This window comes from Carex rostrata, chromosome 10 (genome assembly GCF_964058835.1).
Source record: "Carex rostrata chromosome 10, lpCarRost1.2, whole genome shotgun sequence".
NCBI lineage: Eukaryota > Viridiplantae > Streptophyta > Magnoliopsida > Poales > Cyperaceae > Carex > Carex rostrata.
The window spans coordinates 11,866,549-11,938,637 of record NC_135927.1 but is presented as its reverse complement, the minus strand read 5'-3'; the positions used below and the strand labels follow the sequence as shown (position 1 = coordinate 11,938,637).

General features: G+C 33.1%; 6 protein-coding genes and 1 long non-coding RNA gene across 7 annotated transcripts in view; 2 read left to right on the top strand and 5 right to left on the bottom strand.

The window, feature by feature from the left end:
* Window positions 1-1,981, top strand: part of LOC144560651 (BTB/POZ and MATH domain-containing protein 1-like) — a 3,279-nt gene extending 1,298 nt beyond the window's left edge. Inside the window, exon 2 of the mRNA XM_078309887.1 lies at window positions 667-1,981. Coding sequence (XP_078166013.1) covers window positions 704-1,774 — 1,071 coding nt within the window. The 5' untranslated portion in view covers window positions 667-703 and the 3' untranslated portion in view covers window positions 1,775-1,981. The remainder of the gene's footprint in view (window positions 1-666) is intronic.
* Window positions 1,982-14,963: 12,982 nt separating this feature from the next.
* Window positions 14,964-16,856, bottom strand: LOC144560353 (Thioredoxin superfamily protein). The gene is made up of 2 exons (XM_078309522.1): window positions 16,599-16,856; window positions 14,964-15,415 (listed from the first exon to the last, which is right to left on the bottom strand). The coding sequence occupies exons 1-2, from the start codon at window positions 16,744-16,746 to the stop codon at window positions 15,162-15,164; spliced, it is 402 nt and encodes a 133-aa protein (XP_078165648.1). The 5' UTR covers window positions 16,747-16,856; the 3' UTR covers window positions 14,964-15,161.
* On the bottom strand, window positions 15,666-15,910 carry LOC144560354 (uncharacterized). Its single transcript, XR_013513381.1, has 2 exons — window positions 15,819-15,910; window positions 15,666-15,785 (listed from the first exon to the last, which is right to left on the bottom strand). It is a non-coding gene; the product is annotated as an uncharacterized LOC144560354 (long non-coding RNA).
* An 11,786-nt stretch (window positions 16,857-28,642) lies between the features above and the next one.
* OEP16-3 (Mitochondrial import inner membrane translocase subunit Tim17/Tim22/Tim23 family protein) lies at window positions 28,643-32,014 on the bottom strand. Its single transcript, XM_078309521.1, has 3 exons — window positions 31,890-32,014; window positions 30,842-31,195; window positions 28,643-28,996 (listed from the first exon to the last, which is right to left on the bottom strand). Exons 2-3 carry the CDS (start codon window positions 31,170-31,172, stop codon window positions 28,851-28,853), a joined length of 477 nt encoding a protein of 158 aa, XP_078165647.1. The 5' UTR covers window positions 31,173-31,195; window positions 31,890-32,014; the 3' UTR covers window positions 28,643-28,850.
* A 3,069-nt stretch (window positions 32,015-35,083) lies between these two features.
* LOC144560573 (O-fucosyltransferase 20-like) lies at window positions 35,084-38,159 on the bottom strand. Its single transcript, XM_078309803.1, has 5 exons — window positions 37,486-38,159; window positions 37,091-37,259; window positions 36,220-36,309; window positions 35,778-36,061; window positions 35,084-35,693 (listed from the first exon to the last, which is right to left on the bottom strand). The coding sequence occupies exons 1-5, from the start codon at window positions 38,115-38,117 to the stop codon at window positions 35,198-35,200; spliced, it is 1,671 nt and encodes a 556-aa protein (XP_078165929.1). The 5' UTR covers window positions 38,118-38,159; the 3' UTR covers window positions 35,084-35,197.
* A 12,955-nt stretch (window positions 38,160-51,114) lies between these two features.
* LOC144561007 (putative RNA-dependent RNA polymerase 3) lies at window positions 51,115-60,114 on the bottom strand. The gene is made up of 18 exons (XM_078310226.1): window positions 59,728-60,114; window positions 58,701-59,334; window positions 58,453-58,582; window positions 58,266-58,340; window positions 57,442-57,634; window positions 56,913-57,108; window positions 56,684-56,777; window positions 56,167-56,271; window positions 55,910-55,951; window positions 55,740-55,811; window positions 55,132-55,241; window positions 54,869-55,017; window positions 54,390-54,615; window positions 54,051-54,276; window positions 53,730-53,884; window positions 53,157-53,307; window positions 52,738-52,888; window positions 51,115-51,365 (listed from the first exon to the last, which is right to left on the bottom strand). The coding sequence occupies exons 1-18, from the start codon at window positions 60,044-60,046 to the stop codon at window positions 51,178-51,180; spliced, it is 3,216 nt and encodes a 1,071-aa protein (XP_078166352.1). The 5' UTR covers window positions 60,047-60,114; the 3' UTR covers window positions 51,115-51,177.
* A 6,564-nt stretch (window positions 60,115-66,678) lies between these two features.
* Window positions 66,679-71,538, top strand: LOC144560774 (CDK5RAP3 protein homolog). Its single transcript, XM_078310022.1, has 10 exons — window positions 66,679-66,836; window positions 66,943-67,077; window positions 67,875-67,972; window positions 68,061-68,155; window positions 68,252-68,387; window positions 69,118-69,267; window positions 69,503-69,985; window positions 70,555-70,763; window positions 70,975-71,107; window positions 71,311-71,538. Exons 1-10 carry the CDS (start codon window positions 66,776-66,778, stop codon window positions 71,440-71,442), a joined length of 1,632 nt encoding a protein of 543 aa, XP_078166148.1. The 5' UTR covers window positions 66,679-66,775; the 3' UTR covers window positions 71,443-71,538.
* Window positions 71,539-72,089: the final 551 nt, after the last annotated feature.

Here is a 72,089-nt window from a genome sequence, read left to right as displayed (position 1 = left end):
GGAGAGATTTTTTGTGATACTCTAGGACCCTCTTTTTCATGGCATGAATAATAGGAAAACAAACCCACAAAATAGGTGGTTTATAGTGGGCTCTTGCTTCAATAAATTTAAAGCAGCATGGTAAGTCTCACCAATATATTTTTTTTCAGACCCTTTTGCCCCCACTCCTCTTTCTGAGATAACAGATGATGGTAGTCAACATTCCTTCATCTGTTGGCTGCATCTTACTATATTGCGATACACCAATGCTTTATAATTAAAGTGACTTAGGTTATGTTTGGTTGTGGAGTAAAGTTAATAAGGATTAAATTGCTTACTCCATGTTACTCTTCATATTTTACACCTTGTTTGATAGTATGAATCATTGCTTAAATTAATCCATCTAGAGGAGTAAGATGTTGAGAAATGAACCTTTGTCTATGAGAGTGGGTCCTACAGGTAGTAATTTCTAAGACAGGAACAAAATACTGTTACAGTAGCGAAGGTGCTTGTTCATAAGTTCAGCAGAGAATAATTTTTTTTATTACAGGTGTTGGAGCCATAAATTTATACTTTTGGCTTTAGTCTAACATATACATAATGCACCTTGATTCATATGCTAATTACATTTTCCTTGTCAGTTATCTTTTTTCTGTAATATTTACTTGTTTAAACTTCTACTGACAGTGGAGATCACTTTGAATTTTCTAATTGTAGCAACACAATGTCTGATGGTGACTCATCAAAGATGGTCTCTATTTGCCAAATTGAGACCTTCAGTATTGTGCACCTTGTGAAAGTTATTGGCTACTCCATGGCGAAAGAATTCTATGACATCTCAATAGAAGCCGGTAAATTCGATCTGGCTGAACACACCTGGGCTGTGCGTTATAAACCAAGTAAATCAGAACATAAAAATTATCCACATGATAAGTCATGGGTTAAGTGTATAGCATTCTCTCTAGAGCTTGTGACAGTACCAGCAGTACCTATGGTTGTTTCCTGTGAACTCAGCCTTCTTGATCAGGATGGCAAACCTTCTCCAGCAGCAACCAAATCATTGGGGGCAAGCTTCACTGAGAAAAGAAGTGCTGATTTTTCCAAATTTATGGAAATAACTGAACTTGAGTCCTCGGGATTGCTGAAAAATGATTCTCTCGTGATTCAGTGCTCTCTGCAAGTGAGAAAACCATCACGCAGAGAAGAGACTAACAAAAATTATGTTGTAGTGCCCCCATCTAACTTGAAAGAGCACCTGGGATGGCTTTTAGAGAGCAGAGAAGGAGCCGATGTTACCTTTCAGTTAAAGGAAAATACCTTTGTTGCACATAAATACGTGCTGGCGGCTCGTTCGCCAGTTTTCAGAGCTCAATTTTTCGGTTCGATGCTGGAAAGTAAAACTGATTCTGTTAAGATAGAAGACATGAAGGCTGAAGTTTTTAAAGCTATGCTTTACTTTATATACATCGATGCGTTGCCCCCTCAAGAGGAGGTCTCATTTGAGATGGCTCAGCATTTACTTGTAGCTGCAGATCGGTACGGGTTGGAGCGACTGAAACTGATTTGTGCTGATCTGTTGCGCACGGGAATTGATGTGAAGACAGCTGCTACCACCTTGGTTCTGGCTGTGCAGCATAGCTGTCTCCCGCTTAAAGATTTCTGTGTTGATTTTGTTGCTTCTCGTGAGATGCTAGATGCAGTTATGGCATCTGATGGATTTGAGCATCTCATAACTAGCTACCCTTTGGTCTTGAAAGAGATCTTAGAGAAGGTTCATAGTACCAGAAAGGTTTAATGAGTCTTTGTTTAATACAAATTAACTATATTGCTACTAGAAGAACTTGAATGTCTTTTTAGATAGGATGATGATTTTTTTTTTTTTTTGATTATGGATGATTCTTATCTGTTAATTAGATGCGTTGACATAGGTTGCTTTCAGTCTCATAGTTCTCCTGAACAGAGTAAATTTAGTTTCTCAATTAGGCTGTCAGGCTTGGCTATTTTGCTGTATCAATTAGTCTTTTTTCATTTTTCTAGTTTGGGTAATGAGTTATTATATTTTTTGGTCATTAGTAATGAGTTATATCAGTTAAATTGACACAAGTTGCTTTCAGCAGGATAAGGGTATTAACCGCGGTGGTTTGGCTTCATGCAACGCACAAGTCATATATTTTTTTCTTTGTTTTAACTCTATCACATTTGCGCTGCATGAAGCCAGACCAATGCCTTTAATGTCTTTACCCTTCTAGTCCCATAGTTCAGAACTTCAGTATAGTCGAGTAAAGAGTCACTAAATGAGACACTGAAACAAAAGATGAAACAATAAGTAGTAACTGAATAAAGATGGACATAAAAATTAAGATAAATGATTTTGATAGTTAGAACAATTTCATCTCTGGTTTGCTTATCAATGAGACTTGCAATATGTGGTCCACAAATGTCTCTGTGTTAGCAATAGTTAGCAATCATTAATATTAAATAATTACTACAATGAGTCATGGGAATGATTTATAATAATAAATAAATTAAAAAAAAAAACATAAGTGATAGTGTTTGGGTCCTAGAAAGGGGAGGTAGCACAATTGGTTAAGAAAAACGTAATAGAATTGTTGTTTAACTAAAAGTCGAGAGTTTGATTTCCTCTCACAGCGCGAAGATTTAAAAGAAAGAAAGAAAAAAAAGATAGCATTTGAGTCCGTTAATGATTTAAAAGAAAGAAAGAAAAATAGCATTTGAGTCCGTTAATTGTAAAAGAAAATGAGAAGATGTAATACAAAAATCAGTAGGCAAATTATATAAATAAAATTAATGTCCCTTACAATGATCAAAGGGGAATTTATATAATGTTAGATTACGTTTGACAAGAGTGCGTAATTCCTACATTAATCGCAATCAAACTATAGGAAGACTCACTTAAAATTTGTGCAAACTTACATTGAATGGTTGGGATCTAATCTGATAATGTCAGATATCTTATCTGATATGAATTCGTTTGACAAGAGGATGGAGAGATCAATCAAATATGGGCTCGATCCTTATTTTTGCTCAAAAAAAAACAAAAATGATAGAGAGAGAGTATGGATCTCCAAAAATTTTCTCACTTTTAAACCATAATACTTACGGGTGTCAACGGGTACGATATGGGTCGGGTGGAGATATTTTCATACCCGTACCCGTTATGATTGATAACAAAAAAAATCTTTACTCTTATCCGTCTTTTTTAATACGGTACGGGTCGGATAAACGAATAAAAAGTACCACTAACATTTAGAATTGTGCTTTCGATAAAATAATTTTCAAAATAAGAAAAAGTAATAATGAATACAACTAATTTGTATTATGAAAATTTAATAAAATACAAAACTTTATTGTATCATGTATCATGTATCATCTTCATACAAATATATATCTATATCTATATATATATATATATATATAGAGAGAGAGAGAGAGAGAGAGAGATAGATAGGCTAATATACAATCGATTGCACCACGCCTCCTGTGCAACCAAGTAATTTTTTGATTTTTAAAGTCCAAATGATCGATCCAAACTGTTAGATGTCATCTCCATATTAAAATGTGCTTGGAGACCAAATTTTACATTTTTTGGATTTTTTTTTACTATTTTTTAAGCCACTTTGAAAATTGCTGATCCAATGGTTTGGTTCTGATTTTACTATTTGGTAAGCCATCGTTAGATCAGCGATTTTCAAAGTGGCTTAAAAAATAGTAAAAAAATTCCAAAAAATATAAAACTTGGTCTCCAAGCACATTTTAATATGGAGATGACATTTAACGGTTTGGATCGATTATTTGGACTTTAAAAATTGGAAAACGACTTAGTTGCACGGGAGGCTAGGAACAATCGATTGTTTATTAGCCTATATATATATATATATATATATATATATATATATATCTCTCTCTCTATATATATATATATATATATATATATAGGAGATAGGCTAATATACAATCGATTGCACCACGCCTCCCGTGCAACCAAGTCATTTTCTGATTTTTAAAGTCCAAATGATCGATCCAAATCGTTAGATGTGATCTCCATATTAAAATGTGCTAGGAGACCAAATTTTACATTTTTTGGATTTTTTTTGCTATTTATTAAGCCACTTTGAAAATCGCTGATCCAACGATGGCTTAACCAAACTGTAAAATCAGAAACTACCGTTGGATCAGCAATTTTCAAAGTGGCTTAATAAATAGTAAAAAAATTCAAAAAAATGTAAAATTTGGTCTCCTAGTACATTTTAATATGGAGACCACATCTAATTTTATTTTTAAAAATTATCTTATATGAAAACGGATAAGATAACGGAAAAAAAATCATTACCCTTACCCGCACCCGATTAGCTAACAGAAAAAAAAATCTTACCCTTACCCGTGTTTTTGGATACGATACGGATCGGGTAAACGGCTAAAAGGTGCCATTGACACCCCTAATAATACCACCTTTGAATTATATTATTTTAGTTACGTTTGATATAATTAATTTTGGTGTTAACATATTTTAGATTAATTTTGTTAATCTGATATAAATATGTTTGAGTTAATATATATGACTATAATTATGGTAATAATTGTAAAAATATTAAGAGATGAAGGGTTGATTGAGTCAAATTATAATGACCAAATCATGTCTGTGATTTAATTTTGTAGTTTACCTTGGCGAAATTGACTTGTAAGTAATTGGTACAGTTTTATTTAGCTAGTTTTGCTTCCCCTTCTCTGATTATCTGCAAAAATTTTAACAAATAATTAAATAGTATGCGAGATTATACTGAAATAGAAGTTTGTTGTAGTATATATTGGTTGTAATCTTGCATTCATAAATTGGAATTTTAACTGTTCTTTTAAAAATTCATAAGATTGGTTTCACTCACAGAAAAACAAATTAAAAACTAAGAATTTTGCATTAATCAATTAAACTAAAGCACATTGCTCTTTGGAACCAACAATCTCCGTGTCTTGATGAATTGTCAAAATTTAAGCGCATTTGAATAAAACAAACAGAGATTGTGATTAGTGATCTCCCACCAAAATGTAATATTTCAGTTCAAGAGCAACACGCAAATTATTTAATTATTCCATGAGAAATTACAAAAATAAACCCTTATTCCAACTGTGCGTTCTATATATTTTTAAGTTCCCAAAATCCGCATTGATTCTCTCCTCAATTTGATATATTCAAAAGAAAATGTGATAATTTAAGCACAATTAGATCATAAAACCATACGCTTCGTCATTTTAATTCCTCCCCTTAACATGTGCAAGCAATCGTAAGAAAGAATCAAATTGTTACAAACTTATTTCTCCACATATTAGGGGAAAACTTTCAATCATAAACCGAAGAATCTTTTTGCGTCATTTTATAAATTTTCCAATTTTTTGGATAAATGAATAAATAGAAAACGCAAAAATGTAACAGAATTACATATATCAAAATGTAGGGAAAAAAAATGATCATTTGAAGTGTTTATTCCTTAACAAATTATTTGAAACTTTTACGCACCCTGTATTTTTTATTTGATAAAAAATAAATTTAGAACTAAATATCTAGAAGAATAAATATGAATTTCAAAATATAGAAATGTGGGTCTTAAAATCTCGTCCATACATATTTTATTTATTTATAAAAAACGACAGAAAATGATTTCCTGAAGGAGAAATGCTCCGTACGACCGTATCTCAATATTTAGAATGCACGCGCGGTAATATATTTACGTCTTTTTTTTGGCTATTTATGTCAGGAAAAAAAAAAGATGTCCTCCTTTATTCTACAATTCAGTTATATTTTCTTGATATCTAATTTTAAATTTAACTTTTATTAATTTAATTAAAAATTATTTGGCCAACCCCAACCTCATATAAAATACTGGGCATAGAGACAGACAGAGAGAGATTAAACAAATGACAGAGGATTCGTATATTTGAAGCAAAATTTGAAGGAATAGGAATAGGAATAGGAATAGGAATAGGAATAGTCATAAGGATATATCTTGTGTTACACACTTACACTTACCTACAAAATTTTACTTCATTATAAATATAACTCAGGCAATCCCAAACGGTACTATACAAAACCACTTCTCTTAGAACGAGAGAGAAGGATAGAGAAATGAGGAAGCACTTGCTAATTCTTTGCATTGCCATAGCTCTTGTGGGAGCCGTCGACAGTTCGAGTTTCAATCTAAGTGATATAACTGTCGAAGGAGTGATATACTGCAGATGCAATCTCACCGGCTATGCCACTCGAGTCGACGCTTCTCCCTTGTCAGGTTTGTAGTACTATTTTCTATTCTCCAGCAAAATCTCATCACATCTCAAGTCTTGATGTATATATAGATATGAGTGAGGCTATGGTAAAATGCATAGTGCGGATTGAATCATACTATAGACTAACATCTCGGTTTTCAAAGTTCAAACAGTAACATGCATGATCTCCAAATGAAAATGTATCTACATACTAAATTTCACACATTTTTTAGAATTATTTTACTATTTTTTAGATAGGTTGAAAATCACTACTTTTTGAATGGTCTAGAAATTTTAGATCAAATGATATTATATGTACCTATCTAAAACAAAGTAAAAAATTTCTTAAAAAAAATGTAAAATTTGAATGGAGATCATGTTGAACGATTCAAATTAACTGTCTGGATTTTAAAAATAGAGCTATTGATCCATATTACGGACCAATCTGCACTATGCATAGTAACATAGCCTCGCTCTATAGGTAATATTGTTTAATATTGTACACAGGATTGATGTAAACTTTATATATTTTTTTCTGAACAAATTAACAGGCATTGTAGCCTCGCTTAAATGCAGCATCAGCAACTACCACACTCAGGTTAATGCAACTACAGACAGTTCCGGGTACTTCCAGGTATCGACGAAAATGGTAAAAAAGTATGTCGGCCATTACTGTACAGTGTACGTGCTCTCCTCCCCTTTGTCACAGTGCTATGTGCCATCTGAGCTCAGGTTCGCCGGGACAGGCTCTAGACTTATATATGAGAGAGAAGCACCGGAGACGGGCCCCGTGTATAGCGCCGGTCTGGTGTTGATTGGCCCAGCAAGCTCTGCTTTGTGTCATGTCTGAGTGCTAGCTGTTAAGACTTATCATGTATTTATTTTTGTTTTGTTGATCAGTGAATGAGTGGTTGATTATTTGTAAGTTTTTTTCTGAAGTCATATGTATTAATTAATTGATGCTTTGTGTGTGTAATATCTGTACTCACATGTACTTAATAATTAATGTTGGAAGTTTGGGTTTTCAAATGTGAAATTTGATGAAAATAATAAATAAAATTAGAGCTTTATTAAAACAAATTGTTAAGATGAAAATATACAGAGTTGTATAGTGCAGACCTAAGACAAATTCTCATCTTAGAGCATGAGAATTATCAGATGAGATCGATATCCTGATATATATATCCGTAAGAACATTACAAATTTCTTTAAAGAAAAATATTTGTGGGGAAATTAAATATTAGCTCGCGAGAACTACATGTACGGATAAGCTTATGAACTGTGTTCATTACTAATAAATATATATGTACAATAAATTTGGGAGGACGTAGAAGTGTAGAACTAGGTGTCTAAGCTGATCTATTTCACGAGTGATGTAAATCACGTGAAATTTATAAATTGTTGAATTAATTTTGATATAAAGTCAAGCCGTAAAAAATAAAATAATGTTCGTAAGTTAATTTAATTTGTTTATTTTTCATCATTTTTATCACTTGACTTTATACTAAATTAATTCGACAATTTATAATTTTTATAGTAAACACATCAATTGTGAAATAGATTGATTTTAATAGTTTGAATTCGTTATTTGAAACTAATCGATAAGTTCACTCCCTAGTTCTACTCATAAAATTGAATGTGTAACAATTATTGGATCTATAACAGAACCTTTTTTTATTATATAAAACAAGAGGAGGGATCAAGTTACAACAATTTTTGAGTTACAACAAGTTATAATAAGCATTTTCTACATTTTCAAACTCCAAATCGTTGATCCAAACCGTTAGATGTGATCTCTACAATAAAATGTACTTGGAGACCAAATTTTACATTTTTTTGAAATTTTTTTACTATTTATTAAGATGGGTACAAAAACTAGTCAAATTTAGACCATTGAATTTTGTACCCTTCTTAATAAGTAGTAAAAAAATTCCAAAAAATGTAAAATTTGATTTTCAAGCATATTTTATTGTAGAGATCACATCTAACGGTTTGGATCGACGATTTAGAGTTTGAAAATGTAGAAAATACTTATTGTAACTCAAAAATTGTTGTAACTTGATCCCTCATAAAACAATTCATAACAAATAGTTTGTGAACCATTTGTCCGGGTCCTGAGGATGGCATTTAGGTAACTTGTTACCAGAAAAATTAAATTTGACTTGGGTCCTTATCAATTATCATGAGTTCATGACAGTAGGTAACTTGTTAGTTTAAAAATTAAATTTGACTTGGGTCTTTAACTAATTATTGTCTACCTAAATGGAGACATTTGGCTATGAGAGACGCCTTCCTCTGAGTTCTGAGTTTTGACCAATGAAAGAAATTCATTTAATTTGTCAACTAGTTCAAACATAAAGAAGGAAAAAAAAAAAATGAAGATATCTCTCAAGTATATTATATATTTATATTGAATTGGAGTTTACATCGGCAACATTAAATTTTGAGATTTTGGAGGGGTGCCGACGAACTTTCCCAAATTGAATCCCTAAAAACTGCCTTGAAATTGTGAATGAATCCCGGGCGTATCACTACTCCAATCTTTGGAAGTTTGTTTTAGAGGCCAACCTCCGAGCAAATATTGCTCCCTCTATGTTTTGGCGAGCGGTCCAGTATACCTTTCTCACTTTAGTCAGTTGGGCATGACCTTCTCTCCCGGACATATAGGAGCAGTTCAATTCTAGACTGACACCTGGTGTCACACTTGCCCTTTACAGATTACTTACCCACAGCTATTTGATATATGTACAACCAAATCTGTTACGGTACAAGAGGTGGTACATACTCAGGGTAGTTGCTTGCAGTTTCGGAGAGGTCTAAGTGGAGTGTTATTAGAAGAATGGCAACAAATTGTGGGGCTACTGCAGAATACCACTTTTACTCAGGGCATAGATTCTCTTGTCTGGCAGTGGGAATCTCATGGGAAATTTACTGTTAGATCTATGTATTTGTTTCTTAATTTTCATGGAGTCCAACCCCTTACACCTTTGCTTTGGTGGAAACTCCCAGTTCCCCTGAAAATTAGGGCCTTTATGTGGTTAATGAGTAAGAATAAAATTCCGACTAAAATGCAACTCTTGGCCAGGGGATGGCAAGGAGATCTTATGTGTCAGTTTTGTCCTATGCATGAAGACTCTAACCATTTTTTTTTTCAGTGTTATTTTGCTAGGGTTATATGGTTTTATATGAGAAAATGTCAGTACCACAGACATACATGGACCTCCATTGATGATGTGTTACACTTTGCACATTCACTACCCAAATTATCTCGAAAAACTTTTTTAATTGTTGTTAGTGCAGTGGTGTGGTGCATATGGAGAAAACGCAATGACCTTTGCTTTAATCATTCCTTAACACAGCCTTGTCGGGGTACTATTATGACTATTGTTTCTTTGGTTGTTTCTTGGACAGGTACTCAAGGGGAGCACATCCAAGCTGCAGTAAATGAGTGGCTGCCACAGGATCTGGAAGAGGTGCCTATTCAAATCGTCTCGATGGAGGATGCCAGGCTGATAGAGATGCTTTCTGATGACTCTGACTAGAGTGTTGGATAACCATGTCTTTAATTGCTTACTTTAGCCACATGTGAAGGCTTTGTTAGTAGTATCTTACTTGTTTACCAGTTTGTTGATTCAAGACTATGTTTGTGATTTCTGCTATGTGTTTGCAGTATGGACTCTGGATTTTTGGTTCGCTAGTTATTTCTCTGGCTTTTGTGTGTTTTGTAACAATGTTTCATGGTAATGAAACAGGCTAATGCCTTTTTAAAAAAAAAAAAAAAAATAAATAAATTTTAACTGTCTAATTTTAAACGGAGCTAATTCAGTATCTGCTTATTACATAGGGGTTTTTCAATATTAGTGCAAATCTAGTTCGCACGAATCTTAAACAAATTGGACGATTGAGATTCATTAACTATTCCCTTTTGAGTTAATGGAATTCCTGAGAAAAATGGCTTCCATGAACAAATTACATACATCCCCTAGAATTCATTATGAGCAGATATTTTAAAATTTGGATTTTGGTACCGTTTTGTCACCTTCTAAAGCCGAAATGACACGGAATTACTTACCGCTGATTTCATATATTTTTGGTCAAAGTATATTGAATGAAAGAAAGCACCGAAAGCTGTAGCTTCTAATAATTATAATACATAACAAAGAAATTTTGTTAATGCTTAATAGTATGGAAATAATTAAAGCATTTGAAAAGAAAGCAACCATCAAACCTTTTTGTCAGAAATTATAAACGAGATGCGGCTGGAATCATACCGCAGCAGATTGATTTTCTTTGATTGTGCGATTCCGGTCACATTTGTTTGCAGATTGGTCTTCCTTATTAACAGATTGGTCTTCCTAGTCAGAAATCAAATTATCGAACTATTCAATATTTACATGAGAAATTGTTTCATTTATTTTGAAAGTAAAATATTTTAAATATACAACGTCTTATGCATATAGTATTGTCTTTATCACTAGATCAAAGCTTGAAACTATTGACAGGATGCAAATGTTCTAATTAAGATGTAAATTGTAATTTTTAAATATATTGGTACTGGAGTGTGATACAAGTGAACTTTTATCTTTTAATGAAATCGGTGGTATGACCATTTTTTTTTTAAAATGTGAAGCAACTTATTTACGCCGAGGTAGTTGGTCTTCAAGATTTATTTCTCAAGTAAAATTTCTTATAACGAGGTACTTGGTCTTCATGATGCATTTTTTAAATTTTTATAGCAAAACTTGGTCTAATGAGGTGGTGGGTTTCATATTGTATTTCTCAAGTAAACTTCTTCTAATTTATGGTTTTAAGAAATCCTTGACAGCATTGCAACATGTTTCAAGATATACGCTAGCTACATGTTCTTAGTGCACAATAGATAATAATACGAACTCTATAAGAAATGAGGAGGTTCAAATGTCTCCATTATGCCTTCATTTTTTTAAACTTTAATAACTCAAAATTTAAAGCTTAAAAGTCAAAATAAAACCGTTAGATGTGATCTATGTTATTTTCTCTATGTGCTCATAAAAAATTATCACATTTCAATTTTGTTTTTATGTGAATCAATAAGTTCAAAAATCAACGTCTAGAAATCATCTACATTAATGCATTTTTTACAAGCTCTTGATGACAATCAAAAAAAAATTGAAATGTCATAATTTTTTACACGTGCATAAATAAAATGACGTAGATCATATCCAACGGTTTTATTTTGACTTTTAAGTTTTAAATTTTGAGTTATTAAAGTTTTAAAAAATAGAAGCTTGATGGAGGTACAAAAAATGGAGGCATTTGAACCCTCCTCATAAGAAATACCCACAAATTGGCAGCTTGAAAAAATGTGTTTATTTTTATTCATTTTATGCTCTATGTACCTATAACCTATTGCTTAATGATAATTCATTTTTATTCATTTCAAAAAGGAAAGGGTTCCAACAATTAATGATCAGTATCATATCTCAATTACATAATTACATAGAAAATAAAATTATATTTTCAGTGAAATTATGCAAGGATGTCTAGCAGGTATTGTGAAAACTTATTATTCTAATGCATGTGCATTAACAGAGCTAATAAACTAAATGCAATAAAAAAAAGTTTTAAACTATGGAAACAGTTAACAAGTACAAAATATAAACTTAAACTATAATAGAAAAACAATTTTTTAATTAGTGGTTAAAGACAATATTTCTTGTGTAAAAATAATAAATTCAGAATTCAGATAAACTTTAGGTGAATATTAATAATTTGAATAACTTGATCTCAATTAATGAAAAAAAAAACAAATTATAATGTGTAGATAACAGATCTGAAGTGTGCGGTCTATGCCTGACACGCATGAACCAAAGCAATCAAGGGTGAAAACGGATACAGATACATATAGATATAGATTAGATATTAGACAGATAGGATGAGATATTTATTAAAGAAAATATATTATTAAATAAATACTAAATTTCATAATATTTAATAATTTATTTAATTATAATGGTGAATAATATAATTTTTTTATATCTATTTGAATATGAATAATTAAAATATAAAATCATATATGTATCCATATTTACATATAATTTTTTAAATACGAATTGATTTTATACAGACCGTTTTTACCCCAAAATGCAATGCCAATATATAATTAGTATGAAATAGTCAAATATATTATTAAAAAACCAAACCAAGTGTTGCTTGTGACTTGGGACTTAGCCCATAAGACCCACTTTCCAATTCTTGTCTTAGCTGTAGTAAAAAAAGTCCACGCGATATCTTTACCGCGTTAAAAAAAAGATAATGAAACTTAACAAATGGGTTGAAATTTTTTTTTTTTTTTTTTTTTGATGAAAGCCCTTAGACACTTTTGATTGAATAAAAAGGATTACATCAGCTGACAGCAACCTAAAGAGAAGCTGTGGAGTTAAACTAAAAAACATAATCAATAAAGGAAAACCTAAATAAACCAACGTAAATGAAACTATTTAAAAGATAGCCTAAAAGAAATGTCTCTACTGTTCCTCAACAGTAACCTGATATTCCTTAGTATGTCCCTCTCCCACTACTGCAGCTATTGGCGCAAGAAGAACATCTCATCCACCATGTGATTGAGATCAATTTTGCATACTGATTGAATTGCCTGAAGTCCCTCAATTGCTCTGTTGTTCTTCCTTGCCCAATTTGCTAACTGGTGTGAACTGTTCAATGCCGCTCTTCCTACGAATTGTACCGAAATCCATTCCCCCATCTGTTTTAGGAGAATCACACATTCAGCCACTGCTTCTTCTGCCCGCCATGATGGTACATCGGTTGCCGATCTCCCGTTAGTTAAATTGACCAGGATTTTACAGTCAGAAATTACCACAATAGGTTATCTAGTTGGCATTACTGAGACTTTTCTGATTTTTTTTTTTTAAAAAAAAAAGAAAAAGTGGTTTCGATATTTCGATATCATCGGTATCTAATTAACGAAATAAATTAATTTGTTTTTAGAGAAGACTAAATAGTTTTTATAGAAGCATACGCTTTTTGGATGGCATGAAAGGAACCGCATATTTTTTGGGGGCATTTGGTTTGTGCTATTGGAGGCTGATTCTCTGGCATCTCAATATCCTAGAATGGGATTACTGTGTTTGGCAAAACACACATGGGAATAGACATGGTAATAGATGATTCTTGGCTATCTCAATTTTCTCGTTCATGGTCATCGTGATAGCCTAAAAAAAGGCGGAACTTTTCCATTCCCACTCAGCGAACAAGATGAACGGTTTGAATTGGTCATTTGAACTTTGAATCGATGATTTATAATCCAATGCACAAGGGTGCCTATGCATTGCAATGCACCATAACCCATCTCTCTCTCTCTCTCTCTCTCTCTCTCTCTCTCTCTCTCTCTCTCTCTCTCTCTATCTATATATATATATATATATAGAGTCCGGCTAAATTGCTGCTGGCAGCAGTTCTGCCCAAGTACTGCCCAAGTGCTGCCGGGGCTATATTTAGCCGTGTGATGTCCAAACAACAAATCCAAGCCGTTAGATGTTTAATCTATATTATAATCTACTTGGAGACCAAATTTTACATTTTTTGGAATTTTTTTACTATTTATTAAGCTGGTTTGAAAACCGCTATTTTCAGTAAATTTTTGCAGCATTGAAAATAACGGTTTTCAAACCAGCTTAATAAATAGTAAAAAAAAATTCAAAAAATGTAAAATTTGGTCTCCAAGTAGATTATAATATAGATTAAACATCTAACGGCTTGAATTTGTTGTTTGGACATCACACGGCTAAATATAGCCCCGGCAGCACTTGGGCAGAACTGCTGCCACCAGCAATTTAGCCGGACTCATATATATATTCTGGACCAAAAAAGAAAAGAAAACAATTACAAGAGGAGAATTGGAAGGCCTATTTTTCAGTTCGTCAATTGGGCCTCCAGTTTTAGAACAGTGAATTTACAAGTCCAAAACTCAAATAAGAAAACGGAGGCAGTTCAAATTCGGGCCGTTTGTTCTGCTGTGGCATGAATATTAAAGGGGCCATACATTCCACCTAGGACCAAATTGGTCCGAATTCTGATTGGACGGTCCTGATCTAAACTCAAATATGTTACCTCAGAGGACGTAGACTCCAAAGATATTGCCATTTTAAAGCGTCCAGAATTTTGATTGTTAAATTTATAAACATGCAACTTTATATGAGATTAATCAGCTTTGAGATTCATAACAGAACCAAAATGCTGCTATTGCAATTAGATGCCTGACTGGATGTAAAGTCAGCATTTTAAGTTTTTAACCATTTTTGTATCGTGATATAGCTTACAAAAATAAATATTATTCTGCATAAAAAAAACTATAATTCCACAATGCAAACTTTTGATACCGAATCTAATCAATAGATTACCATCACCCAATCAGTTGGGAGCTCCTCACAACCATCAAGGGGTTTTTTAATGGGATTCTGCACTAATCTCGACACAACCCGGCATGTCCGATGCACACTGAAATCAAATACCAGCACTATCAAGGAACTCAATCCTACTCAGTTTGCCTCACTTCATCAAAGCATTCTAAAATCAAATACCAGAACCAGGCTAATACGTACTAGTCAGGTATGATATATTAAGAATCAAAGATAACTGTTTAACAATACCCTGAACTACAACATAATCACAACCCAACTTCAGAAATCACAGAAATATGTTGAAAACACTAGTTTTAGAACCATTTTTTGAATTTGAAAAAGAAAACAACAACTAAAATACCCTATTATGTTGCATAAGGAAAAACTGCATAACCACATCCCGCACATTATTCTCCACATATTACTACATGCATGCGCCAACAACAATCTATGTTATTGCATAAATCCATCAACAATATAAGTTTCTTGCCAAAAAAAGGAAAAACCGCATCACTTGTCAGACAAAAGGGCATCGATTTTTGTGTCCACATGTGCCTCATAATCCTCAAGACGGCCAGTGATTCCATCATTCTCCCACCTGATGAGTGTTGGTACACCTTGGATTCTGAATCTTGGATCAGCCCTGAACCGATGGCTAGGATTGCGCCACGTAGGCCTGTCCCCAACATACACCTTCAATAGAGCTATGTCACTGTTTGCCTCTTCAAGTCTCTGGTATATGATTGGTTCAGCCACATTACAATCTGCAATTCACATAAATTTTATTAGCTTAACTTAGATTTTAGCCTAATATGTTGTTGGTTGTCAAGTTGAGTTTCAATTTGATCAATTAAGCCACATATTAGACAGAGTATTACTTTATTTTACAGTTCTTACACCAAAAAGTTGCTCCTTTGGTAAAATCACGTCTCAATGCAACAAACAGAGATGAGGCCATGTTAATCTTTGTTTATTTAAAACTATCAATTTATTTTTCTTCGGTTGAACAGAATATTCTAATTAAAAACTTGACAAACTGAATTCAATAATAAAAACAAGAAATCTCCATTTACTGGTATCAACTTATTAGGTGCACCTACCTAATTGCAGATTAGTTTAATAGTTTCTTTTTTTCTTTTGACCAAAAAAAATAGTAAAGTGCTCCACAATGAAACAAGTTGTTAGAACTACTTAAACTAATACAACAATGATAACCGTATCAGTTGAATAATCTTGCTTATACTTTATATTCTAAAATTATGTCCAATGTTCACCAAACATATAATAAAGTTTCATAATCCAAACAAATTGTATCAAATGTTATTCTCTTAATGTATTTTAAGAACTTTCTCACTTGTTTGCTGTAATATACATTCTATAAGAAAAAAAAAATTATAAATTCCTCTTTTGTCATGGTGCCGTAGTAAAAGTTATCGTTTATAATAATATTAGGTAAATATAGAATAAGAATGGTGTTATGTATTCTCTGACACGGAGTAATATTCTGTTTCAGAGATGAGAATTAGACTACAAAAAAACTAAATAAAGAAGGCTAAAATAAAATAAAATAAAATAAAAAATAGTCTCTGGGACTATCTTTTACCAATTGGTAACGCAGTTACAGCAAAAACATAAACACCTGAACCAAATTTGGGGGTATATTAAACAACAAAAAAAAAAAAAAAAAAAAAAAAAACCAAGAGAAACGAGATTAAATACTGTAATACCACTCTATCAGGACCTGGTAATCCGTACTCCTATCGAAAGGGGCACATAGAATTTCAATTAATTCCTCTCTCTTGCCAAAACATAGCGGCACGGCAATCAATCTAAAAAGAATTAAGAATTGATCTTTTCTAACATCAAATTCAACAGATTTCGTTCGATTGTTTATCCCCAAAAAAAAAGGAACGAGTAAGCGAGAGAAAGAGAGAGAGAGAAAAATACCAGGGCACCAGCTGCGGGAGGTCATAGGATCTTTGTCAGCCAAGAAAAGGATGAATTTCAAGTGCTTCTTCGTCACCTCATCTGATCTGAATTTCTGAAAAACTTGATTGAAATCATCTAATTTCGCTTCCATCGTCTCGAGCACCATATTTTTTTTATTTTTTTTTTCTATTTTTCTCCTGTTATTCCTTTTTTTTTTTAATGTCGGAGTGTCGATGACTAAACAATGGGGGAGCAGAGAGAGAGAGAGAGAGAAGAAGGGCACCGTTACACCGTATGGTCCGTATCTAACACTGTATATCCTCTGTTATTATATTAATTTCACGCTTGCAATTATAGATATGTTAGAGAATATAAATAAAGTAATAGATGGGATTTTGACATTTTAATTTTGTGATATAAATTTTTTTTGGACAACAAATCCACTCATAAAGTAAGAAAATATGAATTTGATAATAATTATTCTTTCACTGGAGATATAGTATTTGCACTTATGCGGATGAAAATTAAATAGAGTAGAGAAATATGAATGTGATAATATTTATTGTTTCACTAAAGATATAGTGATTACGCTTATGTTGGTGAAAATTAAATTTATGTATGAAATATATTCTTTTTATAAATTTATAAAATTATAAAATTATTTTAGAAGCTTATAAATTACGCGACTAATTATTGATTAACCACGAGGTCCACAAGTTATGTTCATTTTGTATTTAAATGTTCTAAAATTAATATCACAATTCCGAATAACTTTATTTCTAAATAAAAAAATATAATTGTAAATCAAAATTAGCTACACATTTGGTTTTAAAAGATACAAACATATTGCAAAAGCCAGTAATGTAAATGAAAATTATATTAACAGATAGAAATATATTCTCACTATTTTCTAAAAGTATTAATTTGTATTCAAATTTGAACTAATAACGTAGAACACCGTGTTCTCAGACAAGTTATATTTTCATTATGTTCAAAGAAAATAAATTTTGAAAGAATGAGCGAACAGTCATTAAGTAAAAACAAGTTTGTGCAAAAAAATAGAAATTTTTTTAAAATATTAACCCTTTTTATATTAAACTGATTTATTGGAAGACCTGAATTTTCTTTTCACTCCATAGTTATAGTAGAAAAGTCAATTTTGTTTTAAAATTCTAATTCAATATTTAACAATTTCTCGAGATTTCTTCTAAAGGAGTTTAGTTATAATATTCATAATAGTCTCTAATTTTTTATAATACTACATTCATATTTTTTTTCTTTGAATATTTCTTCACTCTACAATCAAACCAACCAAATAATTTATTTTTAATGATAACATACTAGATTCTATTAAAGATATTTGAAAATTGAATTTGCAGTTAGTAAATTATAATTGTGACGATTTGAAATTTCGAAAATAACAGGTGGAGCGCCGGCACACTCTCCTACACCTCTCCTGTGCGGTTTCGGTTTCTCTTTTGATACTGAAATTTTTATTTAATAATGCCCCATTTACAAAAGATTACATCTGGTGACGTGTTAACAATTGATTGGCTACCAAGACTGGTTTTCCTGTTCTCGTAAGAATCTTGTATTCTTTTCATGTGGTAATCAATTTTGAATTTACGATTTTTTTTTTTTAGGATAGAATTTACGATTCATTATCTCAGCCCCAAGTAAAGCACTTAAAAATCTTCTGCAATAAGAAAAAGGTAGAAAAATCTAAACATGGATGTCCTTTTCTACACCTTTTCACCAATTACTTTTCACGATACGCCTTCCAACAACCAATTATATATACTTTTTATGGAACGCATTTTATTTCTTTCACTTTCATATATATATATATTTTTCTTTTATAGCAATCAAAGTAGTTGGCACAACAACTTCGCTAAAACCATAAAAAAAAAAAAAAAAAAAAAAGATGAAGCACCGTGATACCACACATTACAGAAATTGTGCACATCAAATTAAATTATGACAAATTTAAGCAAATAAACTTATGTTATTTGATATTAAATTTTTATTATATTTTAAATAAAAGAAAAACAAAATTTTATTTCAGTTCAGAAGTATTCTTGACTCTGCAATTAATTCCATGTTCCACCTACAAATGTAGAAAGTCGTAGAATGAAAAAGAGAGAACAGAAATAAATCTACTATATATATTTTCCAATTGAAACAGATGGAAATAAGGGAATATTTTGGGCCCCTCTCGGCAGTCAAACGGTAAAGAGGGAGATTTTTTTGTGAAATTTTAGGCCCCTTGAGGGCCCTTTTATAGTAAACTGTCTCAATCATTACATCATAGAATCTATATTCTCTGTATCAATGAATTAAATTCAAATGGTGTAGCGAGTAATTGACAAATGGGATCCATGACTCGGCACATATATATAGAGTTCAGATTTTTCCACATTAAATCTAGATTCCTTCTGACTACATCATAGAATCTATATACTCTGTAGTTGATCGATTAAATTCAAATAGTATAGCGATTTACTGACATCTGGTTTGAGAAACTCGGTACATATATGTAAAGTGTAGGATTTTCCACATGAAATCTTGATTCCTTGTGATGCAACATGTTATAGCTTTACAGGGAATTAGAGTACGAGCTGTATCTGCAGATAGACCAGACGAGCCACAAAGGCACAAGTGAAAATGGCTGGCACCATCCCGATTTGTTTTAAAAATACCCAAACAAAAAATTAATTTATTAAAAATAACCAGTTTTTGAGATAAATTTTAAAAATGCCCAGTCCGCGGATTTTTTCCGCGCTTCGGAATTTTTATTCCAGGCAGTGGAAAAAATTCGCGCCCTGAAAAAAAAAAAAAATTAATTTTTTTTTCCGAGCGCGGATAATATCCGCGGCCCGGATTTTTTTTTTTTTTTTTTTTTTTGGAAATTTTTTTTCCAGATTTGCAGCTCTGATTAACATATCAAAACACCTTCAAAAGTAATGAAAATTTACTGACATGCATTCTTGACATCATAGAACAAGACTGTGAAGTTTCATACAAAATCTCAAAACAGATCGTGAGATATCGGCTCTCAAAAATTGTCCGAACTGCTGAATGAGTGCTTCTAAGCCCAAATTTGCACATCTGATTAACATATCAAAACACCTTCAAAAGTCATGAAAAGTTACTGACATGCATTCTTGACATCATAGAACAAGACTGTGAAGTTTCATACAAAATCTCAAAACAGATCGTGAGATATCGGCTCTCAAAAATTGCCCGAACTGCTGAATGAGTGCTTCTGAGCCCAAATTTGCAGCTCTGATTAACATATCAAAACACCTTCCAAAGTCATGAAAATTTACTGACATGCATTCTTGACATCATAGAAAAAGACTGTGAAGTTTCATACAAAATCTCAAAACAGATCGTGAGATATCGGCTCTCAAAAATTGTCCGAACTGCTGAATTAGTGCTTCTGAGCCCAAATTTGCACCTCTGATTAACATATCAAAACACCTTCAAAAGTCATGAAAAGTTACTGACATGCATTCTTGACATCATAGAACAAGACTGTGAAGTTTCATACAAAATCTCAAAACAGATCGTGAGATATCGGCTCTCAAAAATTGCCCGAACTGCTGAATGAGTGCTTCTGAGCCCAAATTTGCAGCTCTGATTAACATATCAAAACACCTTCCAAAGTCATGAAAATTTACTGACATGCATTCTTGACATCATAGAACAAGACTGTGAAGTTTCATACAAAATCTCAAAACAGATCATGAGATATCGGCTCTCAAAAATTGCCCGAACTGCTGAATGAGTGCTTCTAAGCCCAAATTTGCATCTCTGATTAACATATCAAAATACCTTCAAAACTTATGAAAATTTACCGACATGCATTCTTGACTTCATAGAACAAGACTATGAAGTTTCATACAAAACATCAAAACAGATCGTGAGATATCGGCTCTCAAAAATTGCTCGAACCGCTGAAGGAGTACTCTAAAAAATTTGGGCTCAGAAGCACTTCTTCAGAGAGAGTTCAGTTTTGTTATGTTTGAGTTTTTATTTGTTATGTTCAGTTTTATTATCTTCTTAGTATATGTTTTATTATATTTGAGTTTTCAGTTTTGTTATGTTTCATTATCTCACGATCTATTTTGAGATTTTGTATGAAACTTCACAGTCTTGTTCTATGAAGTCAATAATGAATGTCAGTAAATTTTCATGACTTTTGAAGGTGTTTTGATATGTTAATCAGAGGTGCAAATTTGGGCTCAGAAGCACTCATTCAGCAGTTCGGACAATTTTTGAGAGCCGGTATCTCATGATCTGTTTTGAGATTTTGCATGAAACTTTACAGTCTTGTTCTATGATATCAAGAATGCATGTCAGTAAATTTTCATTACTTTTGAAGGTGTTTTGATATGTTAATCAGAGCTGCAAATTTGGGCTCAGAAGCACTCATTCAGCAGTTCGAGCAATTTTTGAGAGCCGATATCTCACGATCTGTTTTGAGATTTTGTATGAAACTTCACAGTCTTGTTCTATGATGTCAATAATGCATGTCAGTTAATTTTCATGACTTTTGAAGGTGTTTTGTTATGTTAATCAGAGCTGCAAATTTGGGCTCAGAAGCACTCATTCAGCAGTTCGGGCAATTTTTGAGAGCCGATATCTCACGATCTGTTTTGAGATTTTGTATGAAACTTCTCAGTCTTGTTCTATGATATCAAGAATGCGTGTCAGTTAATTTTCATGACTTTTGAAGGTGTTTTGATATGTTAATCAGAGGTGCAAATTTGGGCTCAAAAGCACTCATTCAGCAGTTCGGGCAATTTTTGAGAGCCGATATCTCACGATCTGTTTTGAGATTTTGTATGAAACTTCACAGTCTTATTCTATGAAGTCAAGAATGCATGTCGGTAAATTTTCATGATATTTGAAGGTGCTTTGATATGTTAACCAGAGGTGCAAAATTGGAAAAAAAACTATTTTCCAAAAAAAAAAAAAAAAAAAAATCCGGGCCGCGGATATTATCCGTGCTCGGAAAAAAAAATTAAATTTTTTTTTTTCGGGGCGCGAATTTTTTCTGCGGCCCGGAATAAAAATTCTGGATCGCGGAAAAAATCCGCGGACTGGGCATTTTTAAAATTTATCTCAAAAACTGGTTATTTTTAATAAATTAATTTTTTGTTTGGGTATTTTAAAAAAAATCGGGGCACCATCATTGTTTTTTTTTTTTTCATAATAAAAAAATGAATCCAATCTCTTCAGGGATAAATGCTGCGGATTGGTAATGGAATAATTTGAACTTGTTGATAACGGAATAATTTGACGACAAATGATAACAAATGATAACAGTTTTCAAAATTTTATCAACAGAAGTGTTATATGAAAATGTAAAATGTGGAAATGTTGTTATTGTAAAAATAAATAGTTTTTTTTACAATTCGGCATCACTATTTATGATAATGATAATCCGAAAAATAAACAAAAGAATTATTAAAATAAAAAGTAAAATTTTAGATATGTATTGTATAAAATTTGAAGAAGAAAAATGAGAATAATTTATTAGTCACTTTTCATACAAAATATATCTGAATTATAGAGAAGATGTTTCTACTTTTATTTTGTTAATCATTTAGTTAGTTCTTTTTTGTTGTCAAATAAGTTTGATAATGCATTAAGAGATATTAAAATCATAATGTTGAAAAGTTAAAGTTCATTAATGAAAAGTAACTCTTTGATCGGAATGATTTGTCCCACCTCGAGCACGGAGAAAATTTTCTTTCTAGCCTCTTTGCCAACCGAAAGAGAGATACAAAAGAGAAAAGAGTTGACACGAATTTGGAAAGGTTGAAATTACGTCACTAAAACCATCGCACAATTATGAGAATTTGTGAAAATCGCTTTAGTTGAGCTGAACTGCTGAAGCATTGTCATTTCCTTTTTCATCTTTTTACTTTTAAAAGTATTCTGTTCTTAATCTGAGTATAAATAAAGAAATCAACAACTGTGAAGCATTTCATATTATTTTTAAGTTGATCAAGTTTCTTCGTGAATTTAAGTCTAAAAGTCATCAAATCGGTTTCAAATAACGAATTCGGACCGTTTAAATCTGTCTACTTCACAAGTAATGTGTCTACATGTGAAAATTTTAAAAATTCGAATTAATTTAGTATAAAGTCAATCGGTCAAAATTAGAAGGTTAATAAATTAATTTTAATGTATTTATTTTTTGAACGTTTTTTGACCACTTGACTTTATACTAAATTAATTTGAAAGTGCAAATGAGCATCACCTAAAGGATCTGAAGATTATATTATCAAAAGATATGACAGGCGAAGCATGCTCTCTTGTAAAACTAATTATTAGGTCATCTCCAAATAAAGTTGGACCTGAAGCTCCTTCATTCTTAGAAAGTATTCAAGGAGATATATGTGGACCTATTACACCTCCATGTGGACCATTCAGATATTTTATGGTGTTAATTGATGCATCAATTGTTAGTGTAATAATCTAGAAGTCAATAATACGATAAATTATCATAAAGCTTTGTTCATGAATTGAATGTTTATTTATATATCATTTTGTTGCCTTGAGTATTATTGAAATTATGGATCATTTCGAGTTCATGACTGAAATTGTTAAACTCCATAATATAGATAATATATACTCTTAAAAGTCACTGACCAAGGTAATTAGCAGGAACACTAATTACCGCGATAGGGTTAGTATGTGGATTAAAAGATGGTTAAGTTTTACAAACCACCTGACACGAGATGTCATTTTAATCACATAGATACATGTTCTAGGAACATGGTATTTGACAGACCCCGAATGAAACATTAAATAGAATTGTGTTCGTGTCATTTATGTTTTCATTCAGTGTCAAGTCCTACAGTATGAGGTATTTATCGTTCCCACTAAGAAATATGTATGTGTGAGTGTTATCTAACACTGTCCGTAAAAAGCAGTCATAACGGTAGCATTTCCATATGTATAGCTTAGCTGAGGAAGTGATAGTCTGCCAAGAATACTATTTGTCCCTCGTATCTCTATACGAGCTATAGCATCACTGGGCCCCTTGGTAGAGTTAGATTATCTGCATGCGGTATAATTACAAGAGTAATTATATTTGATAATCTACTCAAGATCAAGAAAAGATACAGTTAGCAAGGATGACACACATCTACCTTGAAACTGATCTGATAGCTATGAGACAGAAGAACTGACACAAGTAAATTGTTTACTGAATCATGATAATGTACAGTACATCATCATCTGTGTAATTGAATGGTCATAGTGTATACTGCCAGATGTCTCCTATGACTATAGAAGTTAAAACAGTTTTAACTCTATTTACCAACATAACACAGATCCTATTGGGTCACACCATATAGGAGCTATTCGGAGAATCTTACTGATTAATTATAAATTGGTTGTAATTAATATTAAGATGGTTATAATTAATTATACGTGTTATAGTTAAATTATATTTGTCATATTAAAAATGACAAAGCAAAAACTAATGGTTATAATTAGTTATACTTGGTATAATTAATTATAATTAATTGTACGTCATTTAGAATGACAAACAGAAACACTGGTTAGTTTATAAACGTGTTTGACATGTTGTATAAAAATTACCAAACGAAAACCGTAGATGAATATAATTGTACATGACAATTATACATATTTGATTTGGATATTTACTATTCATAATGGGTTTAGAATCCATTAAACTAATCAAACCAATATGAAGTTGCAAAATCAAATTTGAATGCCAAAAGGGCATTTTGGTAATTTTGGCAACTTCGGGGGTATTTCGGTCTTTTGCGAACCTCCTCAAATGCCTATAAATAGAGGGGCATAGGTGAAAGAGAAAACACACTAATTCACGTGTTAATCCGATTACTTCGTTAATTGGAATTTCTCTCTTTCTCTGTTTACGGTTTTTCGATCGGTGAATAGTGTTTTACCGAATTTTCGCGGTATTTCAGATTTGGTTTATTAGTGAATCTGATTAAGCGAAAATTTTTGGTGAATAGTGTTTTTGCATAATTCCGCTATTTATAGTATTTCTGGCAAAAGAAATAAACCGCTCTCTGGTTAGTCCTGGTGGATAACCAATAGAGGTATCACACGTGCGATACTCCGAGTCGATTCCTTCCCTGGTGTAGCTCTACTCGCTCGGTCTGCATTCCAACTGTGATTTGGAAACAAGGTATAAATATGTTATATTAATCTATTTAATTGATAAATAGATTTAATGTTTTAGAAATCAATTATGGAGTAGATCTGTAAATAGGATTAAACGGATCTTCTTGATTCATTTAATATGTAGCTTAAGGTAGATGTAAAAGTTTTGTTTTACTCTTTCCGCACCTTAAGCATATAAATGGGTTTGAACTGTCAAAACCCCAACATACTTATTCAATGGGTTTGAACAGTCAAAACCCAACATCAATACGCTGGTCACATATGAGTTTATTAGTAACAAGAAATATTGCATTTGCTAGATTATTAGCACAAATTATCAAATTGAGAGCTAATTTCTCGAATTATCAAATTAGAAGAATACGACTTGATAATGCAAGTGAGTTTACTTCTCAAACTTTTAATGATTATTGCATGTCTATTGGAATTACGGTAGAATATCCAATGGTCCATGTTCATACACAAAACGGTCTGGCAGAATCGTTGATTAAAAGGTTTTAATTAATTGCTAGACCATTACTTCTGGGGTCTAGTTTACCGTCTTCCGCATAGGGACATGCCATATTACATGCCGCTGCACTCATTAAATTAAGACAAACTGTTGATCATAAGTATCCCTGTTACAATTAGTCTCTGGAAGAGAACAAAATTTATCTCATCTAAAGGTATTTGATTGTGCAGTATATGTTCCAATTTCTCCTCCACAACGCACAAAAATGAGACCTTAAAGAAGGTTGAGAATTTATATTGGTTTTAACTCTCCTTCTATTATTAAATATTTAAAACCATTAACAGGAGATGTTTTTACATAAGATTTGCTGATTGTCATTTTAATGAATCAATATTTTCAAATTTAGGAGAAGAAAAGCAAAAGCTGGATAAACAAGTAACTTGAAATTCATTCTTATCTTATCTTGACCGCCGAAGTGGTCAATGTAAACTCAAAGTTCAAAAGATCATAAATTTGCAAAGAATTGCAAATAAATTGCCTGATGCTTTCATAGATAATGCATGACATATTCCAGCTATAAACGCACTTGCTCAAATTGACATAACAAAAATATCAAATCTAATGTGCGTAGAAAACGTGGAAGACCACTTGGTTCTAAGGATGTAAATCCACATAAAAGGAAATAGTAGAATAAAGCAGTTGATTCAACCCCATAAGAGGTTGATGATAAAACTCTTGAAGAAGTCAATAAAGCTCCAGAACATATTAATGGTAAAACTCCTAAATAAGTCAATAAAACCTCAGAAGATGTTGATGAAAATCCAGAAGAAACTCAAGTACCAAATGATTTTGAGATTTCTATAAATTATGTAATAAATGATACTATTAAATAGAAATGAAACACATGTTGATGAAATCTTTGCATTTGCTATAGCAAGTGATGTTATGAACGAAAAAGATAATATGTCAAAAACTCTGGAAGAGTGTAGACATAGAAATGATTGGCATAAGTAGAAAGATGTCGTACAAGCATAATTAAGTTCATTAGACAAACGGCAAGTATTTGGACCTATAGCCCAAACGCCCAAAGGTGTTAACCCTGTAGGTTACAAATGGATTTTTGTTATAAAAAAAATATGAGAAAAATGAGATTGTGAGATATAAAGCAAGGCTTTACACAAATGCCCGGAGTCGATTATGAAGAAATGTATTCACCTGTAATGGATGTGATCACTCTCAGGTTTCTAATAAGTCTCACAGTCACATAAAATCTAAAAATGCAACTTGTGGATATTGTAACAGCTTATTTATATGGTTCACTTGACAGTGACATATACATGAAAGTCTCAGAAGGATTGAAAATGCCTAAAACATATAAGTCAAAATCTAGAGAGATGTACTCTATAAAATTAAGAAGATCTTTATACGGATTAAAACAATCAGGTCGAATGTGGTATAATCGACTGAGTGAGTACCTTCTAAAAGAAGGATATAAAAATAATATAATTAGTCCGTGTGTTTTCATTAAAAGATCAAATCTAAGTTTCACAATCATTGTAGTGTATGTTGATGATTTAAATATTATTGAATCTCATGAAGAGATTGAGAATACTACAAAATTATTGAAGAATGAATTTGAAATGAAAGACCTTGGTGTAACAAAATTTTGTCTCGGCCTGCAGATTGAATATCTAAATAATGAAATATTTATTCATCAATCAAATTGTGTTGAAAAAATATTAAAAAGATTCAATATGGATAAAGCTCACCTTTTGAGCACACCAATGGTTGTACGATCGCTAAATTCAGAAAATGATCATTTTCGTCCACAAGAAAATAATAAAAAAGTGTTTGGTCCTGAAGTACCATACTTAAGCGCAATCGGGAAATTATTATATCTTGAAAATAATACAAGACCCAATATCGCATTTGCAGTAAATGTGTTAGTGAGATATAGTTCCAAACCAACTAGAAGACATTGAATGGAATTAAACAAGTATTTCAATATCTCTGCAGAACTAGAGATATGGGGTTATACTATCAAAAGGATATAAAATCCAATTTAATTGGATATGCATATGCTGGATATTTGTCGGATCCACATAAAGCACGATCCCAATCGAGATATGTATTCACCAATTTAATTGGATATGCAGATGCTGGATATTTGTTGGATCCACATAAAGCACGATCTCAATCGAGATATGTATTCAAAACCTATGTAATGGAGATTGGGATCCACATAATATATATGTACTTTTTTTTTTCTGTAAATACGAACCTACACTTTATACTATATCACTAATCTACGGGCAGTTTCGCCAAAAAAAAATCAAACATTCAGAAGAATAATTAATTTAATTTCGAATATATTACTTTTTACACGTACGACATTATTTGTGCTAAATAAGTTTATTAAGCAGATTCATTTTTGAATTCATGACGTTAGAAACCATCCCTTAATAAAGATTTAATTTTTATATTCATTCTCGGTCGGATAGATCAAAAGGATTGTAAGCTACGAATTCATGCTCTTAATTGATGCAGTGACATGATATACGGTTTGCCTATTGGTTTGCATTCCTAAACAAAGGAAAGTAAACAGAAGAAAAAGATGAATAAATGTTTAATGCAGTCTTCGTAGTTTCTAAGCTAGGTTTGTCTAGGATAATTCAATTGTGCTTTGAATAATTAGATTCTCTTTTACAAATCCAAACAAAAGATAAAGAAAAACAATGATAAGTGAGCCATAAAGCAATTTTTGTAATTTATTAGCTTGCTTTGTCCGTGAATGCTTTCTTCGTTCTTTGTATATATCAAAATTACAATAATTCAAGAAAATTAAAATTGTCTCCATTTATAGAAGTTAAAATTGTAGAAAGATTTGGATAAGACTAACCGACATCTTTACATCAGAAACCATATGACACAGTAATGTATTTGTTGAGCAACCAAGAAGGTACATATGTGCAGGCCAATCATTTGGCTTGTTAGTGCAAGATGCAATAATTAATAACCAATCAAGATGCTCAAACAGAGCATTAATGGAGACATTTTAGTACAAACAATATTAAAAAATCATCCATATGCTGCTTGCTAATTATTTGATATGAGAGATAAAAAGGGAAGTTAATCAAACATTTAATTAACTTTGTACCTGCAAATTTTGACAAATAAAGAGATCAGGAATAAGAATTTGCTCATGTTTAAGATAAACAAAGACCACATTTTGGAGATAATTTTCAGGTTTTCAAGAATTTTGACAAAAAAATATATTACCTTCTTTTTCCCAACTTTTCCTTAGAAAACAAGGACAAATTATCTTAGGCAGGTACTGGTAATATAGTATGCATGCAGCAAACACAAATTGACATACAATAGGAAGGGAAAAAAAAACCTGAGAAAACATGATCTCCTGTTTGGATTACTGGAAAAACCTGAAAATCTCCATTACATAGGTTTGAAACAAAAATTATTTATTTCAACAAATTCACATAACCTACAACAAGGTGCTAAAGCCTTTGCAAGATAACAAGCATTATATTATGACTGAACAGAAAAAACAAAAGTCAAAGCTGCCAAGCAGGTGCTTTTAATAGGGAGAAAAAAAACGAGCCAGTAAATTTTCAATTAACATTGGGCCTTTTCTCGGTGGTGTAGGGGTAGTACTCCTTGCCATTGTCAACTCTTGTGGTACGGCCACCAATGTCAAGGAAAGCACTGGTACAGGCGAGAAGAGAACCGGCTGTGATGGCTGTTTGAATGCTCTTTCCTGAAATTGTCAAATCCAATTCCTCAACATTAGATAAAAAAAAAGTTAAAATCAGGTAAAAAAATTTAAATTCTTACTACTGGTACAGTTATTACATTTGTACCCTAAACAGCTACTGTCAGCACACGAGTGACTCAAGTGACAGTCACTCTGACATGAAAAGCAAGCTGCAAGCCAACCCATGCCAGACAATGACTGGAAATTCCCTGATATCTGACACAACCATATGCAAACAATCAGGAATTGATGTGGATCCTGAGATGACTATAACCTGATTTAACCTTGGCCCAATACCCCAATAGACACATCTGGAACCTAACCTGTTTAGCAAATTGGTGCCTGTACTGAAGGGTTAAAGCACACATGAAAAACAAAATGGAAAACTTGATGAAAAAGCCTAGCAGCACAGCCTAACTTGAAAGGATTGATAGTCAGAACTAGTTGGAAATAGAGAGAACTAAATTAGAAGTAAATAACTAGCAGCAAATTTAATCATAAATTGTCCAGATTATGAGCATGATAAAAGCTAATCTCTAAATGTTGCCGGAATTAACCATCACTTGCCTTTGTAAAATAAACACAGAGATGAACAATTATATTAAAATACATGTGTATGACTGTATCCATTCAATTCACACTATTCCTGAAATACTGATCACCAGAAGCCGCAAGTTGTGTAACTGACCATTGTGATTAAAAATATGACATCACACAGTCACAAAAAGTTTTGGCTACATACGACCACAATTTCAAAGATATACAGGTTCAATGTTCCTCTTTGCTGCCCTATTGTATATAAAAGATACCTAAATAACCCTCCTCCTTCCAATATATTTCTGGGTTATATTGGGTACTTCCTGAAGATAAAGGGAGAGGTGCAGTACCGAGATTTACTATGTTTACGATAGGAAGGTGAGATATTGTTTTACAACAGTATATGCATTATTTTGAGGTCACACATGAATTCATCCCAAATAAAAGAAAAGAAAGAGAACAAAAATATATATTAATTAAGTAAAGATGCATCTAAAGTTTTAAACCTTCACAAGAATGTAGTATTGCAAAAGAAAATTACTATATTATGATAAGCAGCATAGTACATACAAGAATATATCCTATAAAAAATTGAAATAAAAAAAGTTTGTTCACATCCAGATGCCCGTACCCATACCCAGTGGCTTTCATGATAACATAACCAAACTGTACAAAATGGCTCAATCAATACAAAAATAGCACAATTGTATGCAAAGGTAGTATGCTAACAAAAAAAAATGTTTTTTTGCAGACAAAAAGTAATACTTTTGGCAAGTCCTCGAAAAACTGTACATGTTGTTACGAGCACACTAATTAAGTGTTGAAAAATCATACAATATGTACTTAAACCGGATAAATTCACAAACATATTAGAGTGAGACTATGGTACTATGCATAGCGCGGATTGGTCCGTACTATGGATTAATATCTCCGGTTTCAAAGTTCAAATAGTCGGTCTGAACCATTAAACATAATCTCCATATGAAAAAGTACTTGTAAACTTTACATTTTTTAGAAACTTCTTACTATTCTCTTAGATAGGTAGAAATCACTACTTGTGAATGGTCTAGAAAATTTAGATCAAGTGATTCTCTACCTATCTAAAAAAATAGTAAAAAACATAAAATTTGATCAACAAGTACATGTTCATATGGAGATCATGTTGAACGGTTCTGTTTGGACTTTGAAAACGGAGATATTAATTCATAATACGGACCATTATGCGCTATGCATAGTACTATGCCTCACTCAATATATTATATTAACAAAACATAGCATACAACATTAAAAATTTTGCCCATTGATTCATACCTCTATAACCATAAACAGTTGCGCCCGCAACAAATGCACCAATGGCGCCATTAATATAATCCCGTTTCATCCTCTCCTTTTGCACCAGCTGCTCAACACCTATGTAGAGCCCCCCAACAGCCGCAAAGGTGAGGCCATAATTCCCACACATTTTGAGGGTACGCATCAGTCCTGGGAGAGCCACGTGGCGCTCTACACGCGGCACATCGTACCATGTGGCTACTATGGTACCCCAAATTGAACCTGCTGCTAACCCCATGGTGGCCCCCTTGAGGGTCTTCAGCACAGGTGACTCATCATCATCCATTGCATGAAGGTCGGTTTGATCCATTTATCTTGTTTGTTTTTAATTACCTGAAAATGCGAAGAAAACAAATTAGAAATTAGGGGTAACATTGATGTAAGCCTCTAGTGAATCAAGTAATACCCAATAGATAACCACTTTTCTTCTTATTCTTATTAGCTCCGAAATATATAAATATGTGCAAAAGCAGAACAGGATCCTGTAAACATGATTGGTATCATCACCAGCTATTTCCCTACAAAACTGGAGGTGTGTCAAAGCTGAGCAAATGAGTTTGTTAAAAGTCAAGATGGTAGATTTAAAACAAAGAAAATGGGGAACGTAATTTCAAGGATATATCCATCAATCCTCAAGACAAGTGTAGACTCAATGGATAAAAGACGAAGTATATTACAACTAAAGTACAACAGAAACATAACATTCCTCCAAATTTTTGGGAAGTGAGATTTCAAACTAACGGGAATCAAAACCCTAACATTAGCCGATTGCGATCAGAGTTACGCAAATCAGGAACAAATAGTCGAAAAATATTAAAACAAATGACGCCAGAACTTACGATCCGGAACCTAAACCAGAGGGATTTGGATCAAACAGCTACATCGAATCTATCGAAACGAACCAAAATTTCGATTAAAAGAACAAAATTACACTGGATCAGCGACCATAAAATGTTGATAAACAACTAAATCTGGAACTATAACTGTAAAAAGCAAGTACGAACAAAATCGGAGGTGGGGTCGATACCTTTGCGAGAGGAGGAGGGATGGAGGCGATGTGGTGGCTCGCACGGAAGAAGGGAGCTCTCTCACTGCTTCGCCTTGCTCCTTTGACACAAAATCTTAGAAGTTAGAATTAGAAAAATATTTGACAAAACCCACTACTTAAGCCCGTAGCCCAATAGGCCCAATAATGTATCATGGGATATATTATATTTTGGGCCTGAGTCGGTTGGGCTATGTTGATCAGTACATAAATTTTGGGCCATTTTCAACTATGCTCATTTCAATTTAAATGGCAATAGAGCATACATAAAAGCTGTGTGTGTGTGTTTTTTTTTTTTTAATTTACTACATTTTAGTACATAATTATTATAGATAGCATATTTAATTTTTTTTTCTATCTTCCAAAATCAGAAAAATATTCTTTACAGACATAATTTTTCTAAAGTGCCACTAGCTTCCAAAATGATTTGGTGGAAAAAAATATTATTTTCTTATTAAAGTTGACATATTTTATTTACTAAATGAGAATAAATAAAGTATGCTTTTTCTGAAAAATTGACTATGAAAGGAATATATTTCCCAATTCTCATGTAGTTGGTACTTGAAGATGGGTACCGTATATGAAAATGAAATGCACCGAATACAACATGACAGTCTGATTATTGCATGAAAAAGGGACTTTAATTGGTTACCATAAATACAATCCAGAGCCAGAGGGGATATGGCAGTTGTAAAAGATTGCAGATCAACCATCCCTCAACCAGTAGATTTTGAGTTTAATTGTTTCTGATTTTACTGCAGTGGTTGTCTGCAACCGACAGGAAAACAATAGACAACTCTAATTTTGCATCTCCAAAACACACACTGCAAATGGCCTAATCATGAAGCTAATTTTGCATATACTACTAATGTATATCTCTCCTATTGTATTAAATATGTAGATGTTTTCATCTGGCAACAATTGTGATTTGTGATTTAATTCTTTAGATTTTAAATGATTAAATAAAAAATTATATAATTGTGATTTTATGTGGCAATATATTAGTATTTATTGCGTTAAAGTATGTATTTAAATTTTAGAACACTCGCTGTACTTATTTTCTCCTTACAATCTATTTATATGAATGTTGCCATAAAAACAATTAATTGATAATATTTTATTTATTTTCTTTCTTTTAATGCTATTAATTAAAACAAAATAAATAAAGTAATTAACATGTTTGCTCAGATTACCTTCGGAGAGATAAAGATAAAATAGTTTATTTCATTGTTGAATGAAGAAAAATTATAAAAATGTTGTAAAATAAAGATAAAGAAAGTAAACAAGATATTGAGAATGTATAAAGATGACTATCTTTTATTCATATATTTTTCTTGTGTGTAGAATACAATCTTACAATCCTCTATTTATAGGAAAATAATGTAAATAACAAGCCATTATAAATTAATTGTATTGATAAATGAGAAGAGATAAAACATAAATATTTAAAAAGAGTTTTGAAGTAATTATGGAAGAGTTGCAATTGAACATCTATAACTTAATTTATTTATAGCAAAAAAAGACAAATACTGTTAAATATGTAATTTTTTTTATCAGATTTGATTCTATGTTTTATATTTTATGTTTGAATTTTGAACCTATAGGCTGTAGCAAAATACTGGCAAAATGCTAGTTCAATAATACAGAGCTTTGTAAAATCTTCATTATTGTTTACATGTAAATTAACAGTTGATATTGATGGATTATTTGACAAAATAATTCATTTGGGCAATGCAATTTGAAAGGGTTTTCCATACATAGTTATGACGATATAGTTTCTTATTTTAAAGATATTATCTTATGGTCAACTCCTCAGCGGCCACCTCGAACAATTACAACCATGTAGCTACCATTTGGGCACCCCTCACTTTGTCACATTTTATAAAATTATATTAATTAATTCTTAGAAAATTTAATAATGAATTTCTCCTCTAAATGAATTACTATTTACCATATTTTATTTATTTTTTAGCAAGGAGATTTACAAAAATTATCTTTTAAATAAGAGACACACTCAATTTGTTTTAATTTATTTTCAGTAAGAAGCTATACAAAATTTTACTGTTGTAAAATGTGGTCTTGTTCATGCATGCGGAAGGCCACTGCATATCGTATATGCAGTATCCGGCCGCATATGTGAATTTGTATGCAGAAATACATATATACAGTTTTACTATGTTTTGTTAAAGAAATATAGATAAAATAAAAGTAATTTATATCTAAAGACTTGTTTAGTATAGTAGTTTGTACTATTTACTATATTATAAACAAAATAATTTTTAGGTTTTTTTTAAGTCCGCATAAACCGTATGTATCCGTATATTCAAAACATGAATTTGGAAATTGTATATATAAAATATCACTGCATAAGCATATGCGACCGCATATACATAAGACTGCATTTTACAACACTGCAAAATTTATCTTTTACAGATGAGACACACTTAAATATTTATACAAAAAATATTTTTTCATGTCTTTTCCAATAATAAAGATAAAGATTTAGATGCGGGGAATTTTTTATTGGTAGTAATTAATAGAAAAGAAGAGAGAGAAACATAAAGAGTACAGCTGTTTTTTATGAGTAGTAAGATCGGTATTATTCATACCGATCTAAACTCTTTTTTTTTTTTTGCAACTTAATTAAAATAGATCAAAGTTTGGATCGATACTATTCATACTGATCTAAATTTTTTTTTTTTGCAACTTAATTAGAACAGACCAAAATTAGAATCGATATTGTTCATACCGATCTTACTATCAATTGAAAAACAGCTCTACTCTTTCTATTTTTCTCTCTTCTTTTCTATTAATTACTACCAATAAAAAATTCTCTTAGATGCGTCACCACGTGATTCACCAATGCTATTAAAGACTGCATTTGAATAATCAAAATCACAATCCGATCGACATAAATATATCAAATTATTATACAAAAAATTCATTGTAAAAAAAAAAAAAGGGCCATCTGTCGGAGGGATCAATCGTTTACCGTGCCTGTCGTCCTTCTAGCGTTCTACGTGTTATTTCCCACCGTTTCAATTAAGTGTGAACCCCACATCCTCTGTATGTATGCAATTCCAAACATCTGAAATTAAAAATTATGGATACACCATCGATGTTGAATCTTTAATTTCAGGGGATTCAGTCAATCTTCGATCTTCCCTAAAATTATCTTTTCCTGAAATCTCATAAATTGAATTTTTCCCTTGGATTCGTTTGCAACGGCTATTAGTTGTCTGGCAGGGATCACACCCAAACCCTTAAATGCATCCTCATGCATCATACCTTCACACCGTTGACCTCGTGTCGGTACCATTACACATGCATTCTGGTACCGGGTACGCAGTAACATCCCTCCCTGCCCGATCCGTTCTGATCTCGGGTTGACCCAACGAGCTCTGGTGGAGCGATTTCACAATCCGATTGAACTCGGATTCAATCAAACTCCGGTTCAGAAAGTAAGGTATCATTTGCCGCTTGTTCGGCATTATGAATTTCTTGTGACCTGCAAATGCACGGCCGCCCTGCATTAAATGCCCCATGTTGCCACCGTGCGACGGCATGAACACGTCGCTCTGTTCGCACACTATGTAGTCTATGGCTGCTAGTATGGATGATTTGTTTGAAAACCGTGCGAGTTCACCCGGCAATGCCAGGTCTTCCTTGTTGTAGAAATTGGGGAATTTTCTCGTCAGCGGTTGTAACGCCGCGGGCCCACCGAACGGTTTACCTCCCGCCCAAAATATTCTCGTGTCCCATGGAGCACCAAGAGCTTTTAGCAATCTGATTATAAGCAACAATATGTACCAATTAGAAAAAGAAAAAAAAAGAACATTTTCATATGAAGTTTGTATTAGACAATTGTACCTGGCAACCTCTAGAGCGGTAAGCGGGCATTGACCCGCGAGTTTTCGTTCATGTGACCTCATGTTGGATCGACCAGTGAGGAGTTCTGGATGAAGCCTTCTATGTTCTTGTATGATCTTATCGGATTGAAGGCTTATACCGGGAAGGCACCCGGTACGGACCCACACATCCTTCTCCATCCTTAGATGTAATGCGAGATATGGTCCCTGGCTTTGCATTCGTGCGACTAATTTGTTGCCGAGCGCCATTATCGGTGCAGAGAATCGTAGTGCTTGAAATGCTACCTGTTTAAAGCAGGAGGAAAACCAAATGAATTTATAAAGAAAATTATTAAAGTGGTTTATATACGATGCTTTTAAATCCAGACTAGCTGAGTGAACTAAATCAACAAATTTATAATATGCAAACTTTCAATTTTGGGGCTAAATATTTGCATAATTACTTTGCAACGGAGCTTTTGGAGATCTGTTGGGAGGTCTTTTGAGAGCTTGGTATTTAATCCCCTTAGAAGCAAAACACCTTCTCTATTGAACTGCATAACAAAATAAAATTTAAAAAAAAATGCAATATTTATGAGACTATTTTACTAAAAAATTTGTAAACTGGAAGTCAAATCTTCTCCTCCAAAATATATATTGGTAAAAATCTTTAATTAGGTGAATACTTTAACCATAACAAATAAAAAAAGTAGACAGACAGTTGCAATGCTAAGTACCTATCTACATGCATTTTAGTTTCTGGGATGTTTCTGTCACCTGTTGTACCAGTTCAGTTGAAGCGTACCTTAATTAATTTGAGAAAACAAAAGTAGGTGACAATCACCTCTTTCTAGAAGTTTCAAAATTCAAAAACCAGAATTTCTTAACAAGGGCAGCAAATTTTATTGCATTCATAGGTTATGTCCTGTTTTACCGTTGTAAAGAGACCTCTGTTCATGCACTTATTAATGCACTAATTAATTCAAGTTATCTGATGCCTACATGAATGTGCAATTTTTAGTTGGCATAATTGCTACTCCTACAAGAATTAAGACCAATCATATTAAAGATTTATTTATACTCTGATAACATTAGCATATATTGTGATAATCATATTAAATTTTTGCTGCAGAGGTCTCTGAGTGTAAATTTTGAAGGAAACTTTTTAACAACATTTCCAGAACATGGTTCACATTTTTACAGTTTACTGACAGAGCAAACCAATAAAATAACTAAAACAGAGCTACCTAGTATGTTCTGCAATAACATTTGGAGGCCTAAAAGCAAATTCTACGGTCATATTACAGGTAATGTTGCAATTAAACCGAAACATACCCGCTTAAGGTAGCGTGATCGAATTTGATGAGGCGATACAAGCAGAGGTATCTGTTTATCGGTCACAATTCGTGCCATGATGTGCGTTGACGGTAGAGATGATACTACTTGTACATCATCAGCCAACACCTTTTTGAAGTGCTCCAAATCAAATATATCTGAAAACTCACTACATGTAGAATTTTGCAAAAAATAAAATAAAAATAGAATTAATTAGTCTATGTTGTACTTTTGTGATTTTTATATTTTCATCTCATTTTAACAAGGGGTTGATGGAAGACTAAACTCATGTGTACCCTTGAGTTTTTTTGTTTCACATACCAGGCATCTTTAGAAATATTGTAAAAAAGACAATTATACAAGATCATAAAAGATGCATATTATATTGAAAAAACCTTTCATCACCCCAGATAGCATTGACTTGTAAAATCGGCACAACCAAAGCCGCACCGAGAATTCGAGCAATCACAACTGCATCAATTATCTCGATTTTCTGTTGATTCAACCCACCCGAAACCACCACCAGCAAATATTTTCTCTTGTTCGCTGCCATTACTGCCGTCTCCTTCCGGTACTCTTCAGTGAACTCTAAGCATGGCCGATACGCCATGTCATTTGGTTGTTTCCAGAACTCATTAGATACATTATCAGCAACATCCACCCGTTGCCATTGATGTGTTGAATGTTGCAATGACCCAGCAATGGAGGTGAAGGGTGAACAGGGGACTGGAGAGAAGGGAAGGCGGAAGCCGAGATGGAATGTGAGAAAGAGGATGAGGAAGATGAAAAGAACAAGGAATTTGGCGTTTGTGGGGAACTGGAGGGTTTGAACTGGAGAAGATTTTTGGGACTTGGAAAGAAGAGAATGGTGTAGAGGGATTATTTTGGATGGAACAGTGATATATGAGAGATGCTTTGTTTTGTGTTTCGCCATTGCTAGAGCCATGTGTGTGTGTGTTTGTGGGTTCAATTGTATATACAGAGAAGGTAGGCGGGAAGAAGAAGAAGAAAAGAAAATTGAGAGCATTAAATGAGAGATTAATTAAAATACAGAAGTCAATTAATTATTGTCATTAAAAGGATTGGAAGAGATTAAGAGGTTCAGATTCCGATTTGAGACGAGTTGAATTGTTATGTATTTTGTTGGTCAAGGTTTTCGAGGAAATGACTTGTTTGACCTTCTAGCTAACAAATAATAAAATAATTATAATCACATAGGAGCTACTGAGCTAGTGTTAGTACTTACAAGCATCAATTTAGAAACTCTTAGATTATTTATAGAGCAAGTCTATGGTACTATGCATATTACGATTTGGTCCGTAATATGGTTCATATTTGACTTTTCAAAATCTTAACGGTCAATCCAAACCGTTCATCTTGTTCTCCATATTAATATGTGTTTGGAGACCAAATTTTACATTTTTTGAAATTTTTTTACTATTTTTTTAGATTTATTGAAAATCACTGTTTTTGAATGGTCCAGAATTTTCAGATCAAGTGATTTTCTAAATATCTAAAAAAATAGTAAAACAATTTCAAAAAATGTAAAATTTGGTCTCCAAACACATATTAATATGGAGAACAAGATGAACGGTTCGGATTGACCGTTAGAATTTTAAAAAGTCAAATATTGAGCCGTATTACGGACCAACCCGTAATATGCATAGTACCGTAGACTCACTCTTATTTATATATAAAAGATACAAGGTTATTGTAATAAATATAATATAATTCTTAACATCTCAAGCAGGAATAAACTTACAAATTAAGTTCAGACCAACATCAATCAAATTTTAATGTTGAATTCTGGTATGGAGAGAGCGAAAGAAAAATATTCTAATTTGCACCAGCAAATTAATTAAAAGAAAATTCACCATTTGTATACTAGTGAGTTTTGCCATGATGATGGGGGTGCTTAATCGGATGTCATAATATCCGAAAAAAAAAATGTTCTTGAAAAAAATAAATGAACGAGTACACATAAGAGCAAAACATAAATATGTAAGGTTAAAATGTCTCATTACTTTCATATTCTATTCATGTTCTATATTTTTATTTTCATTTTTAAAATGTAAATAGTAGATTTAATATGATCTCTATATTAAAATATACTTGGATATTAAATTTTATATTTTTTAAAAACTTTTTACTATTTTTTTAGATAGGTACAAATGTTATATTTAATGCACCACTAATACTTAAAATTAAAAAATAATTGTAAGTAAAAGTAAATAGATGATTCTAGAAAAATTTGACACGCGGGGTGTTAACGAAGTTCGGCAAAAAGGTCTATGTCTCCGGGACGTCGCAACCTCTTCTATATGCGTCTTTCTATTACCCAACGAGAAAGGTTTACAACTTGTGAACCGGTGAGCTCTTACAACCAATGGGATACCACACGGCCAACTCAAGAAGAGAATGAAGTCTCTATGTCAATATTCGCAAGAGAAACACTCAAAAACTCACTCTAGTCTAATCTAACTCAAGATTAGTGAAGTAGATTTGAGATTTGTGACAAACGTTGAACTATTAGTTCAAAATACGAATTAGGGTGTTCTTTTTATGTGCAGTTCATGATAAACATTACTAACGTTTGTCAATCGTTACCAATGTTTGTCAATCATTACCAACGATTGTACCCTGTAAATACTTGATCAAAAACAAGAATTTCTGAAATTTAAATTTATTTAAAATGTTATAACATTTTCACAAATGTTATAACATTTTCACAAATGTTACCAACATTTGTAATTCCTTTTGACTTTGACCAAGTTATTTCTCAGCGCTTTCTTACTGGTATAATCGTTATAACGTTTGTCAAACATTACCAATGTTTGCTTCCTGTTGAAACAATATCAAAAATATTTTACCATGTTTATAATTTTACAATTTAAATTATTGATAAATGTCTTGATGATTTCTTCGGTTCAACCAATCTATATTGCAATTCCAATTGTCGTGAACCTGCATAATCTCTCACATAGAAGAAATCGTAAAATTCAATAATTGTATATTTTGCAAATTAGTCAAATAGACAAAAAAAAAATTTGCTTGAAACAACAACAAAATCACTTCTTCTTTTTTTGTCCAAAAACAAGAATTTTAAATCTAAAAAAATAGTAAAATTTTCAACAAATATAAAATTTGGTCTCCAAGCACATTTTAATATAAATATCATATTGAGCAATCTCGATCGACTGTTTAGACTTTAAATACAAAGATAAAGATATAGGGACATGAATGGAGGATGAATGGGGCACGATAAAAAATGAGGTATTTTAATCATACTCTTAGTCTTGTATATGATGCTATGTGCTTTTTTAAATTCTCAAATACTAATTCAATAATTACTGTTTAAATATATTTACCAACAATTATTTATTTCTTAAAAAAAATAGTAATATGAAATGCATGATTAATATTTTTATGCATTAATCTCTAGTATGTTAGCTATCTTGATAGTTAAGTTAAAATTGTTTAAAGAAATAATACTTCAATTACTATCAAGATAGCTATCATGAATTCATGATAATTTAAAACTGTTCAAAGAAAAATTAAATTGATGCATTAATCTCCACTATGATAGCTATCTAGAATTTTTTTTTATTAATATTATTTTAAGTTCCCTTACTAAGGGGAGGTTGGCAAATCACCATCCAAAATTGCCAATGCCATGTCAGAGCCCATCAAGTTTTGGGACCCTGACAATCGGACGGTCCTTATCTGAGGGAAGAGTTTGTGAGAGAAATCATTCGCCTTATCTTTATTTCTAAACTGGCATAAATTAATGCTTGAATTGTATCCAAACTGAGATAGCTTTCATTTGGACAGGATTTGGTGTTACAATTTACAAACTGCATGGCAATTTTGGACCAATAGATTAAGTGCAAGGGTGTTTTGGGAAATTCAAGTTTTACAACCATTTAACATAAATTAGACACGAGCGTTGAGTTTACGAAAATCGAGGTTGGTGTATTATTTTGGTATAATAATTTAACAGAGTAGTTTTGGCTTCATGCAGATCACATACTATAGAATCAAAACACTTCTTCAAATGATTCTTGTGCTGCATGAAGCTAAAACTACTCTGTTTAAATATTTATCAATTATTTTAATGGCGTTATCATCCAATCCGATCCAGCTGGACGTTTATTGACCAATGAAAATCTGCCACGTAGGCACAAGAATTCTGTATGTCATATTTCCAAATAAACTTGGTATTGGTAGGAAGTTGTTGAACTAGGGTGGTTTCTGTAATTAACTTGACACGAATTTTGACGCAAATTAATGGATCAAATCTGTAAAGAATTTTTTTTGTACGGAAAGTGATATCAAGTCATATATCATGTCGGTGAGCAAATCTAAATAAATTTTGTCCCAAATGATTGTTAGTGGTTTCATTTTCAAAAGGAAAAGTAAAAAGAAAATGATATATATATTTTTTAATCATTGTGATGTTCTGTCAATAATAACAAATTGATAGTCATCAACTGGATCATGAGAATTCAGATTGAAGCACTCCCCAACCAGAAAGTACCTTTTTTGGGAATTTAGATTTCTATTATTAAGTTTGGTCAGATATTGCTACCAAGATTAGATTGCTCAAAAGATCAATATTAACCTCAAAGAGGAATTTTGGATAGGTAAGCTTTTTATATACAATATGTTAGCAACCTTTATTCCGTGAATTTTTTAGCTGAAATATTTTAATACTAAATTAAATTTTAAATATTCATAACCTTATTTCAAAAAATATGATCTTAAGTTTCCGAAAGTTTAATTTTAAATAAAAATATTATTAATAAAAAAAATTAGCCTCGCTCTTTAATTTTATGTGTTTACTCTGTTTTTCATCTATTTTGTGCAAAACTTATTTAATTAAACATGTACATAATAAATTTTGTAATCTTTCTATCATACTTGGTGATAATTATTTTTCTATTAGAAAAAAAAAATTATGCTGGTAATTCAAAATTTGAGTTTGAATCCATACCGCCCGTTACAAAAATAGTATGAATCTTAAAGCTGCTGATCCCTGGATTTGGACAAACTCAAAAATTGAGTTACTTAAGAGGATCTACGTCTCACATCAGTTGCTAGCTTTGCTAAACAAATTTAAAACAAAATATAGCAAAAATGAGTTGGAAATAATTGTAAGATTTTAATTCTTTTGAAGTTTGGTCTTTGTTGAAGATTTTGGAACGCATTTATAGCAGTAATTGCTCTGTACCTTTGCTTTTGCGTTAAACTGTTGAAAGCCAAGATTTATGCACAAGCAGCATATGCTTCCTTTTTGACTTGGAAAGCTAATTAATTAATTAATTAATTAGTTAATCCACCTCATTTGCACTCCACCGAATCCCCACACTCCACCACTAAATCAAATTCTTTTTCCTTTTTCTAAAGTATGTAGTTGAGATATAAATGAAGAGGAGGGTTCAAATGCACCCAAATTTTTGTGCACCCAAATGCACCCTATCCTTTTTCTCCGTTTTCAAAGTCCGAATAGTCAATCCGAACCGTTAGATGTGATATATATATTAAGATGTGCTTGGAGACCAAATTTTATATTTTTTGGAATTTTTTTACTATTTATTAAGCCACTTTGAAAAATCGCTGATCTAATGGTCCAGAAAATGTAAAATCAGCGATTTTCAAAGTGGCTTAATAAATAGTAAAAAAATTCCAAAAAATGTAAAAGGACATAAGCGGTTCGGATCGCTTAAAAGAGTCTCCAAGCACATCTTAATATATAGATCGCATCTAATGGTTCGGATTGACTATTCGGACTTTGAAAACGGAGAAAAAGAATTTGAAAGATAGGATGCATTTGGGTGCACAAAAATTTGAGTGCATTTGAACCCTCCTCATAAATGAAATATACAACTTTCTGAGTTGTGAAAAATTTAAAACTATGGATTTCAAAGGAACAAAATAACTTTGTTGGATATTTTATGAAAACAAGAAGGAAGGAATATATTTTATATTTTAGACTCTTTTTATTTGTTTAGAAATATCCAAATATATATATTCTTTTTAAAACGGCTTACCACTTATGTTTTTATACCAATCTAACAGACAGAATGTAAAAAAATATACTAGCGATTAGTTGGGAATTTGAAAGAAATTAATCACTTCATTTTTTAAACCACAGAGCACCGATCAACACTTAGATATTTTGACATCCCAATCACATGTTTTTAATCAAGTAAAGATTTTGTTTTTGGTTGATGAAGGAAGAAGGATGATTATTGCATGAGAGTCATAAAATATGTGATTTGTTTTATCCAAAGGTTCAGGTATAAATAACTCATTGATAAGTCTAGAAATTTATTATGAAAAGATTGGAGTTTGTCATAGATAAGTTTAGGAATAAATTACAAAGATAGAAAGGGTAGACCCTCTCCTTGGGAGGGATGATCACTCTTTTTCTGTGTTATCAGCTGTATCTTTATATACACTATCCTTGTATAAAATTCCTAATCAAATGTTGAGAGAAATTGACAAAATTAGAAGAAAGTTTCTATGGTAAGGGTCAGCTATTTAAAAAAATATATTTTTTATTAAACTGGTCCAGTGTATACATTGCTAAAAAGTATGGGGTATGGGAATTTTGGACCTTCACCAAATGAATTGTGCCTTACTACTTAAATGGTGATGGAGAGTACAAAATCATCAATATTCACATATTCGGAAAGATATCCTACAACACAACCTTTCACTTAATATACATGTTTCACCTTTTTGAAGGCTGTATCTAATTTGACTTCAATTGGCCAGATAGGTGTAGTCATAAACCCTGGTAATTAAGGGAATACAAGTTTAGTATGGTGCCCTCACTGTGCTCTGTACATAGTATTCCCACATCTTTATGAAATTTGTATCAATCCAGAGGTAGTGATCACTCAAGGGAGGTGTGTTAAGTTTAGAAGATCATTGACTGGTATCTTAAGACAGGAATGGACACAATTACTGGCTCTTGTCAGCTCTGTTGCATTTACACATGGAGTGGATCAGCTCGCATGACAATGGGACAAATCTGGCACTTATACTCTCAAATCATTATACCAATTTCTTAATTTTAGAGGGGTTCAAAGACATAAGCCTCTATTATGGTGGAAACTCCCTCTTCCCCCAAAAATTAGATCATTTATGTTGCTTATGCACAAAAACAAAATTCTCACTAAACTGAAACTTCAGGCTAAAGGCTGAAAGGAGACATTACATGTCAATTCTATCCTGAACCTGAAGATGCAGATCATTTGTTCTTTCAGTGTTTTTTTTGCTAAACATACGTGGTTCCACATGGGACAATGTCAACACTATATGGCTCAATGGAGATTAATTACTGATGTTGTGCAATTTGCTTGTACTTTACCTAAAACAACTAGCGCTGCTTTCTTAATTGTTGTTAGTGCTACCATATGGTATATATGGAAATATAGGAATGATCTTTGTTTTAACAACTCTGTAACTCACTCAGGTACGCAAGTCATTCTGACCATAATCTCTTTGGTTGTCTATTGGACAGGAAAACTTTCTGTGGATGTGCAGGTGGAGGCCAATGCATGGATGCCTGCTGATGTGGATGTTGTTCCTCTGCAGGTGGCTCCCCCAGAGGATGAGCAGATGGTGACTCTGCTACTTGAAGACTGATTTCTTAGGGTGTTTTAGTTTTGTACAAAATGTTATATCCCCTAGCTCTGTATGTGGCTTAGCTATCTGACTGTTTTTGAGTCCTGCATATGTGTAGTGAAGGCTGAACTCTAAATTGTTTCTCTTCTTCTCTTTACTTTTTCTTTTTCTCTTTACTTTTTCTTTTGTAAGACTCTCATGTTTTATGTCATAATGAAATGGGTTCTTATGCCTTTTTTTTTTTTTTTTAAAGTATAAATAACTCATCTAGTATAATATTTAAGTAAAAACAAAACTCTCGTGTTCAAAAAACCATCTCAATTGCGAATTGTGTGATATTAGTTGAAAATGTGTGTGTATATAAATTAAGAGTGCTTAAGCTTGTTGGTGTTTCCACTAATAAATAAGAACTGTATTTTATTTTTTCTATTTGTACATCAATTGAGCATTGCTATCATAATAGTATAGTGTGAGCAATGAGATATTGGCGAGAACTAATATTATATTTTACAAATTTAAGTTATGATGGAAAATTTTTTGCATATGAATTTACAAATTCTTGACTGTTGGGTTAAAGTTCAGCAAAAAAAGTTAGTAAACCAAGATTTAGTTTTCCAACACATACAAGCAGACCATGTTTTTTACAAAGTACAATTTTTCAGAGAGTTAATGTTACAAAGAATGATATTACTAACAAGTTATGAGTTTTAGTTTCTTATATTTGTTTAATGTACATGTTCTTAGGTTTACAAATTTTCAATTTTTAGTTTATATATATATTGTTTCATGTAGCTTGTTAAGCATCATTTACAAGTGATACAATTTGAGACACCAGTTAAGCATCTTTGGTTTTTCATCTCCTTATATAGAAGTTATTATGTATTTTTTGTATATTATTTAGTTAGATTTATAAATTTTAAATTCTGAAAGAAATTTTCATGATTCACTTATACTTAATAATGTTTTTTCTTGTCATACAAAGTATCATGCATCTTTATGATCACGAAATAGCTTTGAAGAACATTTCTCATTTGTTTTCCACTCAGTTTGATAAGATAAAAATGGTTGATCGTTTCAATGTGTGGAAATGAATATTGGGTTCTTACTTGCGGTTGATTTGTTAGAAAAAATTTCTTTGTTATATTTTTACTGGCGATCATGATGGAGCATACTTGAGTCGTCACTGGTATACAACTTATTGATTGGAACAATTTCTCGCTTGGTGCCTAATTTTCTTTTACAAACTTGAAACCATCAACTTATATATTTGTGTATTAAACTTTACAGTCTTAAAATCATAGTGAGGAGGGATCAAGTTACAACAAAGTTACAACATCTATTTTTTTCATTTTCAAAGTCCAAATCGTCGATCCAAACCGTTAGATATTCAATCTATATTAAAATGTGCTTGGAGACCAAATTTTACATTTTTTGAAATTTTTTTGCTATTTATTAAGATGGGTACAAAATCGCTGTTTTTTAATGGTGCAGAATTTTAATAAAAACAACGATTTTGTACCCATCTTAATAAATAGCAAAAAAATTTCAAAAAATGTAAAATTTGGTCTCCAAGCACATTTTAATATAGATTGAATATCTAACGGTTTGGATCGACGATTTGGACTTTGAAAATGAAAAAAATAGATGTTGTAACTTTGTTGTAACTTTCAAGTGTTGTAACTTGATCCCTCCTCAATCATAGTTTGTGATTTCGGTGTACTTGTAGATTAATTACAACCTGAAATTTTCATCAACTACAAATATCTTATGTTTGCAAAAATCATACATTAGGTTTCCAAAATTATTGTATTGTACTTACAGAATTATTGCATTGTGTTTATAGATTTAAACCATTAGGTTTATAGAATTTTCAACCTGAAACTTTTATTAATGCTTGATTTGAAATTTTATTTCAAAAATGCCCATAGCCGTATGATACACACGATTGTTCTATTTTTGTACTGCGTTATGTGTACAACATAATAATTGAGAATAAAATGGAATTCAACCAGGTTACTTTTTTCTATTGTTATAAGTTTATAGTGTAAAGTTTATTTTTTTTATATTATTGAAGTTTCACTTATTTTACAATTGATAATATTGTTTATTTTTTTAGGAAGACATTACGAGAGAAAGACTTATTCTAGCAATGTGATATTTTTCCAGCTAGTGTTGCGTTTTGACTCCGTGATTTTTCATACATAAAATATTACTTTAGTCAACTATGCAACTTTAAAAAGACTAGCGTCTAGCAGAAGAAACTTATTACTTCATTTTTAATACCACAAAGTACAAATCAACACTTGGACTTTTTCGATATCCCAATCACATGTTTTTAATCAAGTAAAGATTTTGTCAATTTTTTATGAACGAGGGATAATTATTTTTTACCGTGAAAGGTAGGACGAGCCTATTGTTAATCTAAATATGTATTTTCATTTCCGTTCATAATACTTTTTGTACCACTTTCGGTACCAGTTCTTGTATCATATTCCTGTGTTTAATGCTAATGATTAATCATCAATATTTTTGCATCTCATAACATTATTAAGAACACGAGAATAAACTGAGAAGAGCCATACCTCAATTAATTATAACTAATTTAGCTCAATAAATTATCAAACATTGATAAGAATTAAACTTCTTCTTGACTTTGTTCCGTCATACATAACATAAAAATATCCAAGTGCTATGTGCAATTTTTTTAAAAACAAAAATTATACCTCCCCCTAGCCCCACTCCATAACTTCACCCAAAATCAACATTGCATTTAATATAATAATTTTACAATAGAAATAATAAAATACCCAGCAAAGAGAGAAGAGACCATGCATTGAATACAAGTTATACAACCCTTACAATACCAAATTTGATTGCTAGGACATGATCCAATAGTGTCATCCTCTATGTTATTTCATCCTTGATTTGTAGTCAGTAGAGTAAATAAATTTTCATTTCATTTTTCCAACATAAACGAACATATATATGTTATTTGTGCGTTTCATTTGTAGCTTGTTAGGAGCAACTTTTTTTCAATTGCCAAGTAACCGTACTGAATTTTCACCAACAACAATGTGGCTCATATTTTTATCACAGAATTTGATTAGCGGGTTCAGATCCATTAAGGTCTGTTGCTGCTTTGCTGGTGAGGGCTTGGCTTGCTACTAAACCAATTCAGGAAAAGATCAGAAATACTCATATTTTTTATCACAGAATTTGATTAGCGGGTTCAGATCCATTAAGGTCTGTTGCTGCCTTGCTGGTGAGAGCTTGGCTTGCTACTAAACCAATTCAGGAAAAGATCAGAAATACTTGTTATTACACTGAATTTTAGCAACAATTAAAAGATCAGCCAAGTGATGTTTATGTTACTGCTAGTTTTATCTTGACTGTCCTCTCTAGGTAGAAAAGAAGTAAATAAAGGGAGAAAATTAAGAGAGACAAAAATAAAAGGAACGAATTACTTCACAAAGTACAAATTAACACTTTCTTATATTTTTTTTGAAATCCATGCTTGGAATAGAGAGCAGTTCCAATGGTGATGAGGACTCTTTTAGTGATGATTCTGATGGGTGCTGCAGCTTCTTACAATCTGCGGCAATTTCTTAAAATTTTAGGGTCTTTTATGCTTATTTTCTAGGGTTGTCATAGAGATAAGAAACTGTTTTTTGCTTTACATATGTGTTGTCCAATTTTGATTTTTAGATAGATGTATTTGTTTTTTGTGATTGTCTTTTGAGGATATAGTGGTATTGATCAATACCAGTAAATGAACTCTTGTATCTGGTACTAGCTTATTGGTATTGATAAACACTGTATGAGGTTTTCATTTTAATGAAAATCGGTGGATATTTCCACTTCTTTCAAAAAAATATTTTTTTGAAATCCCAATCACATGTTTTTAATCAAGTAAAGATTTTGTTTTTGGTAGATGAAGGAAGAAGCATGCATGATTGCATGAGAGTAATAAAAAATGTGATTTGTTCCATCCAACGGTTCTGCTATTAGTAGATCACCTAGTATATATTAAGTCAAAACAAACAAAACTCTTGTGTTAAACCTACCATCACAAGTGCGAATTGTATATAAATTCAGAGTGCTTATTGATGTTTTAACTAGTAAATAAGAACTGTTTCTTCTTTTTCTTATAAAAATATTTCAAAATCAAACTGATGCAGTGCTACATAAGAACACAATGAAAAATGAGATATTGGTGAGAATTGAAATTATGTTTTACAAAATTCAAGTTATAATCGGAATAATTTTGCATCATACTTCCATAGAGTTTTAAGAAATAGATTTCAGGAGAGTTGAATGGAGAGAAGAAAAATGAGTGAAAAATATACTTCACTAGATTTTTAAGAAATAGACTTAAAAATTTAAGTTATGATCAAAATAATTACTTAAAAAATTATACACTATGAAAAGAATTGATGGAACATTTGGATTTTGAGTTGATACCAAATGGAGAACAAGAAAAAACAACAAGACAGAAGGAATATAATGTAGAGAAACAACTCGCTTAATCGGTTATGTATTTATTTTGCTCTCTTGTTTATTTTTTTGTCAGCCTAACTTATTTGACAATTAATAAAAATAACTTTTAAAAAAAAAGTATATGTTTTTTTTATCTGTCTTCAATTATTAAGAAAAAAAAGATACTGTGAATATCTTCCAAAACAAATATATAAAAGAATTTCGCTCAAATGCGCAACAAACATCATAAATTCAAGTAAAGAAAGGACTCGAAGTTTTTTTTTCCTTAATATTCAGCTGGTGATCATCTACTTCTGATTTTTTTTTACACAAGAAATATTGCTTTGATTATTTTGTGCTGGACATAATTTTTATAATTTAAAATTAAAATTGAAGAATTTTGCATTCTCAGCCAAATGTGAGAATCTAAAATTATGAATAAAAGTATTATTCATACGATAAACAAATTTGAGCTTCTATTTATTATACTTTCTCAGAAAAAAATTATAAAATATATTTAATTTGCAAAATAATTATAAAATTATGCCTCCCTCAAAAATTTACCGTTGTTTCAATTCTAACAAAAAAAAAATTCTGAAATTATCTACATAACATAGCCAACTAAAATCTTTTATTTTATTTTATTTTATTGGACTTAAATGAAACAAAATAATTAGTGGAATATGAAATTCTGCTCCACAACACTAAATATTTTGGCTCCGTTTCTCCTCTCACCAAACAAGTAATAGAGATCCCGAAGGATTTAAACTAATTATACAATTTAACAATACCAGAACAACACTTTTAAATATTTCTGCAATGGAAACCCTCTTCGCCAATCAACAATAGAGAAGAAAAGATGTTTTGTGGTGTTATTCCCTATTCTCGGCCTCAATTTAACATTTTAGACTCTTTTTCTATACTCTGAAATATAGTATAAAATAAATATTCCTTCTATACTCTTTTACTACAATACAGTATAAAATAAATACAACCATAATTACTACCCATTTTAGGTCCACTAATAACAACAAATACTGCATACAAAATAAATACAACCTAGCAACGGGGCGAAACAGGTCATAGTTCTCAAACCCACAGATCTTACGTTATCTACACGTGTTACTTTTAAATCATACATAAGAGTCAAAAACCATGGTAGCAAGTTCTCACTAGACATTTTTTTTTTTTTTTTTTTGAAACAAGACGAAAGAGCCCATTTGCATTAACCACCCAAAAACAGCATCACCAAAAGCACATTAAACTACACATATACCCTATTTACTGAACTCATATGGTGAGAGATCTCAGCCTAAGCCTCCTTGATCAAACGTTTAGCCCCATATTACCATACAGATGTCAACCTAATCGCCTGGATACCTATTTATCCACAAAAACACTGGTATACATACCACTTACCAGCAACAACAGATACCCCGCAGTTGTTTAAAGAACTTGCTACAAAACTTCATCAGTATTAATTAAGAGTCTACTACATCACAAAAGGATCCTAATAGAAAACTATAGCATCATTACGGCTTCTCACTTAGCTGTTGTGCAACCAATTGCTCTCGATGTCAGATCTTTAACTCATAAAGCTTTTGCAGCACGTTAATACTAACATGAGACACATCATCATCATCACCTTGGGAAGAAACATAATACTTGCACAGCACGGGGCCAGCGACTCTCCATGCAAACCAGCATTTCTCGACTTTACCAGCAGTTTGTGCTTTTTCGTAAACAATTTGATAAATTGCTAGTGCCTCTTTTTGAATTTGATCTTCGGGTCTTGTTCTTTCTTTGAACTCCCAAGCTCCATAGAGAATCTACACAGGACCAAAGTAATTGAATTTATAAAATTATAGTATGTTAGACCCATGATCATTTTTAGAACTATGGTAACTGAATAGGTCCAGCTTATAAGGTTAAAAGTGCAAGAAATTAATCTTATCTCGGGATAATAAGTTAGGCTCCTAGTAAAAGGGTAAACTTGCCTTCTTATAAAAGTCAATGATTTCTTGGCACCTCTTATATTTCATGTCCTTCTCCTCAATTCCCAAAGCCTCCATCATTTCCTTGGAGTACTTATCATAAAGAACTCCCCACTTATCCATGCAATTTTTTGGGACTTCGACACTCAAGCACGGAAGCATCACAAACTCTGAAACAAAACCATCATTTAATATTGTTGTATTACATATATAGAAAACTCTTTAAAACTTCAGATATCTCCACATATCTGAATTTCCTCAAAGAAAAGTGGGCTACAGCATTTTGCAAAGAACCAATCCTCTTATGCTGTGACTCAAAATCTCAATCCAAAATGTTGATCCAGGCTCAACAGTTATCTACATATTGAAGTCTTGCAAGAAATCAAGTCATATTTTTTTAGATTTTTTTCATAAACCATTGCTTTTAATACTGTAGACCATCAAATAGCAATGGTTTTCTTGCTATCCAAAAAGATAGTAAAAATAATCTAAAAGAAACTTGAACAACTCGGATTGCCTATTTGAATCACAAAAATGAGTGAGGCTATGGTAATATGCAAATTATGGATCAACCCATGCTATGGATCCATCTCCCTATTTTCAAAGTTCAAACAGTAGATCTGAACTGTTAAACATGATCTCCATAGGAAAATGCACTTGGAGACAAAATTTTACAGTTTTAGAAACTTTCTACTATTTTCTTAAATAGGTATAAAATCACTGCTTTCTGATGGTCCCGAATTTTTAATTAAAGTAATTTTGTACCTATCTAAAAATATAGCAACAAAATTCCAAAAAAAATGTAAAATTTAGTCTCCAAGTACATTTTCATATGGAGATCATGTTTAATGGTTTGGATTTCTGTTTGAACTTTAAAAATAGAGATATGGATCCACAATACGGGTTGATACATAATATGCTTACTACCATAACGTCACTCCACAAAAATTATAACATTTGGAGTCAAAGCACAAGAGAATTGGTGCGTTGCTAAGGACTGTAGCTTACTCTAAAAAGAAAAGGGGAAGTACCCCCAACCTATTTTCCCTCATTCATACAGAGAAAAATAGTAATGCTTGAGACTGTCTTCCAAAATGTTATCTTTAAGAGAGATAAGGCGAAAACTGGTGCCATAAAGACGTTTTTCATACTATGTTGGGTCATATGTTTCTTTTCTCTAATAGTACTGGACATATCACTTGCAGAACCAACTCCGCTGCTCTCCAAATAGGAGAGCAAGACCCTGCTATTTGAAATCTAACCGTTCATCTGTATTGAGAGTCATGCATGAAAAAATTTAACGGTTAGATTTTGAATAGCAGGGTCCTGCTCTCCTATTTGGAGAGCAGCGGAGTCGGATCCATCACTTGCAATCCTGGAAAGATGACAAGTATTATTTTAACCCCTTTGTAGAATTTTCTAAAATGTTATCAAATTCCTTAAGCCTTGTAGAACAAAATCAAGCACATTCAACCAACAAGAAAAGCACAATTCTCCTTAAATTATATTTTGTGAAATTTCGAAACTAGAGCAAATGCTTACTGGTCAATTGAAGCCTTTCTGCTTTGAACGACTGCACCTTGTCATATATCAAACCAAGTATAGATGAAGAGTGATACTCGAAATCTTCCCCAACCTTCTTTTCCATGAAATGGGGATATCTGACCACCTTCAGAGCTTTCCCAACCTCAACCTATGCATTGAAAAATCAAAACCCAAATCTATATCAGTTGCCAATAGCAGCCACAACATCTTTCGCATGAAAGCTATATTGTGTTTTTTTTTATATTGAATTCTTAAATAGACTGGGGGATCCTGTTGAAACCAGAGTGAGTTTATTTACCAACCAAGAACCGACAATGCCATATGAATTTGTATATTAACATAATACTGCTGAGGCAGCGTTACTCAATCCTACAACCCAGTGCATTGCCTAAAATTACCAACAGAAAGAGACAAACCTTCTTTCCAGTTTTTGGAGCATCAAGGGCGTCATAGTATATATTAATCAACTTCTCTATATTTGGCCAAGCATCTTCTTTCTCTACACCAGGTGTTAGTAAGCGGTCCATGTACACCAACCAACATTCAGCAGCCAAGCCAACAGTGTAACTATAAGATGAGAATCAAGAATAAGCATTTAGATACATGCTTTCATAGCTTGGGTCAAGTATTGCTACACCATACCATTTGACTAAATTTAATGCTAGTTTCTTTCTTTTTTGCTCATTTTTATGGTCAATCTCCAGATGCAAAATTAGGGCTATAGAGGCACAATTGTACAATTGAATGTCATTTTTTTAGGAAACGAACTGAATGATCACTGTGGGTTAGCTGTATCCCGTCCGGAAAACAGAAAAAGAAAAAAAGAATGGAAACTCCAACAAAGGCAAGCTGCTGTGCTGATTTATTTTTATCTTAAAAGAACCAACTCCAACCAGAGCATCACATATGACTCTTATTATAAATAGATCGAACAAAGAAATGAAATCACCTTCAAATTAGCAATGAAGAGAGGACTGTATGAAGCTTACCTTGGTTTAAATCTATTGTTCAGGAAACTGTGAAACAACAATGTTTCAAGTGCAGGGCCATTCATGTTAGCGAGACTTGTGTTATCTGCACCTTTCTTTGATGAATCTTCTTCCAGAGCCAGCCATGGTGGACTAGGTTTGAAATATTTTAACAACTGAAAAAAACGATCCATCAGAAAACAACAACAGTTGTGTATTTCTGTAGCATCTCTATTTCCATGGATTTCCTGGGTTTCCAATCTTTTATTATTTGTTTTCTTACTTCATTTGTAGCCTGAAAAAGCATTTTTGAGTTATCATCATTAAAGAAGACAAACTAACCTCTGGATGTCGAGATACCCAGTAGATATCCCCATCAAAATCACTGTTAGCCATTTCATCAGCCAGTGATCTGGGCCCCACAGCTGGAAAGAAAATGGCATATTTTGAGTCTCCCACAACTCTTTCCAGGCCTTCTACAAAGGTAGCTTGAAGTAGGTGTACGTCTCCAGGATGTAGCCCCGGGTGCTTGTACACTAACACATCACCAGATAACTGCCCCTCGCCCCTACATATTTCAGATGTTGCTTAATCTTTAATATTGTTCCATATTAGGGTCATTTTCGGCAAATGAAATTATAAGAGTGTTTTTTTGCAAAATCAGGAACAGGAGGTACATACAGTATTATGCAAACTTGGTTGGCGCAGAGTTGCCCAGTGGGGTCTGTGGTCCCCATGAGGTAGTATGAGTCACTGATTGGGATTTTTCCTGCCTTGAGACCTTTTCTTTCTTCCAACAACATCAAGCCTAGCCGGTACTGTAGAAAAGGCTCGTCAAGAGGCATCCCTGACACAATCATCCTGGCCGTCAGATGATCACTGTCCATGCCCTCATTGTTCAATGCGACTGCCATTTGCTTAACAGACGGTTAAAAAACAGTTTTCACCAAGTAAAACAGTGAGCGTGTGTGTGTGCGCGCGCGTGTGTTTTTGTATTTCCTTCATGTTAATGTCTGTTTTATCAAAGACAATTCAAGCTGGATTCTACAGATGAAGTTATGATCAACACTAAATAGAGTTAAATTTAGATCAATTGTGTGATTTGTTACATTCCTGTGAAGGGGGCTTAATTGCATAATTGACTAAACAGAATAGGATACCTTTTAAAGCTGCACCTCTGTCGTAATGCCAACACTCGGCTTCTTGAAGTGCAGTTGATAGGAGACCCAAGAAGAACTCTGCAGGAACCCCTCCAAAGTGAAGAAGTGAAATCAAGTATCTTGACAGGTGTACTTTCTTTGGACGGGTGCTGAAATAGTATAACAGGTCACGAGATGCTAAATATATGACAGACATTTTTACAAATGAAAAACTGTAAAATTAAGACAATATAATTCTTAGTCCATTTGTTCTTATTCAGTACCTGGTATTGACGACTTCCAAAGAGTTAAATGGTTCAACAATACCCCACATTGAAGGATCTGGTGCCACTTTGATCATGGAAGGGCGAATTTGAATGGTTTTCTTTGGCAGCTATAGGACACAGAAGATAAATGAACATGTAAATGAAAGATGTCATCAAGGGTATCCTCCACTTTAATAGATAACCCAGCAGTACCTTTATAATGGCAATGCAATATACAAAATTAAGTACAATGTATTGTATGGTGCAACACTAATCAAGTGCTTCTGTGATGTGTCAACAAAAACAATAGGTTCTCTAAAGGAACTTTTCACATGTGGAATTCTTCTTCTCTAGCCTCTAGGTCTCATGTGGTTTATTTTCAAAAGGAAATGATGGAAGTAACAAAGTCACTCTAAAAAATACATGCTTAACATATTCAAGAAAGATAAAACTACAGATACAAAGAACTAATCCCAGATAGGAAAATAATTTTTTGAATACTGGACTGGTAAAAAATCCATAATACTTAGGTTCTTACAAACATAAAAAAAAAAACGCACCACTAAAATTCCAGCAGGCAAAATCATGAAATATCATTCAATACAATAGTGAAAGACTGAACTTACCAGCCTATTGACAAGAAGTGTTCCCTTTGCACACAATCCATTGTAGAATAGCCGAACTTGCATCAGAAGAGGCTAGTTTAGGAAACCAAGGTGAACAAGATAAATTTAACTTCTACAGAAAATCCAGAGACCACTTAACTTTATAAATAAAGTAATGAATTATTGTATACCGGTCCATCATTATTAGAAGGACTTGGGCCATCTCTCCCAGCCTGAAGAAATTAGAAAAAGAAATTGGAATGTGATGGTAAAGGATACATGAGGTACTTTCATGGTTTAACTATGATAAACATAAAAAATGAGGTACATGTCCGCATGGTACTATCTACCATCATAATTTCTAGGGTTAATTTGTCTAAGCACCGAAAGTTCCTAAATAGCCTCACAATTTCATATTATGAAATACAAATAGAAAAATATAATGAACCTGAATTTGCCCTTTAGACACATAAATGGGGCATTGCAGAGCAAGATCTTCAGAAATAAAACCAGTTCCATCCGTATGGATACCTTTCAATACAGTGCTTCCATCCTACAAAAAAGTGTATCTTAAAAGTAAAATTTGTACTTTAATAATATATTTCCCGGTTTTCCTTTTACAGGGCTGGTAGCAAAGAATCTTTTGCATCATCTGAACCATTTAAAAGTAACAAATTCTTGAAAAGGAGCAAGTTCATTTGTATCTCTTTACAGTCAAGACCACAGAATATCATAATGCTAGAGAAACAAGCAATATCATGCATACACCTTTCACAGATAACAAATTTGACATTTATCCATAGTTCAATACAAAAGTCAAACACCATTACAGTATTGCCAATTTATGGGGGAAAAAAAAGCAGTCCATGCACCTTCCTAGGAATTGGGATAAAGCCATATGTTTATACTTCCATAATGATTAGTTGAGCTACTTCCATAATTATTGAAAAAAACACAGGCTTTACCTTACAGTGGATGTCTGGAATAGTTTCTACCCTTAACTCCGGATCAGATAAATCAATGTTGAGCTTGATTGTCTTGGACAAAATTAAAGAAAGCCTGCATGTTTATGATTGGTAATCATGGATACAATTCCTTTGATAAGAAGTCCTTTCATAAGATGTCAAATACAAGTAACTCTCCAGTCTGAACAATTTATATAGGAGTGCCAAAAAAATTTGAATTAACTACTACCTAGAGATGTATTTTGCTAAGCTGGGGACAGTATGTATATGCATAAAACTAAGGCGTATCTCGTTGACGGTCTTGCCATAGTGAAAATCATTATTCCTGTCCCTGACCCAGCCCGATGAAGTACAAACAAAGTAGCACTTGACAGAGGACCTGGTACCGCTTCTCTTGTTCTCCTCCCTTCCACCATCTTTGTACACTGCACATACAAATGGTGGATAGAGAAAACAAAAGACCGAATATTATTACAGATTTGATTAAAAGTACACCAGTATGACGAAAGTATTCAAGTCGATACCAGTGGATGTAAGATTTGGAGGCCCCTCCTTTCTTCATTTTCTAAGATTATCCTAAATAAGTGATCAAGTTACCATTCGGTACCGATCAGGTACCAGTGACTATAGAACCATGCAAACTAAAATCCAGGAATCACAATAGAGACAGAATATGGACTTTTAAAACCCAGCCAGTATGAACTCTAAAGTCAGAACATGAACAAGTAATCAGTGTACAAGTGCATATGATAACATACTCAAAAACTGATATTGTCGCAGGCCGAGTTCAATTCCCTGTTCTGCAATTCTATGGTACACATCGCAATAGTAATTATCAAAGTCAAAGTGATTTTTCTTCTCCTGTCTAACTTCTTCAAATTTTACTTGAAGAATATTTTCATCACCAAGAACGCGTTGTAGGTGAGTCTTTGTTGACTCAAGAAAAGGACCCTGCATAATAGAAAATCAACAATTATGCAAAAGTTGAAACACCAGTGATGGGTACGTAAATTAAAGAGAAATATATATATATAGAGAGAGAGAGAGAGAGTAGCTAAGCTCAAAACGTTTTTTCCTAGCCCCCGGAACAAACGACTCGGTTTAAATTCGATTTTCAAAATCCAAACAGTCAATCCAAACCGTTAGATGTTCAAAATGTGCTTGGAGACCAAATTTTTCATTTTTTGGAATTTTTTACTATTTATTGAGATGGTTTGAAAATCATTGTTTTTATTAAAATTCTGCACCATTGAAAAACAGCGATTTTCAAACCATCTTAATAAATAGTAAAAAAAAATCCAAAAAATTTAAAATTTGGTCTCCAAGCACATTTAAATATAGATTGAACAACTAACGGTTTGGATCGACTGTTTGCACTTTGAAAATAAAAAAACCGAGTCGTTTATTCTGGGGGCTAGGAAAAAACGTTTTGAGCTTAGCCATTCTCTCTCTCTCTATCTATCTATCTATCTATCTATATATATATATATATATATATATATATCAGCATCTAATTTTAGAATTCCTTGTTACGTTGTCCTTAACAATAATATAAGTATCTTTCTAAAGTAGTATAAAGAACCTTGAATGTAACTTCTCCTTGAAGATCGACATGGCAGTGGTAGACATGTGTTTTGCCCATGTCCCAGTCCAAAGTCTGTATATAAAGACAATAAATTAGCTCCTGGATGTAATCTTAATAAAACTCAACTCCACATCAAGCAACAAGCAATGCAAAAATAAAAGTAGAAAGGGCAAAAGACCGTAACCTTTCTTCTGTCAGATGGCTTAATATTCTTTATCCCGAATTCTTTCCATATATGAAACTCGAATGCTTCCATCGGCATGCAAGTAAGATCTCTCAACAATCCCATCGAAACCGTCTCCTCTAATTTGGCCCTAAATTCATCACCAATGAGAAACATATATCAACAAAAGATTCAGACTAATCAATCAGCATAGCAAACCACACTTCCAGAAGTAATAAAAAAGAACAAAAGAAGGAAAACAAATCAACCTTCCCAGGTAACTCAAGATCAGAAATGCCCTCCTGAATTCGAAATTCCCAAGAGCCTTCATCTGAGGGCTTAGTACTCTCTGACATGAGGGTCCCGTGCTTTGAGGTATTGAGCTATGACAGTAGTTAGCATAATCCTGTAGCTGAAGTTGATCCATCTCCTTCTCGAGCCTTCTATGAACCATTTCATCATTTCCCACTACTGTCGGAAATAAATTTTCAATTCTGCCCAGAGTAGTCATCTCTTGATCAGACAGTATGGGCATTACATAATTTCCCACTACTGTCGGAAATAAATTTTCAATTCTGCCCCGAGTAGTCATCTCTTGATAAGACGGTATTGGCATTTCGTAATTTCCCGTTACTGTCGGAAATAAATTTTCAATTCTGCCCCAAGTAGTCATCTCTTGATCAGACGGTATGGACATTTCATCATTTCCCACTACTGTAGGAAATAAATTTTCAGTTCTGCCCCGAGTAGTCACCTCTTGATCAGACAGTATGGGCATTTCATGATTTCCTATTACTGTCGGAAATAAATTTTCAATTCTGCTCCGAGTAGTCATCTCTTGATCACTCGGTATGGGCTCCCGATCCACCATTTCCCAGTCATCTGAGCTCTTGTCTGAATCATCTGTTCAGAGATCAGATCAGAAGAAAGTAAGTAATAATAAACTGGTCAGAGTCCTTTCCATTGTGCAAGATATAATGCATGTCAAATTGTGTGATATCTACTTGACAGACCGCAATGCAGTTTTGAATGGGTTTCATTTCTAGCCTACTCCAACTTTGGGACTAATGGGACTACAGGCTTGGTTGCTGGTTGTTGTATATTCTGAGACATGCAAAATATAATTTCTTCTTGGCAAAACAAGGATAGAAAAGACTCTTTCATAGAAAATTCAATAGATTAAAATTAGTCGCTAGTGGTATAGACCAAGATCACACTACTACATCCGTGGGAACAATGACAAAAAAAACTTTACTCAGCTACGACTCGCCCTTTAATTTAATAATAAAAAGTCACCTCCGACTCCGACAGGTGGTCCCTCCGCGTTGTGCGCCATTGCAATCGGGGAGTTCGTTGCCAAGTGCATTATAAACCCTGAAAAGTTACGCACTCTGCCTCTGCTCGAAGCAATCACACCTAAAATATTCAAGGACACAGATTCGCCTAATCGGTCAAGCGCTTGCCGAGCGAGGTAGTTAGGAGGGAGCACCGATTTCTCCGTACATATTATAGCGATCAAACGCTCAACTGAGTCAGGAAGTGACACGTTTTGCGGTGTCTCGATGTCGGCGAGAAGGGAGAAGTCGCGGAGAAAGGAGGTGGTGGCGCGCACCATCGGCAAAATTATGGTTTAGGGTTTTAGAGTGGGTTCGAGAAAAGTTGAGGAGAGCGAAGGAAGAGGAGGGGTGACCGGGAAATTTAATTCTGACAGCCCCAGCCTCTGTTTATATGTTTTTCGTAGGTACAATTCAAAAGCTGTGCAACATAGGTGTTGCCGTGTTGCCTCCTCCAAACATGACATTATCAGCTACCAATAGTCTACAGAAGTACAGAGTACGGCTACTTATTCTGATGGAGACATTTATTTGTCTTTTCTATTTTAATTTTTATGACCTTCAAGTTTGTTTGGTATTTCGGGGAACATAATTTTACGGTATCAAATTTCACGATATCGATTTCAAGGAATTTTTTTTATAAACCATAAATAATTAAATTATTTTTAGGGAATCAATATGATTATTATTTTTTTTTTAAAATCATAAGGAACAGACGGTCCGTTGGGTCTCAAAATCAGTTTTTACCGGTCTCACTTTTTTTTTTTTTTAAAACAGAAAAAAATTAATTTTTTTTATTTTTTTTATTAAAATATTAGAAATGTTGAATATATTTCTTTGAAAATAGATGAAATACAATATAATTTGATTTATTAGAAAGACTCCAACAAATAACCCGGATCAATATTTTTTAGATCGGATTTTTCACGGCTGTAAGAAAAATTAATATATTTCTTTATATGTTATTAGAAAAAAATAAAAATGCTTAGATTCTGAGTTATTGATCCCGGTTCAAAAGTCATTTCTAGGTAATCCAAAAAATATTGTGATCCTTCTAGGACATTTAATTTATAAAAAGTTGTATCTATTTTTGAAAAAAAAACAAAAACTTTAAGCTATTTAATTATTATTATTCAAAAAGAATTCTCAAAATAGCAAGGATCACAATATTTTCTGGATTACCTAGAAAGGACTTTTGAACTGGGATCAATAACTCAGAATCTAAGCATTTTTATTTTTTTCTAATAACACATAAAGAAATATATTAATTTTTCTTACAACCACGAAAAATCCGATCTGAAAAATATTGATCCGGGTTATTTGTTGCAGTCTTTCTAATAAATCAAATTATATTGTATTTCATCTATTTTCAAAGAAATATATTCAACATTTCTAATATTTTAATACAAAAAATAAAAAATATTTAAAATTTTTCTGTTTTTCTGTTTTTTTTTTTTTTTTTACCGTCCGGTCTGGGGAAAAACTGATTTTGAGACTGGACGGACCGTCCGATCCTTATGGTTTTTAAAAAAAAAAAAGTAATCATATTGGTTCCACAAAAATAATTTAATTATTTATGGTTTATAAAAAAAATTCGATTTCAAGGGCCTACGGGCCATGTAAGAATAAAAAAAATGTCCTTTTAAATTAATTGATGGAATTTATGTTGAAAAAAATGTAGATTTTAGATTAAATTTTTGAAATGATTTAAACTGATTCAAAAATAAAAGATTCCGACACAGGCATATTTTCAGTAGAGAAAAAAAATCAAGGATAGCAAATACGAAAAGTTAGGCATCTCCATCAAAAAAAAAAGAATAATGTCTATATCGTCATATAAATTATTATAGAAATAATAACATTTTTCTTTATTTCTATTTGATTTTTTATATATTGAAAGTCATTATTGTGTATCACAATATTTAACAAAAAAATATTCATTACTAATATTTAGAAAATATTAAAAAATGTTGAAGAAACAATAGGGAAAAATGGAAAATAGCTGTTGAATTACAGCCCACCCTTTGAAACAGCTGTTATGCGTGATACCCCCCTTGTTGAAGAGAAGACGAAGTAGAGAAAGCTAACCTAGATTATCTGACATTCAATATTTTTCTGTTTGCTTGATAATTTGGAAATTATAGAAAAGGACAAGGTGTAGTAGAAATTTCAATATTCAACAAAGTAATTTTGTCTCATTTTTGTACGGGGTTTTACTATCCTATTTCACATGTTTCAAATCATTTCTTGTTTCTTCTCATATCATTTATACTATGTTCCTCCACCTCTGAATACAACAGAAGACACTCGAATTGGAGGAAAGCCGAGCAATTTTGATTCGAGGAAGAGGACGGGAAACCACCCAGCCGATACAAGGAGATATAACCCGTATACTTGGTACAACCCAAGTTATATAGCTTAGATGCCTTCATGTGGTTGTTGCTTTGTAATGTGAAGTTTTTGGTTGTTCTAGTTGTTTTAGTTAAAAATTTGTTGTAATGTCTTGTTTCTTTGTTTCCTGGTTATATCCAGATATTTTGTATATGTTTTTTGGCTCTAGATGTTTGGAGCTTGAAAGCATTTACACACTCTGGTTTTGTCACATCCCCGGACAACCCGCCGCGCATTTATGCGCTAGGCGTTAAGCACATCACATACATCATCAATAAAAACATTCAACAAGCCACTTTATTTAAAAATAAATGGAGTTCACAAACAAACAGAAAAGAGACAATATGTCAGACATGGCTAGTCAAACAGTCACTGCCATGTCCACACAATATATTGTTCATACAAATATAAAATAAACAGAGAGTGGCTATCTTAACAACTTCCGCTAATTTCCTCACCCGCGGCCTTCCTCCATGCTTTCTTCTTCGTTTCCTGGAACCCACATAACAGGTGGTACGGTGAGAGATCGAACTAATTCTCAGTGCGGGATTTAGTTCCAGCCCGGTGCTTTTACAAATCAATGCATTTAATTCCCCAAATAACATAAAAAGAAGGTTTTTGAATTTTTCCCCATGTCCCTATCAATTCGGATATGCAAATCACTTTAAAATAACCAGTTTTTATTCCCGCCCCTTTTTAACTCATTTCAAAAGGTTTTAAAATTCCACACTCTGGGAATCCATGCCCGTACGTGAAAACCCGGCGAATCGCCACGCAAGGACGACCCGATTATCACACTCTAGATGGGCCATTTCGGGGACCCATCCGGCGAACCGCCGCGAATTTGGCGACCCGTTCTGTTCTGTTCTGTTCTGTTCTGTTCTGTCCTGTTCACACACTGGGCTGCCACACATGGACAGCCCGCTTTTCAAAAACACATGCAGAGCCGCCTCACACGGACGGCCCCAATTTAAAACGATTCATTCAAGTTCCCCATTCTCAAATTCACAATTCAATTCCTATCAATTCAATTTCATGCATCAAGAGTTCCTATCATGCAATTCTACACAAATTCAAACGATTGTTCGACATTCACAACATGCAGTTTATCCACCAGATTAAGAAAAAGGACTACTTACCTCAATCCATGCATTTTTTTGTATTATTTGTAAAAAGACCAGGAACCCGCACCTGTATTTTCAGTGCCTTCGTTTGAGCGGTTGTCAGGATCTCGCGTATTCTCAGCGTCTCCTAAATTCACGCGGTTTGCTCCTAAGTTTTAAACGCTTAATTAACTTCTTATTTCTTTTTAAATCCAAAGAATTTATACATAATTAAAACCCTCAATTCAGTTTCCCCCACAATTCAATTTGGTATTATTAAATTGGTATTAACCTTGACCCTCGTACTAATTTGATTGACTTTAAAGAGGGAAGGGGTTCGGTTCGGATATTGGGTTATTGGGTTTAGGTTTTGGTTTCCTTACCCCGTATATTAAATCGGCGGTTCCGCTTGCCGGTAAGCGGGCCGAGGGTTAGAGGGGGGCGGCCCCCCTTACAGGGGTCTTAGGGGGCTTGCCCCCTGAAGAAAATTTTGGTTCATAGGATCACACTCTAGGGTTAATGGGTTTCGGGTCTAGGGTTAATGGGTTCGGGTCTAGGGTTAATGGGTTCGGGTCTAGGGTTTGGGTTCGGGTCTAGGGCTGTGGTTCGGCCAGCAGGGGTCCGGCTAGGGTAGTGGCCGGCGGCAGCGGCAAGGGGAAGAAGAGAGAGAGGGAGGGGTTCGGCCAGGGGGCTGTCGGCCTAGGGGGCTGGCGGCCTTGGGGTTGCTCAGGTCAGCGGCCAAGGGTGGGGCTCGGGTCAGCGGGTCAGCAGCCAAGGGAGAGAAGGGGGGCGGCGGCACAAGGGAGAACAAGAGAGAGGGAGGGCCGGCGGCATCCAAAAAGAGATGGGGGGGGCGGCCAAGAAGAGAGAAAGAGAAAGAGAAAGACTTACAGGAATAATTGAAAATGAAACAATTGGGAATGAGAAGAGAGGAGAGACTTTGGTTGGTTATATTATTGGATGTGGGCTAAACTTAGGATTGCATTTTTTTAATTTGGGCTTACTAATTGGGCTAAGAAATGCATAATTAAAATTTATATGCAGAATTTAGATATAACTTTCATGTAAATTAATAAAACGTTTTGCTATTTATTTTCTGAACTATATATATTATTCTTATTTTTATTTTGATTCAAATTGGATTCTAAATTTAAAATATACCCGAATTCAGAAGCGTTACAGGTTTCTAATAAAATCGGTGGGTTTTCCCACTTTCTAAAAAAAAAAAAAAAAAACGCATGAGTGTTTAAAATTCACACTAGATTAAAATAAATAGTCTAAGTCTATGGATGTAAACGTATGAGATATAAGAACAAATTGGGGGTGTTCGTAGGGGTGCAAACGGGTCGGATATTACCCGTCCAAATCCGGATCCGTATCCGAATTTTTGCGGATTCGGATACGGATAGTTGCGGATTCGGATACGGATATGGATTTTTTTTATGCGGATTCGGATACAGATACGGGTTGAGTTTCGGAATCGGATACGGATACGGATACGGATACGGATAATTATCCGGATCCGGATATTTTAATTTTTCGGATATCCGGATAGGAATAAGCTAGCATGATATGCATAGCATAGAACCCCTCCATGCAACGGCTCGGATTTTGAGTTTTCAAAATCCTAATGGTCGATCCGAACCGTTCATCTTGTTCTCCATATTAATATGTGTTTGGAGACCAAATTTTATATTTTTTGGAATTTTTTTACTATTTCTTTAGATTTATTGAAAACCGTTGTTTTCAGCAAATCTGGACCATAAAAAACAGTAATTTTCAATAAATCTAAAGAAATAGTAAAAAAATTCCAAAAAATGTAAAATTTGGTCTCCAAACACATATTAATATGGAGAACAAGATGAACGGTTCGGATCGACCATTAGGATTTTGAAAACTCAAAATCCGAGCCGTTGCATGGAGGGGTTCTATGCTATGCATAGCATGCTAGCATATTCCATCCGGATATGTTAAGATTTGAGAAAAAAATTTGTGTCTATTTATTTTTTGTATTAGAATATCTTTTGTGTTGGTATTTTTAATTAAAGTTATAGTTATGTTGGTGAATTTTAGTTAATCAGATATATATTTTGTAATGGTGTAACAAGTTAATTAGATATATATTTTGAATTAGAAATCCGAATTATATCCGTATCTGTATTCGTATCCGAAAATATCCGATCCGTATCTGTATCCGTTTAATATCCGATCCGTATCCGTATCCGGTTACTATCCGATCCGTATCCGTATCCGGAAAAAAATACGGATACGGATATCGGTTGAGCACTATCCGATCCGTATCCGATCCGTTTGCACCCCTAGGTGTTCGGCAGCTAGGATTAAGAGGCAGAGGCTTAAGAAATTAAGCTTCACTAAGGAACTCATGTTCGGCAATATAGATGGATTAAGAATGTAGGATTAAATGAGTAAAAGATATTATTTATTACTAGTTAGAATTGAGCGTAATAAACCAATAACAACCCATAATACAGCAGAGCATTCAACCATTGTTTTTTTATGGAATAAATCAATCCTTGACCAAAAGGCACTGCGCACAAACAAAAAGCAGTGAAGCTCTGTGTCTTTGTGTATCTGTCTCCTTCTTCGTCACCAGCAAATTAGTCACTCAAATCACTCAAGCAAGCATAGAGAAAGGAAGAGGTGAAGCTCTGGGGCGGGATTGAGACAAAGAGATGATAATTTCGTAGCCAAAGAACAAAGATAAATAAATGCAAAAGGAGAGACCATTTCAGAGAGGAAGCAAGGAAAGAGAAGTACCTTGACAGATGTCTATGGAAAGAGCATTTCGGTGCGAATGTCGTAGGGCTATTGGATAAGAGTTCCGGTTATTATATCGTCGTTAATCTTCGTCGGAGATAATGGTTTTCTTTCTTTGCCGCATCTAGGGAATCGTGCTATTGAGAGAGAAGAAAGACAATAAAAAAATGAAAAGAAAAGAACAGTATCCAAAGAGGTCACTTTTTGAGGCTAATATTGTCTGAAAAGTTCGTATTTTAGCTGTTAAGGAGATGCAAAGGAGATGAAGTTCTTAAGGAGACGTGGAAGTCGCCTTAGTTAAGGAGGCCACTAATCTCCATAAAGGAACACCTGTTCGGCAGCTTTAAGGGCATAAGGAGTCTAAAGGAGGTCTAATTCCAGCTGCCGAACAGTTACACTGTGATTAAATCGTATTCTAATCCGTTATAATTTTTTGGATATCCATTGAATAGCTCATCTAATTGGAATATCTGGTTTATTTCCAGAGATGGCACAAGCCTTGAACGGGCTTATATTTTACATTTCTTTTATAACCGGGCTGAAAAGCCCATTTTTTGATTAAAAAGGCCTGGGCTCAGTTTTTTTTAGATCATACGAAACATAGAGTTGGTTAATTCTTAGATCTCGGCTCCTGAATCCGGTCTACGCATTAATTGGAACACCAATCAAGGTTCTCCTTTCCGCCTCGTTTGCTCCTCGTCGAGCTCGCCGCTCTCTCCTTCATCTCATAAAAAAACGATGTACGATCCGTCGGAGCTTCAAAATCTCCCCATAGACATCGCGTTTGCTCGTCTTGGAGGTGCTTTATTTTACTTTATTTCTATTTTAGCTCCGTTATATTTTTTCGTATCATTTTTACTGATTTGTTTTGTTTATTTTCCAAAATTGTTGATTGTTTTTGGTAGAATGGCTGGTGGATCGAAAGAGAATACCTCAGGATTGGAGAAAGCGTCTAAATGCTATAAGGTCTCGAATTTCATCTGTGTTCCCTTCACTGCCTCGTGATCTCGATCCATTCTTTCTAACCCTTGACGCTGATTGTATGTATCTAAACTTAAATCTCTTTTAAAGATGTGCTAGATTGTGTTAAGTAGGAGTTAACTTGGTTGAGTTGGTTTTGGTTTGCATGTGCCAAAATTAGGAAGTTAATAGCTTTCAGCAGTGATGAGCTTTGTCTTGAATGCCATCCTGGTATCCAACAGAAGTATATGTAGAGACTTATAAGTTGTGCCTGTTGTTTTTACTGATGTAAAGTCTTCTATTCTGTTCAATTGGAGAAACTGTTTGTAATTAGTACAGTTAGAATATAATTGTGTTGATGCTATGCAAAAAGTTATCAATTTGAGTGTTGAGTTAAAGTCTCTTTATTCAACTCAGTGTTGAGATCCCAAGCAAGCCTCAATTTTTCAGTTGATAACTACTGTAGAAAAAATTTGAGACAATGGTATTTTGTTAAATCTGTATTGCTGATTATTTTATTTGATTGATGTTTTGAAAAAAGTTTCAGATTTGACACTGGCTACTGAATTCAGTGTCACGGCTCAAGCTAGCCTGAAATGGTGCATTTAAATTTTAGTATTGCAAAAGGGTTGAGATGATTAATTCATTTGTTAGTCGAGTTTAAATAATAATCAAATGGCCTCAATTCTATACTAGATGGGCTCTTTTTTATTTTCCTTCTGATAATGAAAATTTGGTATGTTGCATTAAGGATAGCTTCATTCTTTAACAGTCCAACATTACTGAGCTCAATATATCACTATCACATTTGATTTGAATTTGCAAAATGTAAGTGTATGAACTTTTTAAGATGTGCTGTTGTGATATTTTTTTTTAGCAATAGGATATACAGAAGCAAAACAGATATACAACATCCTGTTGAATTCTTCTACAGAAAGCACGCGCAATATTTTTGGGCGCCTCTCTGGTTCTGCTGTAAGCTTCTCTCTTTGAAGTGTGTGTGGCCGTTCATTAACCTGTTTCTGTTTTTGTGTGTGTGATTATAAGTAACAACTTTTCACAGGGTGACTGGGAAGCCATAGTAAAATCATTTGAGAAGGATCACATTTTCTTGGGAGAAGCCGCTCAGATTATGGTTCAAAATGTCAATTATGAAATGTATGCTCTCTCTCTGCCCTATGTCTCTCTCTCTCAATCCATTCTATTATCATTTTTTTATTTACATTTTCAATTAATCAGTGATTCTTATTAAAGCCCCTACCAGAGAAAGCAAATTCAAAAGATCCAACAGCAGCTGGCTGAGCTGGATCGAAAAGAGACAGAAATTAAGAGGAATGCTGCTCTTTCTGCAACTAAATATACTGAAGCTTGTCAAGAACTAGGGTTAAAGGTCTGTAAATTTTTTCATATTAGTGTATATTTGATGTGATATATATCCAGAAAATCTGGGCATTCATTGAGCAAAATCAGATTCGGGGTGGAAATAGGCTTTGAATATGAGGGAGGCTAAACATGACCCCAAAAAGTTATTTTATGCTATATTATTTCCTTCTTTTTTGTAGTGGTTTCTTTTATGGTTCAAATTAAATTAGGAAAGTAACACCAGGCCACGATAATATTGATTTCTTAAATAGGAGGGCTTAACATGCCAATTAAACTCTAATATGTATATGCATTTATCAAGATTTCAATAATAATGAGGGTAGCTTAGCCACCCCCCTGCTCTATATTGAATCCGCCCCTGGGAGTGGGTTGGTTAGAATTTTGTTTATTCAAATTTAAATGGGTTAGGCTTGACTAGATTGCCAGCTGTTCGTGAAATTCTTATCTTACTTCACTGATTTAACTATCAGGCCAGGTCAAATCTTGATGCTTTGGTGTGTACATATATTTTTAACTGAAATTAAATTTAAGTGCTGACCTTACCTGATATTAGGTCTTATGTTGATTTATTCTGAACCAGTTAGATCTTTTGTTAAGCCCAGTCAGATCTGTATGGTTAAAAATTGTACGTCCTACTGCAAAAGAAGTATTTTTTCTTTGTTATTTAGGTTTTAAGTGTATATTATGAACTGGTCTTTTATACTAGCCATCTAAAATCTTGCATGATACTTATACAGGGGGAAAATGTTAGAATGGAACTCATAGAGACGGCCAAGACCCTGCCTGAAACGTTTGAGAAAATAATGTTGGTTTTAAATGGTGATCTGCTGTCTAAAGCCATGGAGTATTACACCAACTTCGTAAAAGAAGCTCATACAGAGAAAGAGGTACAAGTCTTTTGGGTAACGATAATGCACTATGCATCTGAAAGTATATTCTGGTACGGATAATTTTGCATTTTCCATCCAATATTCAACAGTACCTGCATGTAATACCCTATATTTCTCTGGTCATATTCCAGTAACCACCATTGTAGTGGGATTGATAATGATGTATCCTGCTAGTCAATACCAAACTTTTTGTAGCTCGTCTAATTGATATATTTTTTCACTTAAAATTTAGAAAACTCCAGGTGCTGTTCTTCAAAATCTGCATGACTTCCGACAGAATCCGCCATCTCTCCACGTGTCAGTTTGTGCTGAGGTACAGAATTCTCTAGTTGAGGATTCAAAATCAAATCAAAATCTTGATTTAAATTCCTCCATTGACGGTATTGACTGGAATATAACAATGGATGGAGCTCAAATTGACTGGGACATCGGTGCAGTCGAAGAACAATCTGAAGAATCTGGGAACATGCTTGGTATACATGAAATTGGTGACTCAAATGTAGAAAAAGGTGATCAATTATCAGATAAAGTTGAAGGGATAAATTGGGATGTTGGTATTGAGGATCTGAAATTGGAAATGGAGGCTCCAGTCCAAGATGCAACTACTGAGGAGAATGTGTGTGGTTTGGTTGAAACTGGTGCCAGTGGACATGAAGAGAGAAGCCAGTTGTTAGGGACTGATTACAGGAACAAAATTATGGATGATTTATTCGAGGTACTTCTCTCTGGCTTCCTTTGGAATTTTCACTTGTGAAATGAATAATTTGCACACTGATCATGTAGCCTTCTTTCATAATCAATTCATCCACAATTTGCATTTTGCATGGATTATTAACCGAGCATAACAATAGCCAATTAAATTGTCTTGACCAACTAAGATCTAGAAATTCATTTGGGATTATGCTACATTAAATTAGGATCACAGTACTTGAAAATTGTAAAATGATTATATTGTAGACATCGATGCATCTTGAAACATGTTGTAGGTATCGCTATGACTATTGAGCCTAACAAACTTAAGCTTTTCATTGTTTTTACCTTTTGGTAATTGTTGTTGTCTATATTTATTTTGATTAGATTCAAAAGTGTGCTTCTTTGAGTCTAGTTGGCTTAAATTGATGTCGAGTGATAATAACTGAACATCAGTTGAGAGAAAAATGTAGGTTCAGTCCGGCTCATTTGCAGAAAAAAGAAGAAGAAAAAAGTCCCTGAAACTGGTAGCTTATTGACAATAATTGAAGTGTTTGGTCTTTTATAACTCGGACTGTCTTTTCACTTCATCAGATTAAGGCATTCTTATACCAGAGATTGATGGAACTAAGGAGTGAAGATACGATGTCTTTGCAAAACCAAGTCCAGGCCGTAGCCCCTTTCGTGCTACAACAATACACTTCTGACACATTAGAGGCTATTTTAGCTAATGTCTCCTCTGCCATTTCTCTTCTGACAAACAGGAAAACTCGTGACCTAATTATGATTCTGAACTCCAACAGGTAAAGGATATTTACATTTTCTCCTATTTAAATTATTTTTTCTGTCTGTATAGTAATTAGTAACCCCCAGATGTGCAATTGAGCCCAACTTTGTTAAAGTCTTGTCTTAATCAGTTCTTGATTGAAAATGAGGCATAGGTAAATCCTAAACTAGATGCTAAATTTTTTTTTTTGTTATTGTAGCTTACCATAGAATTGTTTTTTTTGGAAGGTTTCTAGATAGATTGGTAAAGTCATTAGAGGAAAAGAAGCAGCATGAGGTGAAACTAAGAGAGAGTCTGAACGATTTATCTGTTAGACGCATGGAATTACAAAATTCTCTCTCTTCTTCCTGGCCTAAGCAGGTTTTATTTTATCACATTCCCTTTTTTTGTTGTTGGGGAACGTAAAAATGTTATATATTTCTCTTCACAAGGACAACATTTTTTTCTTCTAAATAGTAAATACATAGGGCATTTCTTTCGGAGAAAATTGTGGTGATATTGCTTATTATTTGCTGAGAGTAGATGTTCTATATGTGTTGTTGATCAATTTTTAATTATCTCAGGAGGTTGCGATTGCTAAGACAAGGGAGCTAAAGAATCTATGTGAAACGACCCTATCTTCTATGTTTGATGGAAGACCAGTTCATATAATTGGAGAAATTAATGCAGTGATAAATTCTAGCATCCATCAATGAGAAATCGATAATTTTTTGGCAGCACCTTTTTTGTCTGACAAGTACTTCATGTCTATTTAAGTTTTTCAACCTAATGATAATCTAATATTTTACCATTCACCCAGTTTTAGTAATTCTGTGCTCAAAACATTTTTTTTTCTTGTTCTGCTCTTGAATGGTTGTGTCATAATAATGAATGATGCTCATAATTCATTCTTAAAAAATGACATCTACATAATATATTGTGCTGCACTACTGCAATTTCGAATGATTAACTTAATGACAATATGTCATTGTGTGCTTGTGCATATATCTTAATATATACTTAAATTTGGAAGAGTACAATCCAATTCGATTGCTATGCTTGACGCCTATACATAGTTCCTAATGCATTGCTATCTTGGGGAATATCAAATAACATGAAGTATGCCAACTTACAATGTGTTTAAAATTTACCGACCTTGAAACAATTGTTAGAAATATGGGTCTTCACTCTTCACCACTGATTAAGTGGAGGCTAGATAATTACACGTGGGCTATTTTCATTCTAATTTTTGAAACCATTTTAGTGTTTATTAATGGGGAGGAAAGTAAATTTTTTATAACGGTTTTAGGAAATCTATTAGATAAAACGAAAAGAGATTCCATGAAATAGTCCATTGTATTTT

Bases quoted from the DNA above. Each gene is read 5' to 3' on its own strand.
- LOC144561007 (XM_078310226.1), bottom strand. From the start codon at position 60,046: ATGGTGCGCGCCACCACCTCCTTTCTCCGCGACTTCTCCCTTCTCGCC. The intron at 56,272-56,683 runs GTAAAGCCTGTG...ACTTTTTTGTAG, and splicing joins TTCCAGACATCCACTGTAAG to GATGGAAGCACTGTATTGAA. The intron at 52,889-53,156 runs GTTTGTCTCTTT...TTCAATGCATAG, and splicing joins CTCCAAAAACTGGAAAGAAG to GTTGAGGTTGGGAAAGCTCT.
- LOC144560573 (XM_078309803.1), bottom strand. From the start codon at position 38,117: ATGCTCTCAATTTTCTTTTCTTCTTCTTCTTCCCGCCTACCTTCTCTG. The intron at 36,310-37,090 runs GTATGTTTCGGT...TTTGTTATGCAG, and splicing joins GATCACGCTACCTTAAGCGG to TTCAATAGAGAAGGTGTTTT. The intron at 36,062-36,219 runs GTAATTATGCAA...TGCTTTAAACAG, and splicing joins TCCAAAAGCTCCGTTGCAAA to GTAGCATTTCAAGCACTACG.
- OEP16-3 (XM_078309521.1), bottom strand. From the start codon at position 31,172: ATGGATCAAACCGACCTTCATGCAATGGATGATGATGAGTCACCTGTG. The intron at 28,997-30,841 runs GTATGAATCAAT...TGACAATTTCAG, and splicing joins AACTGTTTATGGTTATAGAG to GAAAGAGCATTCAAACAGCC.
- LOC144560774 (XM_078310022.1), top strand. From the start codon at position 66,776: ATGTACGATCCGTCGGAGCTTCAAAATCTCCCCATAGACATCGCGTTT. The intron at 67,078-67,874 runs GTATGTATCTAA...ATTTTTTTTTAG, and splicing joins TCTAACCCTTGACGCTGATT to CAATAGGATATACAGAAGCA. The intron at 70,764-70,974 runs GTAAAGGATATT...TTTTTTTGGAAG, and splicing joins ATGATTCTGAACTCCAACAG to GTTTCTAGATAGATTGGTAA.
- LOC144560353 (XM_078309522.1), bottom strand. From the start codon at position 16,746: ATGGTGCTCGAGACGATGGAAGCGAAATTAGATGATTTCAATCAAGTT. The intron at 15,416-16,598 runs GTATTTTTCTCT...TGTGAATTGCAG, and splicing joins CTCCCGCAGCTGGTGCCCTG to ATTGTAATGTGGCTGAACCA.